This window comes from Zea mays, chromosome 4 (genome assembly GCF_902167145.1).
Source record: "Zea mays cultivar B73 chromosome 4, Zm-B73-REFERENCE-NAM-5.0, whole genome shotgun sequence".
Lineage (NCBI taxonomy): Eukaryota > Viridiplantae > Streptophyta > Magnoliopsida > Poales > Poaceae > Zea > Zea mays.
The window spans coordinates 167972349-168043351 of record NC_050099.1 but is presented as its reverse complement, the minus strand read 5'-3'; the positions used below and the strand labels follow the sequence as shown (position 1 = coordinate 168043351).

The window sequence follows — 71003 nt, the reverse complement described above, 5'->3', positions numbered from 1 at the left end:
ATTCACAGTGGCAGATTAATTTAACTCTAATTGCCCTTTGTCAAGACCAGAGGTAGCCAAGTAATAACTAAACTCCCAGGAGACTGCTTCCAAAAGGGACGGATGTCAGATAACCAAGTACTAAGAATTCAGCTAACATTGGCAGGTGGTGCATGCCTATTATGAACTTGACAAGAGCTTCAACCTAGGCATTTTTCGGCCGAGTGGCTTCACACCAACCTCAAGGACATCGACGTCAAAGTACTCAACTGTAGCGATCTTTGTTCGACCTGTGAATTATTATTTGCGCAACGTGTAACTTGCAATTTGATAGTCAAACACAGTATTAGTAGCTTTTGATCGCCATTTTAGTAACAATATCTATGGTTAGACTTTTCTGACTGATAATCTATTGGAGTCTTTTCATTAAACGAACCTATGATGTCTAAGAAGAAAATAGTCACCTTAATTTTGGATAAGTGGTTAATGTGACAGGATGTGTAACTTGCAATCGGTGCTACTGAGAATATTTAGGCTTGTTTGGCATTATGTTAGACTTACCATGATTAGTAACAAAACATGAAACCTATATTTGCAAATTTAACTACAATGACTGGATTTACTTACCAGTTGCTTCTCGTTCTGTTTTCTTTGTCCCATTATTGAGAAGTACCATGTCACATTTCATTTTGTATGTGCCTTGAGAAATTTGAAGGGCTGGTAATTCTTTTCATTAGCAGTTTTATCCTTATGTTTCTCCTTTTGTCATTTACAAGTGGTATTTTGAATATGGATACAATATTACACATTTTTTGTTTTAAGAAAGAGATGTTAATCATGCCTTGAGTATAATGTTTTAGATTTTACACTGACCCACCTCCTTGCTCTATTGTGTATGTTTTTTCTGTTGCCCCCCTTTTATACAATTGTTTTTAGGTTAGTCTAAAATAGTACAATTCATGGAGATATTTTTGTTCCTTTCAACTCAGCTACGTCCTGTTGACTGTGATGTTAACGCCATGAACCGAGTAGCAGTTTATGCCCATGTGAATGCTTCAATGCTCCATTTGGGTATTGTGGGCAAATGATCGGATGAGGCATAACTTCGATGTAGCTTATTTGATTAGCTTATAATGGAACAGCGGAAAGACTTTGATCCACCACAACGCTTGGGATGTTGAGTTGCAATTTGGATCGACAATTATTTGACAACAACTAAAATACATTTTTTCTTGCTTTTGCTCGTGTGGTCTTTGTAAATTCAGGTGTCAGTGTTGGATTCAAATACCTTTTTTTTTAAAAAAATAGAGGTTAGCATTCCACTAGAATATATGGTCACATGTGGCTACCTATTTCCTGCATTCAAAATGTAGTCACATGAGCAGTGATGAACTGATGATGCCATATGTGGCTACTTATTTCTTGCATTGAAAATGTGGAGCTAAAGTGTGTATGTTTTGTTACAGAAACGTTGGTGTTGTTGTGCTTCTTTTGCTAAAGCACTACCTTTTACGGTTAGCGACACTCAATCTTCGATCACCTGTACAAAACAAGATATGGCCTCCACACCAAGTGAGGATGCTGCTTTGCTTTCTCTTGTCTCTTTTCGTTATGTTATTACTGATCTATCGTCTGTTGGAGTGCCCTTTCATGTGTCTGACCAATTGACTGGGAATTATATGCATCTCATTTTGATAGGGACGCCATAGTTACTTGGGTAAGAAAGAAGACTGGCGTGCCAATCATTAGGCTTCAGTCTAAGGATTCAGCTGAGGAGTTCCTCAAAAAGGACATGACCTTTGTTATTGGTCTATTCAAGAATTTTGAGGTACTGATGTGTTATGAAATGCTAGATGCGGAAAAAATGTATCGTTTTCAAGTTTTAGTTTGCTCGAAATGTAAAAACTTGTGGAATAAAGTAATAAACTTTGGCATCCGTTCAATTTGTGCTCACTCATATCCAGTCCTCACTCATATCCATATTTTTGGCAGGGAGCAGACCATGAAGAATTTGTGAAGGCAGCAACCACAGACAACGAGGTACAGTTAAATTTATTCTCTTGCAAATTTGTTCTAGATCTTCACCTTTGCAGAGGCTTATGATTTTGAAGATCTTGAATCTATGGTTGAAGAAATAGGCAGACATTCAAGACAAAGGTGCCAACATATTAGTGCTTTTATTTTGTTTCTTACCATAATCACATCACCTGGATGACTATTTTGGTTAAACATGTTTTTCCACGGCATTGCAGATAATGTTTATATGTGATCTCAAACTTGACGTTCTTAAATTCACCAGCCTAGAGCATACATCTGGTGTACTGCAGGTGCAACGCAATTAACTTAGCTCTGTGCGTAAGGTGTGGTTTGGTGAATATTAGCTACATCTGTACTAAAGCATAGTGTCTTTGTATTCTCCAGTAATGTAAAGGTCCACAATGTGACGATTGAGACCTCGCTGGACGCTCCACTCACTGATGGCATAGTTCCAGGTATGATTTTTTTCTAGGCTGAATGGACCTTTTTATTATTTATTTTCTTACAGCATAGATATTTGAATTCATTCTTGATGGTAGGCTGGTATTATTTAGTGATTTAGTTCTGAATGCAGCAAAAAAACATCTTGATCTCTGAAGAAAACTGATTCTCCTTTTCCATTTCTTGTTGTACTTGGTAGCATCAAAACCTGAATAATATGCCGTAACTGTTGCCCCATATGCTTAACAAATAATATGAACCACTCTTACTTTGTAACTCTTAAAATGCACTAGACAGCGATGTCAAGAAGTTTTTACTCATCCCACTAATTATCTGTTCTTGCTCCAGATTCATATTCAAACTTATGTATCAAGGACAACACCATAATTGTCAGCCATGAAGTTATCTCGCTGAAAAACAGATAGGACAGGTATAGCATTGCCTTTGGGAGGCTTACCACTTCTATCATCTTTCAGAGCCGCTCTTGCATTTGGGAGTGAGATGTCTGGCGGAATCTTAGACATCCATGTTGACCACCTCTAGATCCATGACTCTTCCAAGGGTATTTCTTTAAGACCTCACCGGCCATGGGGGTTACATAGAGGACGTGGTATCAACAGATGCTTGGAAAGTTTTCTGTCGCCAAATGGGAAACAAGATATTGTAGGCCTGGAGCCGTGAAACAACGACACCGCAAGACCGTACAGCAGCTTTAGGTGAGCAGCCATCTATGAGCAGCCCTCCTGCCATCGAGGCCTGTGCTGGCAACGACGGAAGCCATTTGGCGGGATCTCAGCCATATGCTACGCCATATGCTTCTACCAGCACAACGTAGAGGATGAGTTCCGAAGCATTAGCAAGCTAGCAATGTAGATCACTACAACCAATTTCGATAAACCGAGCTGAACGTACCCTTGAGATGAAGGGCAGCTCCAATAATCTTCACGGGCACCCAGGCATGCAGCAAACTGTGAATGGTTTCAATGATGTTCCAGGTGCCAAACCAGACTCTTAACTACACTTGTACGGTTAATGTTCCATTTCTCATGACCATTTTAGTTCAAAGTTCATGACCTTTGTGTGTCTTTCTTTTTTCAGGACCAATGATGTTCCCACATGTGGCTCAACTGGTGGTGAATTAGATGCAGACACATACGGCTGATTGATAACGTTGTGTGTGTGTGCCGAGGGGGGGGGTCGGGTTGCCTTTGATCCGTCGCGCCTCAACCTGGGGCTGCAATTGTGAGCCTGTTGTGTAATTGCTTAAGTAGTTCTTAGGATGATAGCGTGCATAGATGTGTTGGGTGGATGCTGTAACAGCGGTGACCGGTGAGTTGCGATTCTGAATGTGTAGCAGAAAAACCACAGGCGAAATGAAACATGTGTATAGATTATCGAGGATTTTTTTAGCATGAAACTGTGTGAATCAGTTTGTCTATTGTCTGTATGGTGTTCCCGGACTGCTTAATCTCTGCTGCCAGTAACATGATTAGGAGTGACAAGAGAGGCCATGCTTGTTTAGAGCAAAATCAGCCATGCACCAAATAACAAGTGAGGTTGGTGCTTTCTATCTCAACTATGATGGTTTAATCCCAGCATCTTATCTTCATTAATACATAGTTAGATCCTTTAATATTTGGTGCATGGTTGATTTTTGTCACTCATTACCTAGATTAACTCACTTGTTATGATTGTTGAGTTGTTTTTTGATAGCATCACTAAACAATGACATATCCGTGTATAAGTGTCTCGTTGCAACGCACGGGCATATACCTAGTATATATATATATAATCTGAATTGTATTAATAATCTAAAGCCTCAGTGTTGTATTATTCAATCTTTTAACTATCTTGTATACCTAGAAAATCAATCCAAGGCTAGGCTGTACATGCATAAGGCTCAGTCCTCCACCGTGGTTTGATATTGATGCTTCATTGCTTGTGCGGTCGTTTATGATCGGAAACATGCTGGGTTTAATGGGCTGCAAAGTGCAAAGCACTCGAGGCTTGTGTTGTGTGTGATTGTCAAGGGCACTTTGAGCTCACTTTGGCACTGCTCGAACGGGCTCGTCCGCTGGAATGGAACCGGAGCTTCCGAATCTCGCTTAGACCACCCAAGTCCCACTCCCACGTACTCTAAAAGGGCCGGCTGCGGTTGAGGCCGTAGCTGGGTGGCAGCCCAAAGACAACCGGGCTGTAGGCCCGCAACTCCACGGACGAAGCCTCGTAGCAGGGCGGAAGCGGCAGCGGCAGTGACGCACTGACGCTCCCGTCTCACCCCGTCTTCTATCTACGCTTTGGCAAGACCACCTTGCGCCATGGACGCACGGTTTTGTTCGGCTGTGATGCTCATATACCGACCAGATGTATGCCTGAAAACAGGACATACTAGACCCATGGACCGTGGTTAGACGCCCAATCTGCAGGCGGCACGTGCTTTCTGCAGCAGCTCCTCGTACCGCGAGAATGGCAGGCTCATGCTCAAGCACGCAGCCGTGCTGCTGCAGAACCAGAACTGTAGAAAGTCAGGCCAGTCGACAGCAGCACTCCGGCCATGGTCATGAACGCATCGCCCTTTCGCTGTGCTCTCTGCATCTCTGCAAGCGCGAGCGCAACTGCACAAGCAGCCAAGCAGCGTACGGTAAAGTCGTCTACGAGTATACGTGTACATATCCAAAGAACCCCAAAAAAAAAACGAAAATGCAGCCGCGCGCGGGCCAAGTGAGCAGAAAACTGTTCACTTTCCTAAAAAAAACAAGTCAATGCCCTCACATTACACACTTCAGAATTCAGATTACCATTGCATCGCTTTATCATTTTAAAACTGTGGCTACTCTCTGTCTCCATCTCTAAATAAATTATCTTTTGGAATTATGACGAGTCAAACTTTCTTTGACTGATTTTATAGGAAAAATACTAAATATATGACACGGAAAATTTAATAAAAATATACCTGATATCGTATTTAACTATTTGAAGCTTGTGTCATAAATATTAGCTCATTTTTCTATAGGATGTATTTAATTAAATCTAAAAGAAAGTTTGTCTTAGTACGGTTTATGGAGGGACTAGTAGCTACGAGTAGATAGTGGTGTGAGTGTGACTGGTGTCCGGTCCCGGTCCGGCTGTCCGCACGAGTCGCCAAGCACAAGCCGCGCGGATACGCCGATGTGGTGATGGTCCAAAGCTGCAGCCCCGCCAGCTACCGTATCTGTGCGCCGCTGTATCTCCGTGGGCTCTAGCCTCTAGCTAGAGCGCAAGCCCTCTCGCCCTGTCGATCTTCACCACCAGTCAGTCCGCAAGAGGAAGACCCAACAGTCCAACCCGGCCCGGGGGCCGCCTCCGATCCGGTGCCGGCGCCGCGGCCAGCTGCCATCCAGCGATCTACCCTGCCGATGGCTCCAAGGCCTGCAAGGCAGACGCTACGCATGCGTGCGTTTCTCCTTCGCCCGCATGCATGACGGCACGAGAGTCCCGTTTGGACGCATGCCGCTACCCAACCACCGCTGCCCTCCCCGTTTGGCCTCTCCCTCCCCTCGCCACGCAGACGGACGGGGGCGGCAAGGCTGGCACCGGCGGAGGGTCTTTGGCGTACGCGTTCTCGCCGCCGAAAGTGGGACGGCTCGGCTTTACACATACACCGTCCCCGCACGCATCGGGGCGTCAGTATTGTACGTGGCGTGAGCGTGACAGGGACGATACTGCCGTAGAGCCGTAGTGCATCCCGGCAGCGAGAGCCGAGAGCACACGATGCCGCCACGCGCTGCGACCGCGAAGCCGTCGTGGCTCGGAGACGCGCTCCTCTTCGCCGCGGGTGCCGTGGTGGCCACCGTGGCGCTGCTCGCGTTCGCCAACCCGTTCGCTCAGCCGGAGGGCTACTACGGCGACGGAGCAGTCCCGTCCTCTGGCTCTGGCTCTGGCTCATCATCCGTGGGCGCCGCCGGCGGTGGTGGTGGTGCCGCCGCCCACACGTTCTACGACGACCCGGCGCTGGCGTACACCGTGGACCGGCCCATCACGGGGTGGGACGAGAAGCGCGCCGGGTGGCTGCGCGCGCACCCGGAGTTCGCCGGCGGTGGCGAGAAGGGGCGCGTCCTCATGGTGTCCGGCTCGCAGCCGACGCCGTGCCGGTCCCCGGGCGGAGACCACACGCTGATGCGGCTGCTCAAGAACAAGGCCGACTACTGCCGTCTCCACGGCGTGCAGCTGCTGTACAACATGGCGCTGCTGCGGCCGTCGATGGACCGGTACTGGGCCAAGATACCGGTGATCCGCGCCGCCATGGTGGCGCACCCGGAGGCGGAGTGGGTGTGGTGGGTCGACTCCGACGCCGTGCTCACCGACATGGACTTCCGCCTCCCGCTGCGCCGGTACCGCGCCCACAACCTCGTCGTCCACGGCTGGCCGAGCCTCGTGTTCGAGGCCAGCTCCTGGACCAGCCTCAACGCCGGCGTGTTCCTCATCCGGAACTGCCAGTGGTCGCTCGACTTCATGGACGCGTGGGCCGCCATGGGTCCCGACTCCCCGGACTACCAGCACTGGGGCGCCGTGCTCAAGTCCACGTTCAAGGACAAGGTGTTCGACGAGTCGGACGACCAGTCCGCGCTCGTGTACATGCTGCTGCAGGAGGGCAGCCGGTGGCGGGACAAGGTGTTCCTGGAGAGCGGCTACTACTTCGAGGGCTACTGGATGGAGATCGTGGGGCGGCTCGCCAACATGACGGAGAGGTACGAGGCGATGGAGCGGCGGCCGGGAGCTGCCGCGCTGCGGAGGCGGCACGCGGAGAGGGAGCACGCGGAGTACGCGGTGGCAAGGAACGCCGCCCTGGGCGGGGCCGGGCTGGCGGAGACCGGGGTGCACGGGTGGCGCCGCCCGTTCGTGACGCACTTCACGGGGTGTCAGCCGTGCAGTGGGCAGCGCAACGAGCACTACTCCGGGGACAGCTGCGACCAGGGCATGCGCCGCGCGCTCAACTTCGCCGACGACCAGGTGCTGAGGGCGTACGGTTTCCGGCACGCCAGTTCGCTCAGTGACGACGTGCAGCCACTGCCGTTCGATTACCCTGCAAAGGCAGTGACTAGCTGATCGACGTGAATTTCCGGTTGTTATTATACTGTCTATCCGTCCCTTGCATGCATCTCGCGTACAAACAGCTTTGCATGCTGGTTGCTCCTTTCTGGACTTCAGGTGGTGTAATTCGCTGGTTCCGGTTACAGTTTAACGAATCATGCTATAATCAAGTAGCCTTCACAAATGGTTTTCAATTAGAATGCAGAACATTAAGGTACGACACCGGTGACGGTCCTACCACTCACTTCTGAAACCTAGAACCATGCACGAATGGTAACGGGCAGAACTTCTCACAGACTCGGAAGTCGGAAGTGCAACAGACAAGTTGAGGCGTACAGAAGCACAATCCAACAGATGGCAACATGTCATGTTCAAGCAGTAGCCACATGTTCAGACAGTATTCGTCAGTTCGAGTAGACTAGTTGAGGCTGAATCTGCACTTCAGTAGTTAGACATCCTACAGGAGTTCATGCAGCACATGCTACGTTTTTTATATACACATCATAACACGTTTCCGCAGCACATCCAAAACACTGAAGGGCCAGTTTGCAGATTCCGCGCTCCTCGATCAACAAGACAGCTGCTTCCGATTCTGGAGGCAGCGAAGACAAATAAGAACGGTGCACGATCAGGATATACGCGTGTATTCAAATATCTGCAGAATGGTTATTACTATTGTCGGTCTAGTTCCATTGGAGATTCACTTAGCAGCTTTTATGTTTGCGAGGGCGGTAAGAACCTCGGTGACTGAACCTTCGATAGCTGACCTATTAGCCTGGACCAACAAATTTTTGTCCTGCGATAGTTAGATGTTGCCACAATGGTACACTCAAAATGCTTTAAATACTGAAGTGACAGAAATAGGCTGACCTTGAGAGATGGCACTAGTGCGTAAACCTCTTCAACGGTCTCAGGCCCAATGTTTGCTATCATGCATATCTGTTGTACGCAGACCACAATGGTGAAGTGAGCCGAGGTTAGTGCTACATAGAAAGGAAAGGAAGAAGGAATAAGTAACAAACCTCTCCATCACTGACCCCACATTTTTTAAGAGGTCTGCAGCAACCAGTTAAGGAACTGTACTGGTAAGTAAAATAGTATAACTCTCAAATAAGATGCGAGTTCTAATATATCTATTGTAAAAAAAAATGATTAGGATACTCAATGGCTTGTTTCACAGAGCTTGCAGTGGTGAAATGATTTCCATCTTTTGAATACTGAAAAGCTTTGTCAAATGACCTGAAGAAGCAAAAAGATAAGATTAAACAACAAGACAGACAGCTAAAGGGACTTGAACGTCACACAGATAAAAAGAGTGAAACAGGTCATAAACTGGAAATACTATTCTTACTCAGGAATTTTGATCTTGGGGTCCTCTGATAGTATGGCCATGTGCTCGTGAATTTCTTGCAATAGTTCAGCTGCTTCACAATTCATTAGCATTCTAGAATTTGGAGGGATATCTACAAGCAAATACATTTGTGTTCGCATGAGAAGCTAGCAGGATTATTTTGTATGGTTCATTTAGTGATAATAATGGCTCATGGAAATCAGATTATTGCGGAATTCAGATTGGCTTATATACCACTTAGAACATCAAACTCCTTTTATAATTTACACAACATTTCACTTAATAATCATAATATTACCATATACCACTTACAAACTCAGAATACGTGGTGAGAGTGGGACGCACAAATATATAACTAAATTGTCAAATACATTTTGCTGAACACCTTATTATTGTGCATACATCAACAAGCATAATAACTGCTAACAACACCTGCCCACTATCATCCTTCTGAGAAAAAGATACTTGCAAGAACCAGCTGACAGCATGTGAACTTTCAGATACTCCCACCGTCCAAAAATTATCTATATATATTTCGACCAGAAAAGGTCTTTCAAAGTAGATTTTGACACAATATTTATCTTGTATTATTATAATGTAATTTGCTAAAGACTAAACATAATCTCAAAACCACTTTGAATACAAATATATTGATGCAAATTTTATGAATTAGATGTACATATAATTGAAGTAATTGATTATCAAAGTTTGTAAAGCTTGACTTCCCCTAGTTAAAATGCATAGATCATTTCCGGAGTGAGAGAGTAACTGTATGCATGTCCATTAAGAATATGCTAAAATACCATGCCCCATCTCTGCATGGCATAAATATCAAGCATGTGAACAACTTAAGAGCAAGAATAAAAAGATATCCAAATGGCAGTGGAAAGATGATTTTAAGAAAAAAAAAATCTGCAGGGAAAAAACAAAGCCAGTAATAGCCAGAAAATTCTGCAATTAATCAAAGTGTAGATAACAAGATACAAGTCGAAGCAACAAAGGACAGCTTCCAAATCTTTAACAGATGACCGTCAGGTCCTTGTACAATAAATAGCTTGATTGTAAACAAAACAGTTATGTATTTGGGAAAAAAAAAGATATGGAAATGGGAAAACACCGTTAAGTTCTCGGACGTTCTCTCCATGACCCTAGTTCTCAAGGTGAAGAACAGAGACACAGACAACAGAACATATAAGAACTCCCAAGGCCGATGAGCAGCATGGGTGCTGTTTTTGTGGCCCCGAAACTCTCCCTGATTGTGTAGGTACTAAAATGCACCTAGGGAATTACAACACACAAGTGTGCTTTCTTTTCCACAACATGGACTGCTATAGTTTGATCCTATAATGCCCTGCTATAGTTTGATCCTAATGCCCTCCAAATGAAACTGAAAATCTTAGACCCATCACAAATATAGTCAATTCAAAAAATAGAAGTTTGGGAAATTGGCATCTAAATAAGTTGCATTTTGAGAATTTCATTGAGGGAACTGACCAAGCTCTAGCTTTAGTTCTGCATCAGACTTGGTAGGCACTGCATGTGATGAAGAACCCTTTCCACCTTTGTCACTACTGTATGCTTTTCCTTTGCTTGCCTCACCTAAACGGGATGGAATTATTACAGTTAACACTGATAAGACAACATATGAAAGAAAGGCAGAAATGTAACAAGAGTATAGGTAAATATCCTTATATCTGGAACACATACTAAGTACCTTTTGAAATGGATGATGTTTAATAACATTGTGTATTTGTACCTTTAGAAAGGGCTGAAGCCTTTCCACCAGTTTTTAGGCTCGCAGATGAAGCCTTCCCGTTTGACTTTGAGTGAACAGGAGTTAGCTCTTCTACAAAACCTAGAAACAGGCAGCGCAACATGAGTACTGCAGGTTTCAAGCATGTATCAAGCTATTCATGTGCAGTTACATTCGGCTATATTATAGAGTTTAGGATTTTATTCATGCAATGAGTCCCTTAGTTTGCTCTTAACAAAATACTGAAGATCAAGTACATCATATGTCCAGTCCAGTTATTACCACCTGGAAGCTGATGCACACAGCACACCTGCCAATCATGATTCAAAAGTAGTTTGTAGCAGAATTTGCAATCAAAGTGATATCAGTGTTCAACTTAGACAGTGGAAATGCAGTACAATGCAATTAGATAAAACAATGACAGTTAAAAATGAAAAATGTTATATATTCATCTGCCAACGATTTTTCTCTATTAATATATCAAGTGTATGAAGCCTGCCAAGAAAAGCCAATAGGCATTGCAAAGAAATGACTAACACCAAAAATAAATGTTCGTTATGATAACATGAGGTACGTTTTCCTATCCTGAATGTCCTAGAGGCCTTTTTTCATGTAACAAATGCCATGCAAGAGAAAAGCGAACATGTCTTACATGACATGCCCAAAATGTCAAGAGTTCAATCATAAATATATGCAATAAACGGATACTGGAGCGTCTCAAGAGTTATAGAATGACAGGCAGTGTATCATGAGAACTGAATGTGCTGTTACCTTCAGAGTCAGAGTCAGAATCTGAAAGCACAACTACTCTTGGCTTCGCAAAAGAAACCTTATGCCTTCCATTCGGTACTTGGTCCATTGGAAAAACTTGTCAAGACTCCTACCACAAAGATGTGCGTAAGTTCTGCTTATGGAAGCCTACGTCATTCAAATCAAAATTCATCATATATGCACATCAAAAAGTGTAACACAGGGGCCTTAAGTTATGGAACTCCCATCAGGCATAACATATACACGAGACATCTGAAACTTTAAAGTAGGACTACATACATTGTTTTGTAGTTTAGTTTTCGTGTAGAATTAAAGACTAAACACATGAAGTTATTCTATCAATTACAATCCTTTGGAAACTAAACCTCCAGACGAAGCAAAAAAAAAAAAACTTGTTTTTACGTGACAATTATTAATCAGATACAGAGGGAAAACATCGCTTTCCACAAAGCCAGGGGTTAATCCAGTAAAGGGATGTGTACCGATAATTCTTGCAAGAAAATCGAAGCTAGGAGGCTTGTCAAATAGCTTTAGGTTAGGGTTTCAGTGCTCAGCTTCGCACAACATGAAGAGAAGGGCAGAGAAAGGGGTGGGAGTACCTGGTGGGTGCTCGTCGCCGGCGAAGAGACCAATGTAAACCTCCGCAACTGGCTTAGGGTGGCGGCGGCCCACCAGTCGCCGGAGAGCGAGACGCAGACAGAAGTCACAGAAGTGACAGAACCCACGCGGAGGAAATGAGGAATGCAGCGGACGATTGTTGTTTCAGCGGAAGGGGGGATGCAGCGAGCCAGCGACGCCGGCCCAGTTGAATTGTTGGGCGCAGTTAGAGCCCACCTGACGAACCTTCTTGTGGGACGTTTCTCCACACGTTACTTTGGGAATATTATTATTAATCTTTATTTCTCTCCCTTTTAATTTTTTTATTCTTCTTGATTTCATATCTATCCTCTTCGTATGACACTATCAATGGATAGTAATATATATATATATATATATATATATATATATATATATATATATATATATATATATATATTAGATAACATAAATAATAAAAATATTCAGTATATAATACATTGTAGATAAGTAAATTGGTTTTTTATATTTTTATTAAGATTGGATAGTTTCTATTGAAGCTAAAAGCCATTTTCATAAGAACATGTAAAAATATCACAAACCAAAAAACACGCTGGGTAAAAAAAATAACATCATTTTTTTCTAAAATATTAATACTTTTCTTTTTGTGACAAATTCCCAAGTGAACATAAAATGTTGAGGATGTGACTCCTCCCGAGGCTGAGACTGAGGTCGAGGCCTGGGGTCGGGCGAAGCGGAGACCTTCTCCCGAGGCCGAGGCTGAGGCCGAGGCCTGAGGTCGGGCGAGGCGGAGCTCCCTGTTGCGTCCGAGGCTGAATTCGGGGGAGATCGTGACTCAGTTTTATCCTGGTGGTTGGCACAGTAGTCGAAACGAGGTGAATAGCGTTGTTTTCCTGTCAGAACGGTCAGTAAATGGGCGAAGTGACTGCGGTCACTTCGACCTTGCCGACTGAGGCGCGCGTGTCAGGATAAGGTGTCAGGCGATCCCCGCATTAAATGTGCATGCAATACGGTCGGTTGGTAAGGCGATTTGGCCGAGGTCGCTGTACGACAAAGTCTGGCTGAGCTTGGCTTCGGGCGAGCCGAGGGTGCGCCCTATGCCTGAAGAGGCCCTCGGTCGAGGCGTGAATCTGTCTGGGACTACTGTTCCTGCCCGAGGCTGGGCTCGGGTGAGACGAGATCGCGTCCCTTGGTAGACGAGGCCTTGACTTGAATCCGTGCTTATCAGTCTTTACGGTTTGTTCTGAAGATGTTTTCCAGCCAGGTTAAGGAGTGTTGAGGGTACCCCTAATTACGGTACCCGACAGTAGCCCCCGAGCCTCGAAGGGAGTGTAGGTACTCGCTTGGAGGTTCTCCCGGATTTTTTGCAAGGGGACCAGCCTTTCTCAGTTATATTTTGTTCCGATGGGTGCGTGCGAGCGCACCCGTCGGGTGTAGCCCCCGAGGCCTCGGAGGAGTGGTTTGACTCCTCTAAGGTCTTAATTTTTTTTTGTGATGCCTCGGTCGGCCTTGTTGTTCCCTCATGCGGCCTGGCCGTAGCCCGGGTGCATGGTCAGGCTCCGGATTTTTAAGCTGGTTTTGTTGACGTGGTCAACAGTTTGGCCGTAGCCTGGTGCGAGAGCAGCCTCCGAGCCTCTGCACGGAGCGAGAGGACGATCGAGGATTGTCTCGTCTTTTATTGTACGCCCCTTTATCGCCTTTCCGCAAGGAGGAAGGGGGGGGAAGCGCGATGTTACCCTCGGAGGGCACCGAACATGGTGTTTCCAGTGAGTTGCTATTGGGTGATCCGAGTGGACGCCCGAGCCCCGTTCGATAAGGGTCGGCTAGTGGCCCACAGGTGCGCTCCAAAAGTACCTGCAGGTGATTTGCTGGACCCGGACCCATTTGATAGGGTCCGAGGGCTCGGTGCCTCCCTCCGGTGGGATTCCATTACAAATCGTTCCCGCTGGTCTCGGAAATGTCCTAGGGTACCTCGGGAGCGTAGCCCGAGCCTCGGCCATGTAACAGACGTACCCAGGGTCATCCCTGACTCTGCGTGCTCTGGGGCGGCTGTCGAACCCTTCCGAGGGGCCAGCCTTCGAACCCCTGATCAGTAAAGGGCTCGGAGCCCGAGTGCTCTGGGGCGGTTGCCGAACCCCGCAGGGCGCAACCTTCGAACCCCTGATCAGTAGGAGGGCTCGGGGCCCGTTTCCTTAGCTGAGAAGGATCTTTTTTCGAAATATCACATTTCCTGATCCCTATGGCAAGAGAGAGAGGAAAAGAAAAAGGATATGAATTTAAATAATGTGGCGCACCTTTTTTGACGCGGTCATCATGACGGAGGTGAAACGGCGCCCGCTTCGCCTGCCAGAGGTGTCGCTTGCCCTGCCAAGGAGTTAATGCGATGGGATGGGCGATTCGCGGGGCGTCTGTTGCGCGTGCGCGAGTCGTTCGAGGAACGGAACACGGGTGCGTCGTCTTTATGCCGTGGGAGAGGGCTCCCCTGCCGCTTCAGGAGAGGATGTGAGCCTGTAGGTGATTGGACTGCCGCTTCCGCACGTCTGTTGCTGCAATTACTGTCGGTCCGCTTTTGGCCATATCAAATGTCACGCCTATCCCCGCGGCTGACTGACCCGTGATCGTCGCACTTAATTGGCACCGTTTGGTCACGCGCGGGGCTGTCTCGAGTCGCTGCACTGGTCCTGCAGTCGAGAAGACGCGACGTTGGCGCAAGTAGCGGTGCGGTTTCTTTGCACGTAGTAACCGGTGTGCCGGTTACATGACACGTGGGACCTTAGCCCCCATGCGGGACCGTCGGTTGCAACGAAGCTGAAAGGGTGCACGACCGCGGCGCGGTTTTGCACGCTTCTTGCATGGCGGTCCGCCTTTTCGACCGCTGGTTTCTGTGAGGATGAGAGGGCGTATAACCGCGAGGCGGTTACATGCTTCGCGTGCGGTGGTTTGCCTTCTTCGCGTTTCGGGCCAGCTCCTATGATGTGTGGGACCCAGCCCCCGTGTCGTAGGGTGGGAACCTTGGAGCATGTCGGTGGAGACTTTGCCCATGACGCTTGGGGGTGCGAGTGAGGAGATCTGCCTTTAAAAAGGGATCGACCCCCCGGGCGGTAGCCATGCCTTCGCACTCCTCTCATTCATCGCGCCCTTCCACCTTCCGAGCCCCCATATGGGGTGCACCTGTGTTGCATTCTTCTTGCTGCTGTTGGAGGAGCGCGACCTCGTGGGGGTTGGCGCTCTTCAGTCATCACTCGGCTTCAAGGATTCTCATCATGCAGCCCGGCTGCAGTACCCCGCCGGCGGTCACCCAGGATGATGACCGTAGGCCTCGTGGTGGGGAAGAGCGAGCCGGGTCGTGGCCTCCCCCTGCCCTCATCTTCAAGGATGTTCATCATCCGTGCTGGGGAGGAGGGTGCGCCGAGTTGGTTCCCGCCTCCGCGTGGGCAGCGGCCCGCTCCTTCCCTCAGTGTTCGGGGGAGAAGGGCGTTCGCCGTCCGTGGCACTGTCAGCTGCCGCGTGTCTGGCTCCCCGGCCTAGGTGGCTCTGGTGCTGCTTCCGGTGCCGCCTCCTACCGCTGGGGCGGAGCGTGGCTGCTCGTCCGCCGCACGGGTGTCGGTCGCGCCATGTGTGGGCAGGCCACGTCTAGGTCCTTCCCGCGCCGCCGGCTGCACCGGGGGGTCACACAACACGTTGTACGCCGCGAGGGCGGTGTTCGTGTTTTGGGACAGTCTCGTCCTCGCTCCTGTGGTGAGAACGGGAGTGAGGACCTGCCGGTGCGCACTGGGGCGGCCGCCGTTCGCCGGTTCGGTGTTGGTGGGCAGGTGGCCGCTGTCGTCGGTGCTGAGGTGGTGGTCGCCATAGGTGAGGCTTCCCCCTGCAGAAGCGGTTGCCTCCGTCGACGAGACCGTCAGTGCCACCTGCGCTCCGGACCTCTGGCTCTTTGGCTTTAATGGCTGGTTCTCGTCCCTCGTAAGGGGACGCGAGCGAGGGCCCTTTCACAGTAGCGTTTTCCCTGAGGCAATCGCTGCTGCTGTCTAGCCGCCCGAGGCGAAGGTCGTTGTCGCTGCTGGTGCAGTGGTCGCCGGCGAGCCGCTTGGAGTTTGTTATCTCGCAGCCCCTCTGGTGTGGAGGTAGTTCATTCCTGTGGGAATGGAGCTGGAGTCCCGTTTGTAAGGGAATGTACTGGTATTTGCCTGAGAGCAAAATGTAATTGCTTCAAGTACTAAGACGTCTGCCGTAGGTCGGGAAAACCACCGAGGGCGCTGCCGACGTCTAAGTCTAGATACCATAGTTACCCTAAGTATGTATGTTTGTTCTTTGTGGCTGCTGAGGCCTGAACATTTGGGTATAAATCTGTGCTTCTTTCCTCTTGTTTCGAGCATTAGGACTTGTTCGTTGGTAGCAGAATCACTTATCCGAGCATGAGCTACCCTTCGCGGAAGGTGACGAGTGAGGTATCCGTATCCCAGAGGCGTAGGAGTCCCTCGGCTCGGCCGGCCTTGCCGTTCAAGATCTCTCTCGCTCGTGTTTAGGATTCCGTTATCGACGCAGTCGAAAGGCACGAAAGTTGTTTCGGTGTAAAACTTTTCAGAGGAAAATTTTAACGCAGAGGGGGTTCCCCCCTTTCCAGACCCGAGGCGACCGCTCGGGCCGGGACCCTTGCGGAGGGCCTGGCTGTGGCCGTCGGGTCTGCCCGATCTGCCCAAGCCATGGCCGTCAGGCCGAAGGTATGTTTTGCCCACTTTGTGACTTTGTTTTTGTCTCCATTCTTCACCTCGTGTCTGAAGAATTTTGTTCGTCTGCCTGCAGGGTTTGAGACGGCTCTTAACGAGTCCGTCAAGAACTGCAAGGCGCTTGCCCAGGCGGCTGAGCAGAAGGAGGCCGACCGCGTGGCCATGTCCGAGGCTATCTCGGCTTTCTGCCGAGCCTTTGGCCTCGACGATGTCCCCTCGGGTAGCTCCCCCCAAAGTCACCTACGGGCCTTGGGCAGCCATGTGCGCAGCAGACTCCGCGGGGCGCTGCACCTCGGCGTTAGGCGGGCCTTCGCCGTGCTCGCTTCCCACTACGACGTGGATTTGGAGCGGGTCAGCGAGGTGTACTGCTTACCCGACGAAGAGGAGGCCGCCTTAGCCGAGGTCCAGAGGCTTGACGCGGCTGTCGAGGGCCCAAGCGCGGCGCTGGCTTCCTCCTTTGAGGTGGAGATCCTTCCGCCCGTGTCGCCGTCTGAGGTCGGGCCAGATTCTGCCGAGGGTGGAAACGACGCCGAGGGTGTTGCGCCTCCCCCTGCCGATGTTTGAGCCTGCAGGAACAGTTTGTTCTAAGTATGCGTGTGTTTTTTGCGGCCGCTGAGGCCTAAACATTTTTATTGTCGGATTATAAAGGTGTGTTTTCTTTTCTCTCGTTTTGTGCGTTAGGACTTGTTCGTCGGTAGCAGAATCACTTGTCCGAGCGGGAGTTACTTTTCGCGGAAGGTGATGAGTGAGGTATCCGTATCCCGGAGGCGTAGGAGTCCCTCGGCTCAGTCGGCCTTGCCGTTTACGTGTTCCTCTCGTCGTTTTTAGGATTCCGTTATTGATATAGTCGAAAAGCACGAAAGTCGTTTTGGTAGAAAACTTTTCCGAGGAAAATTTTGACGCAGAGGGGGTTCCCCCCTTCTAGCCCCCGAGGGAGGGTCGGGCTTTGCCGAGGCAAGGCTGATCCTTCCTTGATGGTTAGACTTTATTTATGCATGTAAAGAAAGCGAGATACATGAACGACTTGAAACATTTTAAGGATAGAAGCGACGTAGCTGTTGGATGTTCCAAGCGTTGCTGTAGACCTCGCCTTCTTCGTTGGCCAGCTTGTATGTCCCGGGCTTCAAAATCTTGGCGATGATGAACGGCCCTTCCCAGGGAGGAGTAAGCTTGTGGCGCCCTCGGGCGTCTTGTCGTAGCCGAAGCACCAAGTCTCCCACTTGGAAGCCTCGGGGCCGAACCATTCGGGCGTGGTAGCGTCGTAGAGACTGCTGATACCGCGCCGAGTGTAGTAAGGCTATGTCCCGAGCCTCTTCCAGCTGGTCCAATGAATCTTCTCGGCTAGTCTGGTTGCTTCGGTCGTCGTATGCCTTTGTCCTTGGGGAACCGTATTCTAAGTCCGTGGGTAGGACGACCTCGGCCCCATAGACTAGAAAGAACACGAGAAACCTGTGGCCCAGCTCGGTGTCGTCCTCAGACTTCAAACCACTGAGGGTAGTTCTTTTATCCACCGCTTACCAAACTTGTTGAGGTCGTTGTAGATCCTCGGTTTTAGTCCCTGCAAAATCATACCGTTGGCGCGCTCCACCTGCCCATTTGCCATTGGGTGAGCTACGGCGGCCCAGTCCACACGGATGTGGTGGTCTTCGCAGAAGTCCAGGAACTTTTTCGCGGTGAACTGCGTGCCATTGTCGGTGATGATGGAGTTTGGGACCCCAAAGCGATGGATGATATTTGTGAAGAACGCCACCGCCTGCTCGGACCGGATGCTGGTTAAGGGTCGGACCTCGATCCACTTGGAGAATTTGTCGATGGCGACCAACAGGTGCGTGAAGCCCTCAGGTGCCTTATGTAAGGGACCGACGAGAACCAGACCCCATACGACAAACGGCCAGGTGATGGGTATTGTCTGCAAGGTCTGAGCGGGCAGGTGCGTCTATCTCGTGTAGAATTAACACCCTCGGCAGGAGCGTACAATCCTAGTGGCGTCGGCCACCACGGTCGGCCAGTAGAAACCCTGTCGGAAAGTGTTTCCCACGAGGGCTCAAGGTGTTGCATGGTGACTGCAAGCCCCCGAGTGTATTTCTTGTAACAGCTCTTGTCCTTGGGCGACGAATATGCATCGTTGAAGAATGCCTGAGGGGCTGAGGTGGTACAACTCCTTTTCATCACCCAGTAAAACGAACGACTTGGCGCGCCGAGCCAGTCGCCGAGCTTCGGTCTTATCGAGGGGCAGCTCTCCTCGAAGGAGATATTCCAGGTACGGGGTCTGCCAGTTCTGGTTTGGCGTAACCCCATTCTGCTCTCCCTCAACGCGCATGGCCTCACCGTGGCCGAGGGTACCTCGGGCTGGGCCGAGGTTACCTCGGGTTCGGGCGCGTCGTCGAGTTTGACGGATGGTTGATATATGTCCCTGGAGAAGATGTCCGGGGGAACCGTGGTTCGTCTCGAGGCTATTTTAGCCAGCTCATCCGCAGTCTCGTTGTACCGTCGAGCAACATGGTTGAGTTCCAGCCCATAGAACTTATCTTCCAAGTGTCGAACTTTGTCGCAGTAGGCCTCCATTTTTCGATCGCGGCAGTGGGAGTTCTTCATGACTTGGTCAATAACAAGCTGCGAGTCGCCACGAGCGTCGAGGCGCCGAACCCCTAGCTCGGCAACCCATTAACCAAAGCCTCGTACTCGGCCACGTTGTTTGACGCCAGAAAATGGAGGCGGATAACGTAGCACACATGTTTCCCGAGGGGCGAGATGAAGAGCAAGCCAGCACCTGCTCCGGTTTTCATAAGCGACCCATCGAAGTACATGGTCCAAAGTTCGGCCTGGATTGAAGTTGTCGGCAATTGGGTGTCGACCCATTCAGCCAGGAAGTCTGCCAAGACTTGAGATTTTATGGCCTTCTGAGGGGCGAATGAAAGTGTTTCGCCCATGAGCTCCACTGCCCATTTTGCTATCCTACCCGAGGCCTCTCAGCACTAGATGATCTCTCCCACGGGGAAGGATGACACCACAGTCACCGGATGGGACTCAAAGTAGTGTCGCAACTTTCGCCGTGTCAGAATCACTGCGTACAGTAGCTTCTAGATTTGTGGGTAGCGGATCTTGGTCTCGGATAGCACCTCGCTGATGAAGTAGACCGGCCTCTGAATGATCAGTGCATGCCCTTCTTCTCGTCTCTCGACTACGATCACGGCGCTGACCACCTGAGTGGTTGCGGCTACGTAAATCAAGAGGGCTTCTCCCGTAGCAGGGGCACCAAAATGGACGCATTAGTAAGGAGTGCCTTTAAGTTTCCGAGGGCTTCTTCGGCCTCGGGGGTCCAAGTGAAGCGCTCGACCTTCCTTAAGAGGCGGAACAAGGGCAATCCTTTCTCGCCAAGGCGCGAGATGAAGCGGCTCAGAGCCGCAAGGCATCCCATGACCCTTTGTACTCCTTTTAAATTTTTGATAGGTCCCATGTTGGTGATGGCCGCAATTTTCTCCGGGTTGGCCTCGATGCCTCATTCGGAGACAATGAACCCTAGGAGCATGCCTCGGGGGACTCCGAAGACACACTTCTCGGGATTGAGTTTTACGCCCTTTGCACACAGGCACCCGAAAGTTACTTCGAGGTCGGAGAGGAGGTCGGAGGCATTCCTTGTTTTGACAATGATGTCATCGACGTAAGCCTCGACCGTTCTGCCAATGTGCTCTCCGAACACGTGGTTCATGCACCTTTGGTAGGTTGCACCTGCATTCCTCAAGCCAAATGGCATAGTAGTATAACAATACATGCCAAAAGGTGTGATAAAAGAAGTCGCGAGCTGGTCGGACTCTTTCATCTTGATTTGGTGATAGCCTGAATAGACGTCGAGGAAAGACAGGGTTTCGCACCCAGCAGTGGAGTCCACAATTTGATCGATGCGAGGCAGAGGGTAGGAAACCTTTGGACATGCTTTGTTTAAACCAGTGTAGTCTACGCACATCCTCCATTTCCCACCTTTTTTCTTTACGAGCACAGGGTTAGCTAACCATTCTGGATGCAATACCTCTTTGATGAACCCTGCAACCATTAGCTTGTGGACCTCCTTGCCTATGGCCCTGCGCTTTTCTTCATCAAAGCGGCGTAGATGCTGCCTCACGGGTCGGGCACCGGCTCGGATGTCTAGTGAGTGCTCGGCGACATCCCTCTGTATGCCGGACATGTCCGAGGGACTCCACACAAAAATTTTGGCGTTTGCGTGGAGAAAGTCGATGAGCACTGCTTCCTATTTGGGGTCGAGCTCGGAACCGATCCAGACTTTCTTGCCGGCGTCGTTGCTGGGGTCGAGAGGGACAGACTTAACCGCCTCGGGCGGTTCGAAGTTGCCGGCGTGGCGCTTCGCATCTGGCGCCTCTTTGGAGAGGCAATCCAGGTCGGCGATGAGGGCCTCGGACTCTGCGAGGGCCTCAGCATACTCCACGCATTCCACGTCGCACTCGTAAGCGTGGCGGTACGTGGATCCGACGGTGATGGTTCCCTTGGGGCCTGGCATCTTGAGCTTGAGGTACATGTAGTTGGGGACGACCATGAACTTGGCGTAGCATGGTCTTCCCAGCACCGCGTGATAGGTCCCTCGGAACCCAACCACCTCGAACGTCAGGGTTTCCTTTCGAAAGTTGGAGGGAGTTCCGAAGCAAACGGGCAAGTCGAGTTGCCCAAGGGGCAGGACGCGCTTACCGGGGATGATCCCGTGAAAAGGTGCTGCACCGGCCCGGATCATGGACAGATCGACCCCCAAGAGCCCTAGGGTCTCGGCGTAGATGATGTTGAGGCTACTGCCTCCGTCCATGAGGACCTTGGTGAGCCTAGTGTTGCCGATGACAGGGTCGACGACGAGCGGGTACCTTCCTAGGCTCGGTACGCAGTCGGGGTGGTCGCCTTGGTCGAAGGTGATGGACTTGTCGGACCAGTCTAGGAAGACCGGCACCGCTACCTTCACCGAGCAGACCTCCGGCGCTCCTGCTTGCGGTGCCGAGCCGAGGCGTTCGCCACTTGCCCACCATAGATCATGAAGCAGTTGTGGACCTCCGGGAACTCCTCTTCCTTGTCGCCAACCTTCTTGTTATTGCCTTGGTCTTTGCCACCTTCTGCCGAGGGTCCAGCCTTGTTGAAGTAACATCGGAGCATGTCGCATTCTTCAAGGGTGTGCTTGACGGGACCCCTGTGATAGGGGCACGACTCCTTGAGCATCTTGTCGAACATGTTGGCCCCTCCGGGAGGCTTCCGAGGATTCCTGTGCTCGACAGCAGCGACGAGATCCGCGTCAACGGCGTCGTGTTTTGCTTACTCCTTCTTCCTGGCCTTCTTCTTTGTGCCACGCTAGACGAACGCCTCGAAGGCGTCTTCCTTCTGTCTTCCCTGAGGCTGCTTGTCCTTCCGGAACATGGCTTCGACCACCTCCCGACCAGAGGCGAACTTGGTGGCTATGTCCATCAATTCGCTCGCCTTGGTGGGAGTCTTGCGTCCAAGTTTGCTCACTAGGTCTCGGCAAGTGGTGCCGGCGAGGAATGCCCCGATGACGTCCGAGTCGGTGATGTTGGGCAGCTCGGTGCGCTGCTTTGAAAACCGTCGGATGTACTCTCGCAGGGATTCTCCTGGTTGCTGGCGGCAGCTTCGGAGATCCCATGAGTTCCTAGGGCGCACATACGTACCTTGGAAATTTCCAGCGAAGGCCTTGACCAGGTCGTCCCAGTCGGAGATCTGCGCAGGAGGTAGATGCTCCAGCCAGGCCTGGGCAGCGTCGGAGAGGAAAAGGGGGAGGTTGCGGATGATGAGGTTGTCGTCGTCCGTCCCTCCCAACTGGCACACCAATCGGTAGTCCGCAAGCCACAACTCCGGCCTTGTCTCCTCTGAGTACTTGGTGATGGTAGTCGGGGCTTGGAACCGGGCCGGGAACGGCGCCCGTCGTATGGCCCGGCTGAAGACTCATGGACCTGGTGGTTCGGGCGAGGGGCTCCGATCCTCCTCACTGTCGTAGCGTCCTCCGCGCCTGGGGTGGTAGCCTCGGCGCACCCTTTCCTCGAGGCGGGCTCGACGGTCGCGGAGGTGTTGTTCGCTGCCGAGGCGATCCGGGGCTGCAGGCGTCCTGTCCTGTGTGCGCTCGGTGTGGACCGAGGCCTCCCGCATGCGTCGGGAGGACGTTGCGCGATGCTCCGAGGGGCACCCTCGCCTTCGGGAGGCAGAGCTTTCGGCTCATCGGACTGCGGCATCTTCCAGGAGATCCTTGAGTTCGCCCTGGATATGCCGCCCCTCGGTGGTGGATGGCTCCAGCATTGTTCAAAGTAACATCGCCGCTGCAGCTAGGTTCTGGCTGGCCCCGCTGAAGGCCGGGGGCAGCCCTGCCCTGGCATCGTCAACGATACGGCGTTGGACGTCCCAGGCCCGATGACGCGCTCCACCGGCGAGTGCCCGACCTGCCCACTCCTGCTCGATGTTTTGTCGGAGCTGCACAAGCCGCCCCGCCTCTTCGTCGAGCTTGGCTTGCATCTCGCGGAGTTGCTCGAGCTGTGTGTTCTAACCCCCTGTAGGGACTCGGACCACAGCTAGCCCTCGCGGGATCTCAACGCGAGACGCAGGCATAGGGGCGTCGTCGTTCTCTAGCATGCCGAGGCGGTCATCTTCGTCGTGATCCCCCTGATCGATGTGGAAACACTCGCGACTTGGGTCGTAACCCTCGTCGTCAAGGCTGTGGCCATCGTCAAAGCAACCGGAGAGGCAGTAGTCACATGCGGACATGAAGTCTCGCATGGCATTGGGATCACTGAGTCCGGAGAAATCCCAACCGAAGTCGGGGTCGTCTTCTTCCTCGGAACCCGCGGGTCCATAGGTTGAGACGGCCGTCAGTCGGTCCCAGGTTGACCACATATGGTACCCTGGAAGGTCAGGATATGCCCTCGCGAAAGCGCTCACCGAAGCGGGGTCGCTTGGTGGATTGAATCTGAATCTAAAGGGAACAGGGTGGAAGACTGATGGTACCTTCTGGTCGATGGACGATGGTGAAGTCGCATCGGGGACGGAGTGCGTCGTTATCTCAGGTGCGAGACAAATGCTCGACAAGTCCCTCGCAAGGGTGTCGGCGTCATCAGTCCGCTTGAGGCTGGCACGTTGCTGGGAAGCGACACCCGTCGTTGTCTCAGGTGCGAGGACAACACCCGACATGTCCCTCGCAGGGGTGCCGACGTCGTCGACTCGCTCTGGTCCGACAGCCGACGAGGTGCTGCCTCCTGCCTGGCCACGGTTGCCCCGTCTTCTCCTCCTCCGGCGAGGAGGGTGGCGGGACAAACCCGGGTGTTCCTCTTCCGCCATGGGGGGAAGTCGTCGTCGAGTTCGCCACCGCCGGGCGAGCCGACGACCGTCGTTGTTGTCGTGCTTTGAGGGGAGGAGTACCATGTCGTAGCTGCCGTCGTGGGACATGAACTCGAGTCTCCCGAAGCGGAGCACCGTCCCGGGCTGAAGAGGCTGCTGAAGACTGTCCATCTAGAACTCAACGGGAAAGTGTTTGTCAACACGCAGCAGGCCCCTACCTGGCGCGCCAACTGTCGGCGTTTCGGACCCGTGAGGACCCTCAACCGACCAGTGAATTTGTCGCTGCGTGTCCCTGCCCAGATGGGTTGATGCAAGATGGAACACAAGCGGGAGGATGAGGCTTATATTATCTTGCACCGGGGTGCTCGTAGTAGGGGTTACAAGTGTAGCGAGAGAGCGAGCGAGAGAGAGAGGGAGAGAGAGTTCGGCCTTGAGGTGAGTTGTCTGTGTTAGCCTCCTCCGCGTCTCTCCCACTCTACCTGCCCCTGCTCGCCTTCTTCCGCCTCCTCTTAGGAAGGCCCTGGACATCCCCTTTTATAGATACAAGGAGATGGTCCAGATGTACAACGGGGGTGTAGCTATGTGCTAACGTGGCCAGCGGAGAAGTGCTTGAGCCCTGTGTATGTGATAGTGTGGTCGTCAGAGAAGTGCTTGAGCCCTGTAGAAGCGCAGCTGGCGGTGCGGCATGGATCCTGCTGACGTTTCCTTGCTTCCGTAGGGAGCTGAGAGCCATCGACGTCATGGACGCACGCGGGGAACCATCGTTACCTGTTACCAGAGTAATCTAGATGGGACATCGATCTTGTTCCTTCGTAGCCTGAGGCAGCTAGCTAGGGGTAGGGTAATAATGTATCCCCTGTGGCGCGGTCGGTCTGAGCCCGAGGTCGGGCGAGGCGGAGACTTCTCCTGAGGCCGAGGCCGAGGTCGGGCGAGGATGTGACTCCTCCCGAGGCTAAGGCTGAGGCCGAGGCCTGGGGTCGGGCGAAGCGGAGACCCTCTCCCGAGGCCGAGGCTGAGGCCGAGGCCTGAGGTCGGGCGAGGCGGAGCTCCCTGTTGCGCCCGAGGCTGAATTCGGGGGAGATCGTGACTCAGTTTTACCCTGGTGGTTGGCACAGTAGTCGGAACAGGGTGAATAGCGCTGTTTTCCTGTCAGAACGGTCAGTAAAGGGGCGAAGTGACTGCGGTCACTTCGACCTTGCCGACTGAGGCACGCGTGTCAGGATAAGGTGTCAGGCGATCCCCGCATTAAATGCGCATGCGATACGGTCGGTTGGTAAGGCGATTTGGCTAAGGTCGTTGTACGACAAAGTCTGCCCGAGCTTGGCTTCGGGCGAGCCGAGGGTGCGCCCTTTGCCTGAGGAGGCCCTCGGGCGAGGCGTGAATCTGTCTGGGACTACTGTTCCCGCCCGAGGCCGGGCTCGGGTGAGACGAGATCGCGTCCCTTGGTAGACGAGGCCTTGACTTGAATCTGTGCTTATCAGTCTTTATGGTTTGTTCTGAAGATGTTTTTCAGCCAGGTTAAGGAGTGTTGGGGGTACCCCTAATTACGGTACCCGACAACGTCGGAGACATGGTGCTTTCATGCGCGGTCACTGACAAGGAGGACTATGAGGTGTGAGGGATGTGTTTTAGGGAGGGAGGAGAGCTCTCGAGGCGGCGTCACGACGCTGCGCGCGTGGGTGGAGGGATCCAGGCGTCAACCATCGCGGTGCGGGATTGGTGTGGGGGTGGGAGCTTCTGGAGGGCTAGAGGTGGGGGCGGACGGGGTTGCGACGCTCCATCTGAGCCGACACTAGGGACGGGGCTCGTCGGTCGAGGAAGACGGTATCGGGGAGCAGGGGAAGCTTCTATAGGGCCGGGGGGCTTGGCCACGCTTGAGAGGAGGGACGACCCCGTAGCGGGGGGGCATGGAGTTTCTGAAGAAGCTTTGAGATGCGTTCGTACAACAGAAGGATGGGACGTGTAGTGGGATCGTTGATGCGCGATCCGGCGGATGGAAATTTAAAGATGTTGTGGACCATCTGAATACGCTCCTTTGCTCCAGTGCTTAATATAGAGAAATTTCTCTCCATTATAATTTTGTTTATTCTTGATTTCATATCTATCTTCGTCGTATGACACTATCAATGGATAGTAAAATATATCTTTTAGATAACATAAATAATAAAAATAATCAGTATATAGTTGTAAATTAGTAAAATGTTTTTTTATTTGCACTACCTAAGTCTAATGTAGATCATGGGGGCGGCACCATGCCCAAGACGGATCTAGACGATGTTCAATCGAATATGGATGAAGGTGGATAGCGGAAAGCTACACTAGAGCTATGTTATATCTACTTTCAAGATAGAAATGATAAATAGAGATAAATAAAGTAGATTGATTCGATTGAATGTGTTCGGACTTTGGATTTTCTCAATCGGTCGTATCACTTTGTATTTATAGGGAAGGAGGTCTAGACCTATTGCTAGGCCAAATCCAACAGATCCCTATGGATATGTTAGGATAACCACGCATTAGATAAGTACTCTCGCCCATGCTTATCTGGTCGCGAGAGCGTGGACCGTTCGGATCATAGGTCCAGACCGTCCGACCATGCCCAGGTTCAGCCATATGCTTAGAATGGAGGGAGAAAAAAATATTTTTGGTCGAATAGTAATTTTAGCCCCTCAACTATAGTCAGGCTCAAATTTGTCAATGAACTTTCAGAATGATTATTGCAGTCCCTATAGTCACCCCTTCAGACTTGAGAGACCAGGGACAAATAATTTAAGTCCCTCTTCTAGTCCCATTGTTTGGTTACCTATAAGATTAAAGTTAATGTTTCCTACACTCGTCATATTGTTCCTCAACGGGGTTTAAGGCAGGGTGACCCACTTTCGTTTTACCTTTTTATTATGAGTGCTTAAGGGTTTTCAACGTTAAAAAACCGAACGCCAAGGCAAGCTGGAGGGCATCAAAATTTGCCAAGATGCACCAAGAGTTAAAACATCTGTTATTTGCTAATGACTCCTTCATATTGGTGAGAGCAAATGCAAGTGGCGCAGAAGAATTAGTGCATGCACAATGTGTTTAATGTAAAGGCTCTTAAGGTGTTTAAAGGAGACATTTGCAAAAAAAAATCGTGGAGCCGTCTCTCCTGAAGAGACGTCTCTGGCTCGTAACCCAAGTAACAACAGACGTCTCACTATACGAATTCGTCGTTTGTTCTATCGATCTGATACTGTACAAACACATTTACTTATGTATTTATTAATAGACTACATTTGTAGACATTTTATTGTATAATAGAGTTTGTTAATTATTTCTCGTGCTTGGAGAACAGTTTTGATGTCTTTCCATTATACATGCCCCTATGACATATCGTAGAAACTTTACAAAAGGGCATTAATTGGGCATGGGGCAAGTAATTAATAAATATAAATCATCAATTATTTTCAGCTCAAATAATGATCATCTCAATAAAAACTAAAATTCAAATAAAGTTTAGGCTGGTAAGTCTAACCTAATGTTGGGGACCACCTACCGTGATGGGAAAAATGTGTATTCCGGATGCAAATAAACACATCTACAACCTCTCACATCCACTCCATGCGACAAAAATTGAAGCCCACCAATTAACTGCTTAGTTTTTACCTTCTGTTAGTGTGGACCTGCAATAGATAAATGTGAGGGGCTAAAGATGTTTCTTTACCTCCGGTATGCACAGAAAATTTTTCCCCTGATATAACACTGGATAGCGCTGCAACAGCAGCGGCTCTTTGAGACCCTTGGCCTGAATGAGATTGTGTCTGTGTGCTGCTGGGTTTTGTCGATGTATTAATGGCAGAGGACAAGGCAGCCATTGCTGAAGCACTCTAAGTATGCTCGCTGTCACCTGAGCTTGTGCACCTCCCATCTGCCTGAAAAAAAAACCCACATGACCTGGTGGTTAGCTGCTAAGAAAAATTGAGAAGGGAGTTGTTACTGTTTTTTGAAACCGAGGGAAGGCAACTATTTAGCAGTACTTGTTTTCCTTCATATGATGGATTTAGTGCAGATGAAAGAGCTGCCAATAGAGATGAAAACGGTCGAAAATGATCGAAAAAACACTCGTATTGATTTTGGTTTCGTTTTATAACAACGGTACGAAAACGAAAATGTTACGGTCGATATACGGGATCGAAATTTCCGGTCATTCGAAAACAGAAAAGTCGAAACGAAAATATGTCGAAAACGATCGAAATATGATAAACTTGTCGGTAATTGACAAAACAAACAACAGACTGAATTACTGAATCCAAACATTAATATATATATATATATATATATATATATATATATATATTAATTTCACAGTAGTCAAACATTAAACCGTAGTGACATTATTTGAATGGAAAATTATATATATACTCGTGTCTGTATGTCACACTCACATACACGCATACTGGTCGGTGGTGTATTGGGTTGGTTGTAGGCTTTTGCTTTGGGGTGGGCTGCACGTTGGAGCTGAGGCCCGAGGCTAATGTATGGACTGGGGCATTGGGAGTGGGAAGGCTAAAGACCGCTCAACCGCTCAAGGCTGCAGGTTGGGCTCAAAACCGGATTGCTAAAATGGTATGAAAAACGATACTTTCCCAAAACAAAACGGTAACCGTAAAAATGAACGAAAAATCAGTTAAATCTTTTTCAATACCGTTCTCAAATACAATCTGCTCGTTTTCGTTCCGAAACCGAAAAATACCCAAAGTAAACGAAAACGGTCAGAAAAAATGGTATTCGGAATAGGACGGGATGAGATTTTCTCATACCGTTTTCATCCCTAGCTGCCCAGGCTGATGCCGTCGAGTAGGGATGAAAGCGGTAATCTGAACTGTTAGAACAAATTTAATATTTTAAAATAGATATGCATAAAATTTATGTTGATCTTTTCTTATGTTATTAAACACATTAATACACATATGAATAAAATATTACACAAATTGTTTTATGTATTATTTGCTCCCTACAACACGAAACGTTGAAAAAGTTACCGAATTTATTTCTGAATCCATACCGAAGTTTATATCTATTATTTGAGAAAATATAGGATGAATTTGAGATTTACCTTTTATGAATCTTTACAAGGTGGATGTTAAAAATAAGAATACAAATTTGTATTGTAGATTATATATCCTATTTATTCGCAATCAATGAAAACGACTAAAAAACTGATTACCGAATAAATATCGTTTCCGACCGTTTTCATCCCTACGTCGAGGGAAGGCGAGAAGAGGAAGTAGGGTTTGCTGGCTTCTCGGCGTTTCTACTTTTTCCATGCAGAGTGAGGATGGGAGGGAGTAGACTCAACGACATGGGAGGGAGCAGACTTAACCCGATTTGATAGAAACCCGATACAAACCCTCAGGTCCGTGACGCTGGCTTCTTCCCTGCCATGCGTCAGCACCAACATGAAGGGTTAGTTTTGTAGACACAAAACCGAAGTGGATTGGAGGGGCTAAAATCCCCCTCCTTATTCAATTTTGAATAAGGAGACGATTTTAGCTCCTCTAATCCTCTCCAGTTTTTAGACTCTCAAACTAGTCCAAGAGAAGGTCATGAAGCGCCGAAAGTCCTCCAACCCCCCCGCGACTTTTAATAAACGGGAATACTCAACACGCAGACATCGTCAGTTAATGTAAAGGTTGTTTGTTTCATTGCAGGATTATATAATCCAATTTATATGATCGTATTAGAGATGTTTGTTTACACATACTATTAGTGTGTAAAATGCTAAACAATAATCGAAAATAAACATCTAACAGTTTGCTTATGCATTATCATAAACTAGGTATCTATAATTATATAATGCACTTTGATATGGGTTGTTTGTTTCAGTGGCGGACGCAGAATAAAATTCTAGGTGGGGCCGACAGTACAAGAGACAAATCACTAGACTAGATCACCTGATAAATGTAGATTAATGATAATAACATGAATGTTAAATGATAATGTCTAGTGTTTCCAAAATAATATGAATACCAAAAAACCATTTTGGCTACCTAAAGGAGAGCTAGAGAGAGAAAATAGGTGGACTGGCTGAGGACGAGGCGTTGAGACGGAACGTCGGAGCAGCTGCATCGGCGTGTCGTTGTGGCGAGTCATCGAATTTGACGTGAGATGACGTCGGTGAGACGACGACGGGTGGGAGGAGCGAGTGCAGGAGGCGAGGTAGCGGCGGATGACGGTAACGACAAGCGACAACCATTGTCGTGTTGCGACGGCGCGGTGGGACCCTAATAAGTTAGCAATGTTAGGTGACGCCACGGTCCCACCAACAGCTTGCACATCTGCTGGTGCGGACTAGGAGGCAAAGTATGAGCGTTGTGTGCAGGATCCTGATGAGGCGACGAGTTGATGAGTGATGAGAAGGCAAGGTGGCGCTACAGTGGGCGGGTTAGGTCACCAACTTAATGGTTGTCACACCCGGTTTCGGGGCACCAAGACCCGGGCGCGAACATAATCACCAGGTGTGCTGGGACCAGGTCTCACACATATGATGAATCATGGCACAAGATCGAATGTCACAACTTTACTATATAATAGGAATTCTATACAAAATAAATAATTGCATATAAGGAGACAACGGTCCAGCAACCCAAAGTTGACTGGGAGACGACGACCTAGACCTCTCACGAACACATCACAGCATCCTCCAAGCGCCTCATCCAGCGGTACCTGTTCTTGACCTGTGGGGGGTGTGAGACAGCAAGAGTGAGCTCACATACGTTCATCGCTCAACAAGTTGTGGGGAATAATGTGCATGAACTCGCCAAAGGTGGGAGCTCACGTGAAGTGTAAGGCTTACCAAAGAGGATGGTTAGAGCTGAGCATTGCTTTTAAAGTTGGTCAAAATTTTATTAGCAATTACTAAGTATAAGTAAATACCAACCCAATTAAGTAGTAGAACAAAAGTAACAACATCACCTGCGATGCAATGCATATGACAAATTGAATTTAAGTTTCATAATTTAATCATCAGAGAGTCCTGAGCTGCTCATGACCGTGAGCTCGGCTAGTATACCAGTTTTACACTCTGCAGAGGTGGTACCCTTTACCCACAAGTCATGTTACCCATCTGCCAAGGGATCGCGACTTCCCATACACCTCTACCGAGGAGACGAGGCAGGGTAACACTACGAGGCCTTTACAAAGTTCCACTAGCTTCAGAAAACCCGCTACAGTTTATAGGAAGCTCCAATGCAGGGTTCTTGCCCGACCGCCATCGCAGCAAAATCAACCAAGGACCTCCCTACACTAACCACTCCCCTACTGCCCTTGCCCCTTTCGAGTAAGGTAGTCCTCCACTAGCTTTCCTAATTAATCAGCCAAGGGCGTCCATAAACCCTTGTGGTGGCACGTGTTTCTCAAGTTAAGCTCTATGTTCCAATTAACATTAATGATCTTAACATGAACATAAATAGAATAACAAAATAACTGGAACATAGACATGATAAATAATTATCCCAAATCCATGTAAAGCAATAGCAAACTACCCAAGTGATTCAGGGGTAAACAAGGTAATGAGATAAACAATCTAGGGTAACCTATTGGGTCCCATCAAAATTAACATATGCATGAATAAATGATATTAAAGAACATTATTGGGTAACAAAAGTGAATCAAGGGCACAACTTGTCTGGGACTTGAGATTTCAGGTACCAGGATGATCTTCAGGTGACTCGTGACCTCACGCTAGTCGTAGCAATACAAAAAAACAGTGTATAGACAAAATTAACATTACACCAAACATAAGTACAAACTGAATAATAATAATCTACGTGTCGCTACGAGACTAACGCAACTTGAACGGATCAAATCGGAGTTAAAACGAAGCATTTACGAATTTCCTAAGGTTTTATGTATTTGATACGAGATTAATTAAGAGATAAATTTTAATACAGCTTTCATGTCAAACCAGAGGTACTATGTGATAAACAATAATATTATAGAATTATAGGAATTGGAATGAATCAATTTGGACATCATATGAATTTTCTATGATTAATACAAGTTCTAGCATTTAGTTTTACACTAAAAATCCATTTCTAATCTAATTTCTCTGATTTTCCAACTTTCTGGACTAGGCCTCAATTACCTGAAAAGGCAGGGGCATCGGGGTAACATTTCTAAGACACAGGAAACAGTAGCCATGGACTGCGGGTTCTAATTTGCCTAAACCGAGGGGTTCTAGTGAAATTGGGCCCGCGAAGGGGTATCGTGAGATTCTGGCCGTTCGATCAGAAACTACAGGCTCCGATTAGATCACAATTTTCTCCAAGCGGTACACCTCGCTAGCCGCCAGATCTCGCATCGACGGTTCTGATTCCCTGAAACACTCGTCGCCCCGAACTCTAATCCCAGTCGCCCAACTAAGATCCAATGGTTACAAACATCTCCCCTTTCCCTACCATCCGAGGCTGCTCACCCAGGAATCAACGGCTAACACGCCGTCTTCTCCACGGCGCTATCCGCCGCTGCGCACACCAGGCAGGCACAGCCCCGCCCACGGCCGCAGACGCCCCCACCGATGCGCGCAGTAATCACGCCACCACGTCAGACCTAGGTCGAGCGATGGTGATACCACGCCCCGCTACGCCGAGCCGAACGCCAACCCAGATTAAGTCTAGCCGCTAAGGTGAGCTACGCCAGGAAGAAGAATAAGGCGAGAACGTGGGGGTGTTCCTTACCGAGGGATTGCGCGACGCAGGAGACCACAGCCGAAGTCTTACGGCCCGACGATGCCGATGTGGATCCACCACGGCGGCCGCATGCTCTACCCCTACTACGACGGCGACTCTATTTGTCGATGTGGAGGGTCACTGATTGTCGCATCCAAGGTATGCGGCGGCCGTTCTTTTTATATCCCGAACGCGAGGCCGAGGACCCAGTCAAATCCCACCGACCCGCCGAAATCGCGGATTCTGTTAGGCTTCGGTGCTCGTTTCAACGAGGAAGACGCCTGGAATGCCAGACCCACCACGCAGCAACCCAAAGCGAGGCAAGCGTGCGTCCAAGGCAGCCAGGTGGGACCCACCGGTCGGTCCTAGGCGCACAGCGCGCAGCTCCCCTGGCGGAGGTTGAGCAGCACGTAGATGCATCCCTGGTCCATAACTCCATACGGTTCAGAATACGGAGCAATACTCGGGCCTAGTCATCAGTGGTACAATCGCACCTAGAGATGAGGTCACTACTAACGTCGGCATGACCTCACCACTCATGAATACATTAAACAATTCCGGCAGCTCGTCAATTGTGTGCGCAAGCATGTGGTTTCCAGCCCAGGTCTGTTGGGTGAGCCGAGCCAGAGCTCCATGGCCCAGGTAACGTGTTTCTTTTTTTTATTTCTATTTTTTTGTTGTTTTCTAATTTAAATCTCTAAATTCGAATTTGTGATTCAAACTTAGAGTCAAAGTCATCATGCCCAATCAAAATATCCAGCATGCTGCAAAGTTTTTATTTTTATTTTAATTATATATATATACTCATTGCTTTATTCATTTTAAACAACTACTTCCAAGTGTATATTTTATACCCACCAAATATATGTTGTAATAAAATAATTTCTATTGCACAAATTTATTGATAGTTATTTCAGATACATTTCTAAATATTTTATCTAAAAAGAATAACTTAATTTTATATTGATTTTTTTCGTATTATTCTATTAGAAATCCCTAGTAATATTTTTGATTGCTACAAATTCTACTTTTCAAACTTAAACTTGTCTTAAAATTTTGAGTACAAAGGTAAACATGTAAGAACTCCATCATGAGGTGCATAATTCTATATCTATTTATTTTGTTATTTGGTCAATATAATTATATTATTTGAATATGCACACATAGAAGAAACTCAATTAATCTCCCAAGGTTCCATAAATTCCTCAAGACATTAACTTATACTATATTTATTTATTTATTTATATCCTTATTTTTTGTTGATACAAATTTTGGGCTCTACAAATCCTACCCCCTTAAAAAGAATCTCGTCTCCGAGATTTGTAAGTAAAGGGATACAATAGGTTTGGTCTAGAATTTTAGTTTCTCATTTGGTTTTGGGAATCAAAGTTTTGTTCAAGTTTTTACATATGAATATTGTATGTCTAGACATTTATTAGGTCAGATGAGGTACGGTTATGGCAAGTAGAGGCTGTGGCAAGGGTATAATAAGGAAAGACTTCATCCTGAACTCTGGATCTTGATTCCTCTCGCGATCTAACTTGATCTTTGAAGACTTGAGTTGATGCTTATCTTCCTTTGACGTGGTTGGTCTTCTTTGGCCTTTATTCTTGGAGTTATCATCCGAGTTAATGACATATGGTTAAGATAGTTGTCGGTGCTTGGATGGGTAGGCCCAACAAGTTTTACTTTGCTTTTGGGATAAATGGGTTGGGCAACCTATAACATAGGCTAGGTTGTGGTTTCACGGACGAGTTGGTCTAAGACACCAATTCAGGTTTAGCACCCATTTATAGGAATATAATCTAATCTATGTTTCCAGTATTAACTAGCTTGTTTAAGTAACTTAGATTATAGTAGTTCAACTTAAGGTTAGACTTCGTTAGGTTGGATTAATCTATCACATCGGATCAGATCTAGGTTAGATTGTTATGACTAGATAGACTAGATAAAATCTCATTAATTAGATCCTGGTTGTTACTTTAGGATGAGATAAGTAGAGTGGTTAGGATAAGATGATTCCTTCAAGATAAGATGAATCTATTGGGATAAGAGAGAATCTTTTAAGATAAATGGATCTATATGAAATAGATACACTTTAATGGAGGATAATCTAGGTTGTTTAGTTATCTCATGAATTTTATTCATTTATATTTATGCCTATATGTATATGTAGATGTAATTGTGGATATTACTCCACAACTCATCACACTCAATCAAAGATCCAAATCAGACAAGTATCATAAGAACAAGCATTCAAACACATAGATACCTATAAAAATAGTTTTGTTTTTGTTCCTAAGATTAGGTCTCCTAGTCCTAAGAGTCACTTTAGGTACAGGATTTCAAAGTGTGAAATCCACATTTGTCTTTAGAAAGAAAAGATAAGAATAATCAGAGTAAGCGGAATTAGATGAGAAAAGATTAAGAAAAGTTTAGAAAGAATCAGAGTAGCAAAGGTAAGTAAGTATTTGTTGTCCAGTTCTGTCTAGGTTTCGTCCTACAGTCAACATTGCTCTGATACCACTTCTGTCACACTCGGGTTTCGGGGCACCAAGACCCGGGCGCGAACATAATCACCAGGTGTGCTGGGACCAGGTCTCACACATATGATGAATCATGGCACAGGATCGAATGTCACAACTTTACTATATAATAGGAATTCTATACAAAATAAATAATTACATATAAGGAGACAACGGTCCAGCAACCCAAAGTTGACTGGGAGACGACGACCTAGACCTCTCACGAACACATCACATCATCCTCCAAGCGCCTCATCCAGCGGTACCTGTTCTTGACCTGTGGGGGGTGTGAGACAGCAAGAGTGAGCTCACATACGTTCATCGCTCAACAAGTTGTGGGGAATAATGTGCATGAACTCGCCAAAGGTGGGAGCTCACGTGAAGTGTAAGGCTTACCAAAGAGGATGGTTAGAGCTGAGCGTTGCTTTTAAAGTTGGTCAAAATTTTATTAGCAATTACTAAGTATAAGTAAATACCAACCCAATTAAGTAGTAGAACAAAAGTAACAACATCACCTGCGATGCAATGCATATGACAAATTGAATTTAAGTTTCATAATTTAATCATCAGAGAGTCCTGAGCTGCTCATGACCGTGAGCTCGGCTAGTATACCAGTTTTACACTCTGCAGAGGTGGTACCCTTTACCCACAAGTCATGTTACCCATCTGCCAAGGGATCGCGACTTCCCATACACCTCTACCGAGGAGGCGAGGCAGGGTAACACTACGAGGCCTTTACAAAGTTCCACTAGCTTTAGAAAACCCGCTACAGTTTATAGGAAGCTCCAATGCAGGGTTCTTGCCTGACCGCCATCGCAGCAAAATCAACCAAGGACCTCCCTACACTGACCACTCCCCTACTGCCCTTGCCCCTTTCGGGTAAGGTAGTCCTCCACTAGCTTTCCTAATTAATCAGCCAAGGGCGTCCATAAACCCTTGTGGTGGCACATGTTTCTCAAGTTAAGCTCTATGTTCCAATTAACATTAATGATCTTGACATGAGCATAAATAGAATAACAAAATAACTGAAACATAGATATGATAAATAATTATCCCAAATCCATATAAAGCAATAGCAAACTACCCAAGTGATTCAGGGGTAAACAAGGTAATGAGATAAACAATCTAGGGTAACCTATTGGGTCCCATCAAAATTAACCTATGCATGAATAAATGATATTAAAGAACATTATTGGGTAACAAAAGTGAATCAAGGGCACAACTTGCCTGGGACTTGAGATTCCAGGTACCAGGATGATCTTCAGGTGACTCGTGACCTCACGCTAGTCGTAGCAATACAAACAAACAGTGTATAGACAAAATTAACATTACACCAAACATAAGTACAAACTGAATAATAATAATCTACGCGTCGCTACGAGACTAACGCAACTTCAACGGATCAAATCGGAGTTAAAACGAAGCAGTTACGAATTTCCTAAGGTTTTATGTATTTGATACGAGATTAATTAAGAGATAAATTTTAATACAGCTTTCATGTCAAACCAGAGGTACTATGTGATAAACAATAATATTATAGAATTATAGGAATTGGAATGAATCAATTTGGACATCATATGAATTTTCTATGATTAATACAAGTTCTAGCATTTAGTTTTACACTAAAAATCCATTTCTAATCTATTTTCTCTGATTTTCCAACTTTCTGGACTAGGCCTCAATTACCCGAAAAGGCAGGGGCCTCGGGGTAACATTTCTAAGACACAAGAAACAGTAGCCATGGACTGCGGGTTCTAATTTGCCTAAACCGAGGGGTTCCAGTGAAATTGGGCCCGCGAAGGGGTATCGTGAGATTCTGGCCGTTCGATCAGAAACTACAGGCTCCGATTAGATCGCAATTTTCTCCAAGCGGTACACCTCGCTAGCCGCCGAATCTCGCATCGACGGTTCTGATTCCCTGAAACACTCGTCGCCCCGAACTCTAATCCCAGTCGCCCAACTAAGATCCAATGGTTACAAACATCTCCCCTTTCCCTACCATCCGAGACTGCTCACCTAGGAATCAACGGCTAACACACCGTCTTCTCCACGGCGCTATCCGCCGCTGCGCGCACCAGGCAGGCACAGCCCCACCCACGGCCGCAGACGCCCCCCACCGATGCGCGCAGTAATCACGCCACCACGTCAGACCTAGGTCGAGCGATGGTGATACCACGCCCCGCTACGCCGAGCCGAACGCCAGCCCAGATTAAGTCTAGCCGCCAAGGTGAGCTACGCCAGGAAGAAGAATAAGGCGAGAACGTGGGGGTGTTCCCTACCGAGGGATTGCGCGACGCAGGAGACCACAGCCGAAGTCTTGCGGCCCGACGATGCCGACGTGGATCCACCACGGCGGCCGCATGCTCTACCCCTGCTACGACGGCGACTCTATTTGTCGATGTGGAGGGTCACTGATTGTCGCATCCAAGGTATGCGGCGGCCGTTCTTTTTATATCCCGAACGCGAGGCCGAGGACCCAGTCAAATCCCACCGACCCGCCGAAATCGCGGATTCTGTTAGGCTTCGGTGCTCGTTTCAACGAGGAAGACGCCTGGAACGCCAGACCCACCACGCAACAACCCAAAGCGAGGCAAGCGTGCGTCCAAGGCAGCCAGGTGGGACCCACCGGTCGTCCCAGGCGCACAGCGCGCAGCTCCCCTGGCGGAGGTTGAGCAGCACGTAGATGCATCCCTGGTCCATAACTCCATACGGTTCGGAATACGGAGCAATACTCGGGCCCAGTCATCAGTGGTACAATCGCACCTAGAGATGAGGTCACTACTAACGTCGGCATGACCTCACCACTCATGAATACATTAAACAATTCCGGCAGCTCGTCAATTGTGTGCGCAAGCATGTGGTTTCCAGTCCAGGTCTGTTGGGTGAGCCGAGCCGGAGCTCCATGGCCCAGGTAACGTGTTTCTTTTTTTTATTATTTCTATTTTTGTTGTTGTTTTCTAATTTAAATCTCTAAATTCGAATTTGTGATTCAAACTTAGAGTCAAAGTCATCATGCCCAATCAAAATATCCAGCATGCTGCAAAGTTTTTATTTTTATTTTTATTATATATATATACTCATTGCTTTATTCATTTTAAGCAACTACTTCCAAGTGTATATTTTATACCCACCAAATATATGTTGTAATAAAATAATTTCTATTGCACAAATTTATTGATAGTTATTTCAGATACATTTCTAAATATTTTATCTAAAAAGAATAACTTAATTTTATATTGATTTTTTTCGTATTATTCTATTAGAAATCCCTAGTAATATTTTTGATTGCTACAAATTCTACTTTTCAAACTTAAACTTGTCTTAAAATTTTGAGTACAAAGGTAAACATGTAAGAACTCCATCATGAGGTGCATAATTCTATATCTATTTATTTTGTTATTTGGTCAATATAATTATATTATTTGAATATGCACACATAGAAGAAACTCAATTAATCTCCCAAGGTTCCATAAATTCCTCAAGACATTAACTTATACTATATTTATTTATTTATTTATATCCTTATTTTTCGTTGATACAAATTTTGGGCTCTACAAATCCTACCCCCTTAAAAAGAATCTCGTCCCCGAGATTTGTAAGTAAAGGGATACAATAGGTTTGGTCTAGAATTTTAGTTTCTCATTTGGTTTTGGGAATCAAAGTTTTGTTCAAGTTTTTACATATGAATATTGTATGTCTAGACATTTATTAGGTCAGATGAGGTACGGTTATGGCAAGTAGAGGCTGTGGCAAGGGTATAATAAGGAAAGACTTCATCCTGAACTCTGGATCTTGATTCCTCTCGCGATCTAACTTGATCTTTGAAGACTAGAGTTGATGCTTATCTTCCTTTGACGTGGTTGGTCTTCTTTGGCCTTTATTCTTGGAGTTATCATCCGAGTTAAGGACATATGGTTAAGATAGTTGTCGGTGCTTGGATGGGTAGGCCCAACAAGGTTTACTTTGCTTTTGGGATAAATGGGTTGGGCAACCTATAACATAGGCTAGGTTGTGGTTTCACGGACGAGTTGGTCTAAGACACCAATTCAGGTTTAGCACCCATTTATAGGAATATAATCTAATCTATGTTTCCAGTATTAACTAGCTTGTTTAAGTAACTTAGATTATAGTAGTTCAACTTAAGGTTAGACTTCGTTAGGTTGGATTAATCTATCACATCAGATCAGATCTAGGTTAGATTGTTATGACTAGATAGACTAGATAAAATCTCATTAATTAGATCCTGGTTGTTACTTTAGGATGAGATAAGTAGAGTGGTTAGGATAAGATGATTCCTTCAAGATAAGATGAATCTATTGGGATAAGAGAGAATCTTTTAAGATTAATGGATCTATATGAAATAGATACACTTTAATGGAGGATAATCTAGGTTGTTTAGTTATCTCATGAATTTTATTCATTTATATTTATGCCTATATGTATATGTAGATGTAATTGTGGATATTACTCCACAACTCATCACACTCAATCAAAGATCCAAATCAGACAAGTATCATAAGAACAAGCATTCAAACACATAGATACCTATAAAAATAGTTTTGTTTTTGTTCCTAAGATTAGGTCTCCTAGTCCTAAGAGTCACTTTAGGTACAGGATTTCAAAGTGTGAAATCCACATTTGTCGTTAGAAAGAAAAGATAAGAATAATCAGAGTAAGCGGAATTAGATGAGAAAAGATTAAGAAAAGTTTAGAAAGAATCAGAGTAGCAAAGGTAAGTAAGTATTTGTTGTCCAGTTCTGTCTAGGTTTCGTCCTACAGTCAACATTGCTCTGATACCACTTCTGTCACAACCGGGTTTCGGGGCACCAAGACCCGGGCGCGAACATAATCACCAGGTGTGCTGGGACCAGGTCTCACACATATGATGAATCATGGCACAGGATCGAATGTCACAACTTTACTATATAATAGGAATTCTATACAAAATAAATAATTACATATAAGGAGACAACGGTCCAGCAACCCAAAGTTGAATGGGAGACGACGACCTAGACCTCTCACGAACACATCACAGCATCCTCCAAGCGCCTCATCCAACGGTACCTGTTCTTGACCTGTGGGGGGTGTGAGACAGTAAGAGTGAGCTCACATACGTTCATCGCTCAACAAGTTGTGGGGAATAATGTGCATGAACTCGCCAAAGGTGGGAGCTCACGTGAAGTGTAAGGCTTACCAAAGAGGATGGTTAGAGCTGAGCATTGCTTTTAAAGTTGGTCAAAATTTTATTAGCAATTAGTAAGTATAAGTAAATACCAACCCAATTAAGTAGTAGAACAAAAGTAACAACATCACCTGCGATGCAATGCATATGACAAATTGAATTTAAGTTTCATAATTTAATCATCAGAGAGTCCTGAGCTGCTCATGACCGTGAGCTCGGCTAGTATACCAGTTTTACACTCTGCAGAGGTGGTACCTGTAGGAAACGGGTGACGCCTAAGAGGGGGGGGGGTGAATTAGGACTTCCAAAACTTTTACTAAACTAGGCCACAATTAAATCCCTAGAGCAAAACCTTTGCAAGTAATCAAACTAGAGTGTGCAAACTAGGTTTTGTCTAAGTGTTGCTATCTCTACCGCAAAGGTTAAGTTTCAATCTACACTAAACAAGTATGACTACAAGATTGAAACTTAAATGCTTAATATAAATATGGAAAGTAAAGAGCTAGGTAGAGAAGCAAACTCTCGTGGATGACGCCGGTATTTTTACCGAGGTATCCGGAACCACGCAAGGTCCCGACTAATCCTCGTTGGTGCCCCTACGCAAAGGGAAGCCCACGCGAGGGCCAAGCACCTCGGTCGAGTAACTCCGTAGAGAGCCGCGGGCCTTCTCCACGCGCAAGTGGTGCTCCGCTTCCGGCTCCTCTCGGACGCTCCCCGCCGTCTCCACTATCGAGCTTCCGGCCGAAACGCCGCGGGCCTCGTTCCCTCCGGTACACGGTGGCGGCCGTGACACAAACGCGGTTGTCACGGTCTCGCAAGACTCTCGCCCCACTCGGTACAATTACAACGACTCACGCAAGAGCCGAGGGGTTGTGTGGTTTTACAAAACTTACTCAACTAACTAGGATTCACCTAGAGCAAGCGCTAATGCGGTCTAACTAACCTAAGCACTTCACAAAGCACCTACGCTAATCACCGAGTGATTCTATTAAGCACTTGGGTGTTTGAGCACTTGGAAATGTCTACAATATGCCTTGGTATGTTTCTTGGGCTCCCACACATGAGAATGGCCGGTTGGGGTGGTATTTATAGCCTCCACACCCCCAACTAGCCGTTGGACAGAAAGCAGCAGCTTTCTGTCGTCGGGTGCACCGGACAGTCCGGTGCACCACCGGACACTGCACAGAAGATGTCCGGTGCACGCCACGTCAGCCGACCGTTGGCGCCTGTAGCAGTCGACCGTTGGATCTGACCGTTGCCGTCTGCCCGTTGGCACACCGGACAGTCCGGTGCACACCGGACAGTCCGGTGCTACAGCCAGAGAGCGCCTACCTGCGGCCTCTCTGCGCAGACAGTCCGGTGCCTCACCGGACAGTCCGGTGCACACCGGACACCAGTGTCCGGTGCGCCACCAGGCGCTGGCTGACAGCCCTTATCTTGGATTTCTTCGCTGATTTCTTCGGGCTTCTTTGTTCTTGAGTATTGGACTCCTATGCATCTTTTTATGTCTTCTTTTGAGGTGTTGCATCCTCATTGCCTTGGTCCAATTCTCTTCGCATCCTGTGAACTACAAAACACAAACACTAGAAAACTTATTAGTTCACATATTGTGTTGTTCATCAAACACCAAAACTCAATTAGCCAAAAGGCCTGGGGTCCATTTTCCTTACAATCTCCCCCTTTTTGGTGATTGATGACAACACAACCAAAGCAAGCAAATAATACAAGTATTTGAGTGAAAATATGCATTTTACTTGCTAAGATGCATGATTGTCCCCACAATGTGAAATTATGGACTTAAGCCTCCCCCTAACTCCATAATTCACTTACTTCCTATTTTTGGACCAAATAACCAAAACCACTTGAACATTTGTAGATATAAAATTTTAAAATGGTGGTGTTTGGTGTTTGATATAGTTTTCATTGCTTTGGTCCCTAAACTTCTCCCCCTTTGGCATCAACCACCGAAAAGGAAGACAATAAAAGCATGTAGGAAGTAAATAAAAACTTGCCCTCATCAAGAATTGTATCAATGATATCACTAGAAGGATATTAGATTAAACTATGTGAATGATACCACTTGAAGGAATCCTCAAAAGATTACTCCCCCTAAATGAGTATTCTCCTTTAGAAAGAGTTTTTCTCCCCCCTTTAGAGATGAAGAAATACTCCCCCTGACAGAGATCCTCTACTTAGGAAAAAGCATGTGAAAAATTAGAGGTGCAAGACATGATTTGAAAAGACTAACTTCCCTTATGCATAGGTAACAGAATATGAATTAACCACTTATGCATTTTTAGCAACATGGAAGTATATGATATGAAATATAGTCTAATCAAATATTGGAGAAGACATGTAAATGATACTAGATGTAGTCTCAAAAGATACCAATTGAAAGTCAATGGCGAGCTTGAGAGACATGAGAGTTCTTGGAGATTTTGCAGTGGAAGATTGTTGTCTTTCTCCGGGGACATCATTTTCCTTACAATGAGACTATCACATAAAATAGACTTGAAAAGGTGTTAGTCTCAAAGTATTAGATTATAGAGTAACCTCCCCCTGAAGATGTGCATACAAGTTTTGAATACTTGTTGGAGACATGCACTTTGATTTGATATCAAGAGGGGCAAATTATCCATAATCCAAACTTTGGCACATATAAGTTAAATGATACACTTTGGAGAGATCAAAAATTTTCAATTGATGCATCATTTACTATGGAGTTATATAAAAGCTATGTGCCGTGCTTAAATAAACATTTTAAGCCATGTAGGTTTGCTTAAGTATATGAATTAAGAACAAGCACTCCTACCATATGATTTACCTAGTATGCATGATTTTAAACAAAAGTACATAACAAATGTAATACTAGGCAAGGAAGGTAAACTAGATAAAAGATAAATAGATACGCATATCTAAAAACGAGAAATACAATAAAACTAGTTACCTTAGTCATGGGTGGGAAATTTGGGTCCAAAATTTTCACTAACTCACTTGGCAATAAACTTGATCCAATATGATGTATCCCATGATATACATCCCAATTTAGCCAAGTCTCCAAATTTCCCGAGGACCTTCGGTCCACTCACTTCCCTTTCGGGATCCAAACCTTCTTGGTGCTTTTCATGGTTGAAATTATCTCCTTTGGCACCCAGATGCGTTTGGCCCCATTTCCTTTGTTGGCTTGCTTGTTGGCCTTGATTGCTATCACCTTTCCGTTCTTTTTCTTCTTGATCAAATATGGTGTAGCATCCTTTTTGTTCACCTTTTTGATGTAGGTGTTGGAGATTTTGCTTGATGGCTTTTGCTTGAGCTTTCGCCTTTGTTTATCCCCGATCATCGCCTTGCATTGGAAAGACTTGTGGCCTTCCATGTGGCATAGTCTACAAATCACAGTTTCTCCCTCCATAGGCTTGTTCACTCCCGCAGTGGTGTTATCCTGTGAAGGTCGGATTTGTTTGGCTTTGCCTTTCTTGTCATACAAAGCCTTGCCAAGGCGAGCCACTTCTTGCTTTAATTGTTCATTTTCCTTTGCAACCTCATCCGAACATGTCTTTACAACAATATTCTCAACAACGTCTTGGTTGCAGGGGTTAGAATCATCAATTAAATCAAAGCAGGAAGTAGAAGCATCTTTCTTAATTATTTCAGGTATTTCAACTAAAGATGTTGCTGGGGTGCTACCAATGTTTTCTAGCTTAGTAGTTAGCTCATTATTGTGTATGCTAAGAATTTCCATTTTCTCTAGCAAATTTTCAATAGCTTCTTGGGAGCTAGCTAACTTAGCCTTAATTTTTTCATTCTTTTTAATAAGGCTATCATCGGTAGCAGTGGATGGAGCACTAGATTCTAATAGCTCAATTTTAGTTGATAGCTCACTATTTAAGTTTGCAAAAGTTTCAAATTTTTCTAGCAAACCTTTGTAATCATTTTGAGAGCTAACCAACTTATTTTTCAAAGTTTTAAGTTGAGCTTTTTGCTTAGTGCAAACATCCTGGAAAAATTCTACGGCTTCCGCAAGCTCATCTAGAGAGGGCTTTCCCTCACCTTCATCATTACTACTACTTTCATCACTAGAGGATGGAATGCTTTTGTTACCTCTTGCCATAAGGCATTTGTGTGATGACCGTGATGATCGTGACGAGGACCGGTGGCTGCGTGTCCTTGGAGGTTCATCTTCACTTGAAGAATCATCCCAAGTTCTAACACTTGTTAGCGCCTTGCCTTTGCTCCTCTCCTTTTTGGGTTTGGCCATATTTGGACAGTTGTCCCTGAAGTGACCCTTCTCCCCACATGCGAAGCATCCTCTCTTCCTTTGCTTTTTCCTGTCAATGTTAAAGAGAAGATCCTCGACCTGCAGGGGCACACCCATTAGATTAATCTTGCGGATCATCCCCATTACCTTTCCGACACGTCGGATCGTTTCTTCGTCCTCGGAGGATGATGTGCATGGTTGATTATCTTCATCATCATCACTTTCTTCTTCTTCCTCTTCTTCACTTGAGGAACTTGGAGTGGGAGCCTTCTTTTTGCCCTTCCTTTCATCACATGCAAAAGCATATGGTCTTGAGGAAGTTGGCTCCTCTCCCCGACTCATTTTTCGCGACATCTCAAAGGCCGCGATTTTCCCAATCACAATGGTCGGGGTCATGTTGCTTAAGTCCTCCATGTTGTGAAGGATGGTGATGATGCTCCCATATCTTTGTTGTGGTAGCAGGGAGATAATCTTCCTCACAATGTCCGCATCACCTAGCTTATTAATGCCAATAGAATTGAGCTCATTGATAATTAGATTCAAGCGAGAATACATGTCTCTAACAAGCTCATCATCTTTCATAGCAAAAGAATTATACTCATTTAAGACTAGGCAATGTTTTTGCTCACGGACATTGGATGTGCCGTCATGGAGCTCATGCAATTTTAGCCAAATCTCATTAGCAGTTTTCAGGGTAAATACTTGATTGAAAATATCCATGCTAAGAGATTCATACAAGCAATTTTTGGCTCTAGCATTTAAATGAATTTCTTTTTCTTCACTCGTGGTGGGTTTCTCGGGATTCTTGAGGGGTTTCATCCCGTCACGAGTGACTCTCCAAACACCTAGATCAACGACCTCTAGGTAACAAGCCATTCTAGCACTATAATATGGGAAGTTAGTGCCGTCGAAGTGTGGTGGCCTATGGGTATCCATCCCTTCCTCTAAAAAGCGTCGGCTCTTTTAGCGGTGAAGCTAAAGCGTTTCAAATGAGCCAAACCGGGCTCTGATACCACTTGTAGGAAACGGGTGACGCCTAAGAGGGGGGGTGAATTAGGACTTCCAAAACTTTTACTAAACTAGGCCACAATTAAATCCCTAGAGCAAAACCTTTGCAAGTAATCAAACTAGAGTGTGCAAACTAGGTTTTGTCTAAGTGTTGCTATCTCTACCGCAAAGGTTAAGTTTCAATCTACACTAAACAAGTATGACTACAAGATTGAAACTTAAATGCTTAATATAAATATGGAAAGTAAAGAGCTAGGTAGAGAAGCAAACTCTCGTGGATGACGCCGGTATTTTTACCGAGGTATCCGGAACCACGCAAGGTCCCGACTAATCCTCGTTGGTGCCCCTACGCAAAGGGAAGCCCACGCGAGGGCCAAGCACCTCGGTCGAGTAACTCCATAGAGAGCCGCGGGCCTTCTCCACGCGCAAGTGGTGCTCCGCTTCCGGCTCCTCTCGGACGCTCCCCGCCGTCTCCACTATCGAGCTTCCGGCCGAAACGCCGCGGGCCTCGTTCCCTCCGGTACACGGTGGCGGCCGTGACACAAACGCGGTTGTCACGGTCTCGCAAGACTCTCGCCCCACTCGGTACAATTACAACGACTCACGCAAGAGCCGAGGGGTTGTGTGGTTTTACAAAACTTACTCAACTAACTAGGATTCACCTAGAGCAAGCACTAATGCGGTCTAACTAACCTAAGCACTTCACAAAGCACCTACGCTAATCACCGAGTGATTCTATTAAGCACTTGGGTGTTTGAGCACTTGGAAATGTCTACAATATGCCTTGGTATGTTTCTTGGGCTCCCACACATGAGAATGGCCGGTTGGGGTGGTATTTATAGCCTCCACACCCCCAACTAGCCGTTGGACAGAAAGCAGCAGCTTTCTGTCGTCGGGTGCACCGGACAGTCCGGTGCACCACAGGACACTGCACAGAAGATGTCCGGTGCACGCCACGTCAGCCGACCGTTGGCGCCTGTAGCAGTCGACCGTTGGATCCGACCGTTGTCGTCTGCCCGTTGGCACACCGGACAGTCCGGTGCACATCGGACAGTCCGGTGCTACAGCCAGAGAGCGCCTACCTGCGGCCTCTCTGCGCAGACTGTCCGGTGCCTCACCGGACAGTCCGGTGCACACCGGACACCAGTGTCCGGTGCGCCACCAGGCGCTGGCTGACAGCCCTTATCTTGGATTTCTTCGCTGATTTCTTCGAGCTTCTTTGTTCTTGAGTATTGGACTCCTATGCATCTTTTTATGTCTTCTTTTGAGGTGTTGCATCCTCATTGCCTTGGTCCAATTCTCTTCGCATCCTGTGAACTACAAAACACAAACACTAGAAAACTTATTAGTTCACATATTGTGTTGTTCATCAAACACCAAAACTCAATTAGCCAAAAGGCCTGGAGTCCATTTTCCTTACAATACCCTTTACCCACAAGTCATGTTACCCATCTGCCAAGGGATCGCGACTTCCCATACACCTCTACCGAGGAGGCGAGGCAGGGTAACACTACGAGGCCTTTACAAAGTTCCACTAGCTTTAGAAAACCCGCTACAGTTTATAGGAAGCTCCAATGCAGGGTTCTTGCCTGACCGCCATCGCAGCAAAATCAACCAAGGACCTCCCTACACTGACCACTCCCCTACTGCCCTTGCCCCTTTCGGGTAAGGTAGTCCTCCACTAGCTTTCCTAATTAATCAGCCAAGGGCGTCCATAAACCCTTGTGGTGGCACGTGTTTCTCAAGTTAAGCTCTATGTTCCAATTAACATTAATGATCTTGACATGAACATAAATAGAATAACAAAATAACTGGAACATAGATATGATAAATAATTATCCCAAATCCATGTAAAGCAATAGCAAACTACCCAAGTGATTCAGGGGTAAACAAGGTAATGAGATAAACAATCTAGGGTAACCTATTGGGTCCCATCAAAATTAACCTATGCATGAATAAATGATATTAAAGAACATTATTGGGTAACAAAAGTGAATCAAGGGCACAACTTGCCTGGGACTTGAGATTCCAGGTACCAGAATGATCTTCAGGTGACTCGTGACCTCACGCTAGTCGTAGCAATACAAACAAACAGTGTATAGACAAAATTAACATTACACCAAACATAAGTACAAACTGAATAATAATAATCTACGCGTCGCTACAAGACTAACGCAACTTGAACGGATCAAATCGGAGTTAAAACGAAGCAGTTACGAATTTCCTAAGGTTTTATGTATTTGATACGAGATTAATTAAGAGATAAATTTTAATACAGCTTTCATGTCAAACCAGAGGTACTATGTGATAAACAATAATATTATAGAATTATAGGAATTGGAATGAATCAATTTGGACATCATATGAATTTTCTATGATTAATACAAGTTCTAGCATTTAGTTTTACACTAAAAATCCATTTCTAATCTATTTTCTCTGATTTTCCAACTTTCTGGACTAGGCCTCAATTACCCGAAAAGGCAGGGGCCTCGGGGTAACATTTCTAAGACACAGGAAACAGTAGCCATGGACTGCGGGTTCTAATTTGCCTAAACCGAGGGGTTCCAGTGAAATTGGGCCCGCGAAGGGGTATCGTGAGATTCTGGCCGTTCGATCAGAAACTACAGGCTCCGATTAGATCGCAATTTTCTCCAAGCGGTACACCTCGCTAGCCGCCGGATCTCGCATCGACGGTTCTGATTCCCTGAAACACTCGTCGCCCCGAACTCTAATCCCAGTCGCCCAACTAAGATCCAATGGTTACAAACATATCCCCTTTCCCTACCATCCGAGGCTGCTCACCTAGGAATCAACGGCTAACACGCCGTCTTCTCCACGGCGCTATCCGCCGCTGCGCGCACCAGGCAGGCACAGCCCCGCCCACGGCCGCAGACGCCCCCACCGATGCGCGCAGTAATCACGCCACCACGTCAGACCTAGGTCGAGCGATGGTGATACCACGCCCCGCTACGCCGAGCCGAACGCCAGCCCAGATTAAGTCTAGCTGCCAAGGTGAGCTACGCCAGGAAGAAGAATAAGGCGAGAACGTGGGGGTGTTCCTTACCGAGGGATTGCGCGACGCAGGAGACCACAGCCGAAGTCTTGCGGCCCGACGATGCCGACGTGGATCCACCACGGCGGCCGCATGCTCTACCCCTGCTACGACGGCGACTCTATTTGTCGATGTGGAGGGTCACTGATTGTCGCATCCAAGGTATGCGGCGGCCGTTCTTTTTATATCCCGAATGCGAGGCCGAGGACCCAGTCAAATCCCACCGACCCGCCGAAATCGCGGATTCTGTTAGGCTTCGGTGCTCGTTTCAACGAGGAAGACGCCTGGAACGCCAGACCCACCACGCAACAACCCAAAGCGAGGCAAGCGTGCGTCCAAGGCAGCCAGGTGGGACCCACCGGTCGGTCCCAGGCGCACAGCGCGCAGCTCCCCTGGCGGAGGTTGAGCAGCACGTAGATGCATCCCTGGTCCATAACTCCATACGGTTCAGAATACGGAGCAATACTCGGGCCCAGTCATCAGTGGTACAATCGCACCTAGAGATGAGGTCACTACTAACGTCGGCATGACCTCACCACTCATGAATACATAAACAATTCCGGCAGCTCGTCAATTGTGTGCGCAAGCATGTGGTTTCCAGTCCAGGTCTGTTGGGTGAGCCGAGCCGGAGCTCCATGGCCCAGGTAACGTGTTTCTTTTTTTATTTCTATTTTTGTTGTTGTTTTCTAATTTAAATCTCTAAATTCGAATTTATGATTCAAACTTAGAGTCAAAGTCATCATGCCCAATCAAAATATCCAGCATGCTGCAAAGTTTTTATTTTTATTTTTATTATATATATATACTCATTGCTTTATTCATTTTAAGCAACTACTTCCAAGTGTATATTTTATACCCACCAAATATATGTTGTAATAAAATAATTTCTATTGCACAAATTTATTGATAGTTATTTCAGATACATTTCTAAATATTTTATCTAAAAAGAATAACTTAATTTTATATTGATTTTTTTCGTATTATTCTATTAGAAATCCCTAGTAATATTTTTGATTGCTACAAATTCTACTTTTCAAACTTAAACTTGTCTTAAAATTTTGAGTACAAAGGTAAACATGTAAGAACTCCATCATGAGGTGCATAATTCTATATCTATTTATTTTGTTATTTGGTCAATATAATTATATTATTTGAAACGCACACATAGAAGAAACTCAATTAATCTCCCAAGGTTCCATAAATTCCTCAAGACATTAACTTATACTATATTTATTTATTTATTTATTTATTTATTTATTTATATCCTTATTTTTCGTTGATACAAATTTTGGGCTCTACAATGGTCAGTCGATGACAGAAGAAACGAGTGAGCCACGAGTGGGCTTGCGCTAGGGAAGAGAATCGAATGGCTTAAGTGGAGAATTGACTGAGCAGTGAAGCATTGAGAGAGAAATAGATCAAAACCTAGTTTTCATTATATTTGTCCACGCTTTCTATACAAAAGTTTATTTATTTTGCTGTGTACGTAAACCTAGGTATAAGGGTTAAAGAAATTAAGGTGGGACCATGACACACCTTGCCCATCCCTTAGATCCGCCCCTAGTTTGTTTGCCTCTTAAGCTATTTAAGCTGAATCATTATATGAACTAGATTGTCGTCCTGACCGTCGCTATAAGTTATTTTAGAAGAAGAAAAAATAACATATATTTAATCTAAATTTAACAGCCAATATTTATCCCCAACTTTATGACGAACATCTATTCTTTCCATTTCATTCTAGTCTATCGTTATTTTCAGTCACGACTCATGAGCATCCACGGGCACGTCGTTTGTTGTGCTTTCTGTGCCTTCGTGTTAACGGAAAACACGAGCAGAGCGCTAGTCACGGGCGGGCGTAGAAAAAACGCAGAGTTCGGTGGCTGTCCACACTCCACACGCACTCATCTTCGTCGCGTCGACAAACATGTTCGGACGCCACACGAGGCACATGCCATGCGAACCACCACCCGCACATTGTGAATGGCGTTTTGCCGTTTTCTCATGCTTGTCGTCGGTCCCACCGCCCACGCCGGTCTCGTTGCTGCCGCCGGTAGCCCGGTGCTCTTTGAGTCTTGACTTTGGCTGGGCGCCGTCGGATTGAGCCAGTCTGGTTGGTCGCTGGCCATGACACCGACATTCCTCCTTGATATTTTTTGGAGGTGGAAATATCATTCCGGCCTTTTGTATTTTCATACGTACAACCATACAACTTAAATAATACATCATCTCAATAATCTGTAGATCAAACAAACTTTAAATTAAAACATGATATGGATTCGTCTCAGGTAGTCAGGTCAGTCGGGGGCCGACTCGTAAGCGAAATTCTAGAGTGGGGAGGCTGGCGAGACCTGGAAAGTCTCACGCTATCCACGGCACGTTTTTTTAGGATAGGAAGATTCTTCTACGGTGCCGGCTGAACCGATGATATGCAGTGTTCTCATCTCCGTTTCAGCATCTTGCGATGCGATGCCAGTATGTCTATGTCACTGCAATATTCACCCATATTCTCATTCCAAAATTAGTTGCCCGGTGGGAAAGGGGGAAGAAAAACACGTCGGTTCTTCCTTCTCCACGTTGTGCGTGTGCGCGTATCCAGATCCCCAACCCCTATCATTGCATGGTCGCCGGCGCCGCCAGACCGCCGTCGCCGTCGAAGCAGCGGACCAACCAAACCACCTGCCACTGCCGCTCTGCCAGCGGCGACGAGCACTACAGGAAACTGGTTAAAGAACGTGGGTGAAAAACCGTCGAACTTAATGTAATAAGCCGTCGAACTTACCATAACAACGTGGGTTTACCGACGAATATAGCCGACGGCGATTTTTGGACGAACTTAGAGAAGTAAGTTCGACGGCCCCGACGAACTTAACATTAAGAACGTGGGTACCGTCGAACTTAACATTAAGAACGTGGGTACCGTCGAACTTAACTTTAAGAACGTGGGTTTTTAAGTTCGACGGGAGCCGTCGAATTTTTTCGCATAAGTTCGACGGCACCCACGTTCTTACATTTAAGTTCGACGGGGCCACGTGGCCGTCGAACTTATGGGTCCTGCGTGGGTCGGCGAGGGCTGCCCACTAAGTTCGACGGTACCCACGTTCTTAACGTTAAGAACGTGGGTACCCACGTTCTTAAGCATTTTCCAGAAAAAAAATAAAAATTACAGAAATAAAAAATTAGACACACATAATATCACATGCAACACAGAATATCACATACAATATAGATTTCAAACACATGGATATATGTTCATATCACAAATTCACACAAGTCCAAATACATAAGTTCACAAATTCACATAAGTCCAAATACATAAGTTCACATTTTTTGTTCACAAGTTCGAACATTAGCTCGATCGCTCTCGATCAGGACATCGGAATGTTGTTCGTAGCTCCACCACTAGAATTGAGACATATGTCCGCAAAGTCATCGTGAGGGGGAGGAGTCACTTGATGAGAGCCGAAATCCTACAAAATAAACTAAAATTCTCATAAATATACAACTGGCATTAAATCAGATGTACACAAAGATATAGGAAAGCATGATAAACAAAAAATAATAATTGTGTGTCCCTAAGTATCAATATTTTCTTGCACATATTTGGTCAAAGGTAAAAGTATTTGACCTCTTGGATCAACTGATTGCAGGAATAAGAATGATAGATTTAACCAAATACATCAGAATGTATTCTCAATTCCCATAGCATACATGGGGTTACCAGGGTGGGTCTGTCTGCAATGATAAAGTAAACACAAGAAATATCATTAGGACAAAGAAATTTTGTTTAATGTTTCAACAAAACACCACAATCAAGAATCGTCTCCTGCTTCAGTATATCCAGACTGTCTCCTGCAAAGGAATCACAGGTAGACCCTAATTCATTAAAAGTTCAAAGTAACTCTACTCACAGAATGGGATGAGATGTAGAAGTAAATGTCAATGTATCATTCAGAAAAGTGCAGAATTTTATATCCTACTGCTTAAATGCCCGTGGAAATTGAGCAGAATCTGAGACAAGTTACTGCAGCCATAATTTTTATTTAATTCCTCATTTGAAGTTGATAAAACTAACCTCTTAAACTCAAACCATCCTATTCTTTCTGTTTAAGGCGATAATCATGTTCCAATCTATCCAAAGCATGCAATTCATGATATGATTCCTGAGTGCAAAAAAGTAGGAAAAAAAATAAGTAATGTGATGCTAATAACCAGAATAAGAAGGCCAAATTGGCCGATGACAAAAATACACAAATTCATCAATGGTGCTAGGGAAGTAGGGATTCCTTATCCAAATAATACAATTATACTTCTCCTAGCCACTTCAGAAAAAATATACGTAGATAGCATTTGGCGTCACTTTTGACTACTAATTCATGTGGCTTCGATACAGAAGCAGCCAAAATGGAATTGTATATTATGAAATAAGTAACTGGAAATCACATGAATAAAATCATTTTATTCTCAAGCAAGTTCAGATAGGCTAGCAAATAAGACATTGAAGCCAAACAAATCAGGCCATCCTTACAACTGTATTTTGAACACATGTAACCAGTTTTTGCATCACTGATTCTGCTTTTCCTTTCAGATAACTTCGTGGGGCTAGTTCGGATGCCAGCCTAATGGAATACAAACAGAAATAAAGTTAGTAGCCTAAAGTAAACGCGTCCACAAACTCAGGTACTGAGAAAAAAACTATACTTTTCAAAGTAGCGGTCCAAGTTATGCCACTGAGGATCCTTGCAATAGTTTCCAAAGCGAATGACCTCTTTTGTAAATACTTCTAACTCTTCCCTGATGGAATTAACTAATTAAGGTATTGTTTCAATATAAAAATAAAAGGCACACTACAGTTTTCCATACATTTTGAACAGGGTAACACGCACGACAAGCATGGATAAATTAGGCCATAATTACATGATAAGAAGTGAACACAAGCACAAACCTTTTGTCGGCAGCTGCCATCTTGAGCAGTTCATCAAAATCTTTGGATATAAAAAAAATGATTGGTAGGACGCACCTTCTGCATAACTCTGTACTGTACGCGATCAACAAACAAGAAAGAGCACCTCAACTTCGCAACGGAGAAGAGCGTCCCGTACCACAGCCAGAACCCAAAAATGACTCCAGCGATCACACGGTAGTACAACCCTGACAGTTTGTTCAACGAGAGGAACAACATATTGCTTAGCCCTGGAGGAATGGCTCCTGACAGTTTGTTCAACGAGAGGTCAAGTGACTCAAGAACGTTCAAGCTTCCGATGCTGCTAGGAATTCCACACGACAGACGGTTTCTCGACAGGTTCAGAAACTGGAGGCCTTGGAGATTGGTGAGCTCGTCAGGGATGCAATGCGACAAGGAGTTGCCCGACAGATCGATGCCTGTCATCAGCTCGAGTATCCTCTGGAACCTGAGCTTCTGCCCCTTCCAGATGATGTCGATCCGATCCTGGTAGATGGACCCGTCCAGCGATCCTGTGCTGGAGTTGATCTTGGGGTGCTTCATGGAAGCCAGGTCTCCCAGCTCTCTCAGGATCAGCCCCGTCAGTCCGTTGTGGGCTAGGTCCAGCAGCTGGAGCTGCGAGAGCTGCGACAGCTCCGGAGGGATCTGGCCGCTGAAGTTGTTCGAGCTGAGCCTAAGGATCTTCAGCGCCAGAACGAAGGTCCCGATCCAGCGATGGATGTCGACGTAGAACCTGTTGTTGTCGATGTCTACGGTGGGCGGGCGCGGTGGAGGAGCGGTGGCGGCGGCGCGCGCGGTAGAGGAGCGGGGGCTGGCGGGCGCACGGTGGGGCGGTGACGGCGGGCGCGGTGGCGCGCGGTGGAGGAGCGGTGGCGGCGGGGGCGCGGTGGAGGAGCGGGTTGGTGGCGGCGCGCGCGTAGGCGAGAAAGAAGAGAGACGCGTGGGTCGCTAGGGATTTAGGTTTTTGGGATAAGTTCGACGGTGTCCACGTGGCCCACGAACTTAATTTAAGAACGTGAGTACTCACGTCCCTAATACGATAAGTTCGACGGTTTTAGCTAGGACGCACGAATTTAAACTAAGAACGTCGGTACCCACGTTCTTAAATTAACTCATGAACTTAACTCAATTAAGAACGTCGGTACCCACGTTCTTAAATTAACCCACGAATATTTATTAGTTTCTTGTAGTGGAGTGAAAACCAGGCCAGGGGTCAGAGGGAGGGAGCGCCAGTGGGCGGGTGAGAGCGCGGCCCACCGCCACTTGGCGAAAAGCACAGCGCACGTGGCGCCTGCCCGAGCGCTCCGCTCCGTTATCCTCGGCGCGCAGGCAAATGACGGCCCCGCCCCTGGTGAAAAGCGCAAAAAGGGCACTCCCGCCTCCCGGGTCCCGCGCCGCGAGGTGGGCCCACTTCCGCCCGCCCTCATCCCCCTTCCACTTCCCCCCTCATCACGTCCTCTTCCAGTCTCCACTCTCCACGTGTTCCATCCCATTCTCCTCCCCGCGCCCCGTCCCCCTCGCCTCGCTTATCCCCCGGACCCGGCCGACCCCTGCTCTGCTCGACGTGTTGGCAAAACCTCCTCCTAGTCCTCTCGCAGAAGGAGCTTGTTTTCTTTACCGGCGCGGCAACAGCGAAAGCTTCTCGATCTCTCTCCCCGCTGCTCCGCCGCTGGGTACGGTGGTTCCGCGCCTCGGACGCGCCCGTGCGGGTTGGTTGGATCCGAGCTCTGTGCAGAAGCGCCGCCGCGACACGGTCGGTGAGCGCTCTTTCTGGCTGCTGTTTTCATCGCGAGCTTGGATTCAGACATTCGGTGCCGTCCATGCAAGGGGTAGACGGATTTGGGTGAGGAGTCTATTGCTTCTTCGATCGGGGATTGAGTGTTTGGTCTACCGTCCTTGTTTATTTAGCTCGTCGGTGTTCCAGGGAGTTCGACGTGTATGGGTGTAGTGTGTTGGGCTGACAAGTCTGAACTCTATTTTTTTTCCTTTCTTTCCTCTTTGCGGACACTTCACGTTTTTATTCCGTGTCGCGTAGACCGTACGCGAGTGGTTCGGTTTGTTTGATTTCGCCCTTGCGCAGGCGGCCTCAGCTGCTAAAGTCTTGATTAACCCCGTCTAATTGCTTGTATCTGCAGCCAGTTCATCTGGAAAGGGTTTTATCTGTTCTTTTACAAAGGTTGCTTTTGCCTACTGACGCGTGAATATCGAATAGTGATGATAGTATATTCGCGCTTTGCTTGTACGTGTCTGTACTCTGTTGTCCCTTCTGTTCAAAGCGGCAACTATTCATCTGCGTCGAAAGGGAATCCTTTTGCAGCGTGAATTTGACTGTTCTTGAGCGAAATTTGCCGCGTTTATTTGAGTGGCGCAGAGAGTCCGCTGGCTTCCAGCCTTCCACGAGTAGCCGGCAAGCGACCAGATAGAGGGAAAAAAGAGAGGGTTAGTGGTGCACTGGTGCTTAACACCTGTATTTGTTGTACCTGAAGTTTGGCATATGGCCACTTATTCTGTGCCACACTTACCGGTCATGTGCATGGAAAGCGTCCATTCGATATGCCAAGATATGAACATGCCACTTAAAATGATAACTTGGGACCAGGGAGCCATTTGCAATAGAGGTCGCAAAAAGTTTGGTTGCACTTCGTCCTATTTGTCTCTCACTCACTCAGTCACTCCTATGTGCTGATATGCTGTGCTAAGCTGGCATGAAAGACTCTTGACTTCTTCAGAGCATTGATGCCAATTGCAATAAAAGCGTTTGTTTGTCTCCAAGATGACTATTCATCACTCTATCTTTCGGTGGTACCAAATGCATTATGGTCACTCTATTTGAAGGTCTTTTGAATTTACTCTGCTTACCTCCCCCTTATGCTTTACAGAGATTATATGCTTTGCCAATAGCGTAGTCCCAAATTATGGAAGCCCCCTTAGATTACATGTCTGTACTTCTATTCTGAAACTTCTTGTAGTTATCTAATGCGCTGGCTGACAGATATAGGAAGAATATCTAAATCTCAAATTTTCTGTGAGGGCCTCAGGGGAAGCGTCCTATGTAGCTAAATGAGGGAGCGGTTCTGTGTTATCTATGGGTGACAATGAGCTCTAAATTTTACACTATAAGATTTAATGATCGGATCATATTAGGATCAGGCCCTACCATTTTGTGAAGAAGCATTTGGATTGTAATCCATTACCATCCCTAGTGTTATCATAAGACTGTCACTAGCTCGTGGCAGAGTGTATGTAGATGCATATTTTTGCTGATGTGGAACAGAATAGGTATCTGTTTGCATGGCCTGGGGAAAAGTTGCCAATTTTTCTCAATACTCAAATTTTGTCTCTATGCGAAACAGTCAGAAGTAACTATAGGTTTGCTGTATTGTTACTCATTGTTTACTTCTTAATGCTTGTATCACATAGAATTCCACTGGATCCAGCTGCTGAACGGGGTACCAGAAGGTGGATTTGGTAGTAGCACTGAACAGCGAGTGGAATTTCTCTAATACTGTCCAGGATCATGGTTCCTCTCTGTGGTTTCTGTGGGAAACAAAGGTCAATGATCTACTGCAGATCGGATGCGGCATCATTGTGCTTATCATGCGACCGTAGCGTTCATTCAGCTAATGCACTGTCTCGGCGTCATAGAAGGACCCTTCTTTGTGATCGTTGTGGTTTACAGCCTGCATCAGTCCGATGTCTTGAGGACAACACATCACTTTGCCAAAACTGTGATTGGAATGGGCATGATGCAGCATCAGGGGCTTCTGGGCATAAAAGGCAGGCCATAAACTGTTACTCAGGGTGCCCATCATCAGCAGAGCTTTCGAGAATCTGGTCATTTATTATCGATATCCCGACTGTAGCTGCTGAGCCCAACTGTGAGGATGGGCTAAGCATGATGACAATTGATGACAGTGATGTGACTAATCATCACGGTGCTTCAGATGATAAACGATTGTTGGAAATAGCTAACACAGCACTCATGAGTGATCCACCTTCACCTGACAAGCTTAAACCTCTGATAGGCTCTTCTTCTGGAGATGGGTTTGATGTTCTGCCTCTAGCCACAGATCAGCCTGCTGGACCAGTTTCAGCGACACCTAAGGTGCGATGTGCCTTTTCATTTTTTCCTCCAAGAATGTTTCTGAACGTTGTGCTTTGTTTTTTGCATGTCAAAAGACTTGTTGCTTATGGCATGCAAGTTACGTACACATATAAAATAAAGAATGTTTTCATATGAATATAGCATAAACATGTAGCTTGGTTACTGTTTCAGTCTTGCATCAGCACAGAAAGTAGTACGTGGAAATTATTCCTTAGTGATGATTCCCTTTTCTCTATTTAACACTGCCTGTCTGTTTTTTCCTGCTGAGCTCTCAATGCCCAAGTATGTTCTTTTTACAATGAAAATTCCATTTTTGTAACAAGTTATTAGATACATTTGCGTCAATGGACAGTTGCAAGTTGCATTGGTTCGTATTGTTTCAGATCTTGTTTATCACCAGTCCCTTTTTAAAGAAAAATATGATCTATTGTCGTTGTATTCTTATCAGATGCTTGTTACATCTCTCAGGTACCTTATGCCAGAGATGACAATAAGTTCAATGATGGCATGTATGAAGACTTATGTGTGGATGATGCTGACCTGACATTCGAGAATTATGAAGAGCTATTCGGTACCTCTCACATTCGAATAGAGGAACTCTTTGATGACGCCGGAATTGACAGTTACTTTGAAATGAAGGAAACACCGCCTTTTGATTTCAATGAGGTATGTACTATTCTTCTATACTCTTTGTGATTCTAAATTAGTGACATTTTAGGATATCAACATAGTCTAGAAGGTGTCAATTCGGCTAGGGATTTCTATGAAAATATGGCAGTTCATACAAAGCTAACTAAGTGCTATAAAATTACTTCATGTAACATGTATCTTACACTGTCAAAGCACACAACTATCATATCTGATGGCCGAAGTATATATTTTCATTTGAAATTTTCCTCAAGCTCATGCATCGTCTACACCAACTTGCCGAGCCATCCTGGGACCTGGGTAGCTTGGGCCCAATCCGATGACAGGAACAAACCTGCAGGGGATCACTGGAATCACCTCCAGACCCTTCTCCCCCTCTACCGGGCCATCACTTCGGTCTGTGTTGGAAATGGCACGACCACATCGTTCTGGTTGGACGACTGGCTCCCCTTTGACCCGATCGTGGAACACCTGCCAGATCTCGATCCGCAGCCATGTGACATGTTGAACCAACTGTTAGCCAGGTTATGCAAACTGGTGTGATCAACAACCTGAGAACTCGCCTCAGTCGAACTGCCCAACGGGAGAGGCCATTCTCCAACTTGCTCTGAACAACGTGGATATCACTGATCTGCCAGATCAGCGCCGGAGGTCCCCTCATTGACAGCACTGGCAAGTTGCACTCCGGAGCCCTTTACACAATGATCCAATCTCTGTCAGCCCCCAACCTAGAGGAGCCTGACTTTGTGTGGAACGGTTGAAGCTCTTTATGTGGCTCCTCAATCAAAGCAAAATCAACCACAAAGTAAGCTTGGTCGAGAAAGGTGTGATTGCCAACCCCATCTGTGACCTCTGCCTTCAAGCAGACGAAGACTGCCACCACATCTTCCTCTGACCTCTGGTGCCACTATGCAGCTTCCTTCTGGCACAGCGTCGGGGGTCCAAATCCCCCCTGGACCTGACAACGTCCAAGCTCTGGGATATCACCCTCCCACCTGCACCTGCTGCCCCACGACACCAGAGCGCTCTCGTCCATCTTTGCTGCTGGGCCATTTGGAAACACCGGAACAACGTCGTCTTCAACCAAACGCTTCCTTCAGTTCAGAGAATCCGAAGACAGTGCCTTGAAGAAGCTAGATTCTGGAGATGTAGAATTAGAGGCGACTCTAGCGAAATAGACGCATGGTGTAATCTCTTCATTAGCATGTACCTTGAAACACCCCCTCCCCCCCTGTGTTGTAACCCCGGCTACCTTGCTGCTCCTATCAATCAATATATTAAAATCAGGTGGGGACAATCGTCCCCCCTATAAAAAAAACTGTGGGAAAGAGAGCTCCTGTGCTTAGTTCCCCAACCTACTTGTAGTTGGCCAGGGTTAGTTTATTTTCTTACCTCAGTTGTTATTTATGGTTTCTGTTAATTTCACTCATCAAGCCTGAGTTCAGGACATTTTGGCACTTGAAGTATTATAAGTTTATTTTCCATCCATAGAATACCCTATTTTTTTAACAAAACTCAATAAATATTATTATATACACAAAAAGATCAAATGTTGTTGCTTTACTAAAATTCTTGGTCATTTTTTATGTTTTCAGCAGCCCAAAATTGTGCAGCTACAATGTAGCGATGTGGTACCAGCTGATTGTGCGATGTCAAACACAGGGGAAAGGGCTGATTCCAGCCTTTGTATTCCTGTTAGGCAGGTCAGATCTAGTATATCCCATCCCTTATCTGGTTTGACTGGTGAGAGCAGCGCTGGAGATCACCAAGACTGTGGGGTGTCACCAATTCTCCTCATGGGCGAGCCACCCTGGTATTCTCCTGGTCCAGAAGGCTCATTAGCTGGAGGAAGCAGAGATAGTGCTCTCACACGATACAAGGAGAAGAAGAAGAAAAGAATGTAAGCACGTTTAAATGTCTGCTTGAGGTTGTTCTGCGCTTAACATTCATAGATCGTGGCTATCTTTTTAAGGCAAAAAAATGTCTCCAACCTTCTGTGTCTCTTGTTTCTAGTTTCGATAATGCATTTTCCTTGCAGAAGTCGCTGATTCACCTTTCCTTTTCACGAATTTGGTCGACAGGTTTGACAAGAAGATCAGATATGCTTCTCGCAAGGCTAGGGCAGACGTGAGGAAGAGGGTCAAGGGACGGTTTATAAAGGCTGGCGAAGCGTATGACTATGATCCACTAAGTCAAACTAGAAGCTACTGAGACTGCTGAGCCTTGAATGCGGCTGCTTGTTGATCGTCCAGTGTCAGCCTAGCAAATCTTCAACGGCTCGTCTGTTGTAGGTCGTTGCGCTACAGGCAAGATTACTGGAGAGCACAGCGATTGCAAATTTGCAATGCACGCATCAGAGCCTGCAGTTGAAATACGAAAAAAAAAGGTTAAGAAGAGGTACCAAGGGTTGGGATGAATGAAAAAAAAGGAAATACGACGCGAACTTGCCGGACGCCTTGTGGTTTGGATGGAGCATACATATTCATTCTTCAGTTCATCTGCAGATGAGAGTGATTTGGATCAGCTCTGCCGTCTGTGCGTTGAACAGATGCAGTTATGGGCGCTCGTCCTCCGGCTGTGTCTACCGCTGCGTGCAAGGACCTGCGTCGGCCACGGTGTTCGGCAGTGAGCTGCCAGGATTTTACAGTCTGGGTAACAGCCTAACAGGATCCCCTTATTTATTACCTCCCAGCTTGCGCTCTGTAACAATATTATTTGTGAAGCACAACATTCTCTTGTCAGGAGATTGTTTTCGATCGTGTGTTTATGTTTGTAGATGGACGCAATATTGGTAAAAAGAAGTAGCCGTCATGAAGTGTGTTCTTGTCGGATCGCATATAGCACTGGGGATGAGCAGGAGAATCACACATATTTCATCTGGACGTCGAACCTCTAACTATTCTATGCCAGAGTAACCTTCTTGTGCTTTGTCATGCACTATAGTCATCTGATATATGCTTTACTATTTATACGCACTCCTTGCGCACTGCATCGGCCTCGTGTCAAGAATCCCTAAGCCTATGTGGGCTAATAACAGACTGTTGAGCACCAAAATGAGGTGCGGACGGTCCGGCCCTGAGGCCGGACGGTCCGCGGTCCGGACAGTCCGCGCACGCGCAGAATAGATTAAGGTTCCGAGTTTTGTGCTATGTTTGTTAGCTATATCCGCGGAATTAGCTCGGAATCCGGTCGTGTAAAGGGTCCAGCCCCCCTCCTCTATAAAAAGAGAGGCCTACGGCCGATTTGTAAAAAACAATCGAATCAATACAATTTTTATTCGCATTTTATCCTAGGAGTAGTTCTAGTCTAGTTTAGGTTTAGCCTCTCAATCCCCAAATTCTTCGTCTCTCTTCGGCTCTACGTCGATCAGAGGAGTCTAGGTCGGCCGGCCCGAGCCTAGACACCACCTAGGATCTCTCCTCCCCGACGGGGTCCCTCCCGGGAGCGAGATCCAGGCGCCGCCGGCGACTTCCGCCGCCTCTGCGCACGCGCGGACCGTCCGGCCCCAGGGCGCGGACCGTCCGGCCGTCAGGCAGAGAAGCCCTAGCCGCGCACCAGGCCGCGGACCGTCCGGCCCCAGGCCGCGGACAGTCCGCCCCTGCGCAGAGAGTACCACCGCGCCTCGCACCAGGCCGCGGACCGTCCGGCCCCAGGCCGCGGACAGTCCGCCCCTGCGCAGAGAGTACCACCGCGCCTCGCACCAGGCCGCGGACCGTCCGGCCCCGCGCGCGGACCGTCCGCCCCTGTGCAGAGAGCACCGCCGCCGGTTCTTCTTGAGTATTTGGCGCTCCGAAAAGGCGTCAACATACTTTTTGGCGACTCTGCTGGGGAAGACATATCTAAGCTCATCAAATCGGCCCTCAATGGCCGGTTCAAGGGATAGCTCTGATATTTCTCCAAGCAACATCATAGAGCCGACTTGGGAAACCTTGCCGGCCGACGAGCAGCTCCAGTTCGAGGAGCACAAGGAGCGGATGATCCAGGAGGCGAAAGCAAAGTTCTTGGCCAACTTCAAAGTGGACAGGAACAACAAAGTCGTCCGACATCGGGCAACGGATCCGGCTTCGCTCCAACCCACGCCAGATATCCCCAATGTAAGTAATACCAACGATCTGCAATCTCTTAGAAATTATGTAGAAGATCAGCGTGAACAAATGCAGAACATCATAGGGGGTATGCAAAGCGATCTTAAGAGACTAGTACGTGCATTTGATAAATCTAGTACCGCAAATTTTCCTTCGCACGAGGTTGAGTTAGGAGATAACGTGTGTAACACATCGGCTACAGGTTGTCACGACCAGTCACAACCCCTTTATGGGATGCCGATGGACACATACCCTAATCAACCGCAAATCGGCAGCAAACCAGTCGATCTGCACATGCCCGGACCGTCCGCACGTGAGCGCGGACCGTCCGGGCCAGCAACAGTCGGGCCTATTTTTAATGAGTTACCTAGATATGCGCCCGAGCCACCACACACGGCACAGAACCTAAACTACCCAGTCGGACCGTCCGCGTACAACAACGGACGGTCCGCACATAATCACGGACGGTCCGGGCCAATGTCCGGGCAGTCCGCACATGACCTTTTTGAGGAGGATTGTTACCGGAATCCTCACCCGTCCCAGCAGCACTTCCCATCGCACTATACAATGCATCAACCCATTAATTCAAGGTCCAGAGCCCAGGAAAGCTTTCCGGCCCCACCCAGGAGGCCGGAAAGAAACGATCAAACCTATGACCCATATAGGGCAAATGAAAATGCACCACGTAACTCAAACCAATGGGGGGAAAGACAGCATGCTAATATCCAGCCAACCCCACCTATGTTTGACCAGAGAGCCGGTGGTCTCGCACCGGCTGCCATTGATATAGTAAGGGAAGAGATAGCCGGGGCGTTCCGAGATAAGCTCGGAGTAAGCATGGTCCCTGGGGGGCAATCATATCGGAAACCTTATGACAACCGATTTGATCACCACCCATACCCACAGGGAACCAGGATACCCGAATTCGCAAAATTTTCGGGTGATCAAGGGAAAAACACACGCGAACATATAGGCCAGTTCTTAGCACAATTGGGAGAATTGGCCGACACAGAGGCATTTCGCGTACGTTTATTTTCATTATCGCTAACAGGAACCGCGTTTGCATGGTATGCCACTTTACCTCCTAATTCCATCTCATCATGGGGGGATCTAGAACAAAAATTTCATGATCATTTTTTCTCCGGTGACTACGAGTTGGATTTGGTAGATTTAGTGTCGTTGCGACAGACAAAAGATGAATCGGTTAATGATTACATCCGGAGATTCCGAGATACGAGAAACCGATGCTTTCAAATTCATTTAGCAGAGAAACAGCTAGTAGGATTAGCCTTTAATGGTCTGCGATATTATTTAAAAGAAAGATTAGAAGGCATCTAATTCTTTACACTAGCACAATTACACCAGAGAGCTTTGGCTTGTGAAAGCCGAAGCAAAGAAACTGCTAAAACAATTCGTCACAACGTACATGTAGTAGAATGCGACCAAAGTAGCTCAGAAGACGAATCAACAGAGGTGTATGCTGCTGAAATGGTTTGGCCAAAGCAGGCCAAATCTTCGGCTTGTGCCTCCTTACAGCCGGTTCAAAAGAAACGGCAAGAGGAGGTTAAATTTACATTTAATGTTGGTAAGTGTGATAGAATATTTGATGAATTACTTAAGAATGACAACATTAAAATAAATCACACTGTTCCATCCGCCGACGAGCTAAAACGTCGTGCATATTGCAAGTGGCATAACTCATTTTCTCATGCCACTAATGATTGTAATGTATTTCGGCGACAGATTCAATCGGCCATTAACGAAGGACGATTGAAATTTCAGGAAATGCAGGTGGATACAGAGCCCTTTCCGATGAACATGATTGACTTCGAGGGCAAGAAAGTCCTGATTCGGCCAAATACAGCTGATAAAGGCAAAGGCAAGGAAACAATCATCGGCAATGCTAAAAAGGCCGATGGGGATTGTAAAGCCTCTTGCAGGAAAGTGGTTGCCGAGAAGACTCCCGATGGAGGGGAGACCCTGAAGGTGACCATCACAGCCTCTAGCATTGGGGGGCAAGCGCAGACGGGAAGACAGTTGCAGGAACCCGTGCTGCGCATCACGGACAGTCCGCTGTCCAGACGCGGACGGTCCGACGCTTCGCCGGACGGTCCGGAGGACTCTGGTGGACGGTCCGGCCGTGCTCAGGACCCCCAGCGACCACGTACCTTCAAACCACGACGACCCGAGATAGGTACGTGGAAAACCAATACATTTAAAGCAGCTGGTCGGCTGATCAAGCCTGGCCCGACTTTCGATCAATTGTTGTCTAAATACGTGAAAAAGAAGGTCGGCCCTAGTGACCGGCCACCAAAGCGACCCCGCTCACCCATTCATGAGCAACGTCAGGTCAGGCCGATTGGATCACCTCACCAATCGGATGAAATGAAAGGTCCTATTGTACAATTGAGACCTAACATGCCAACATGGACACCTCCACCTCCATATCCACCTATGCCATATCCATACACATATTTACCTTCGCCATATGTCCCAAATCAAATGTGGGGCATGCCACCATATCCATTTGGGATGCCACAGTACCCCGCCTGGGGGGCACCCCAAACATCTGTTTTTGACAGGTTGACGCCACCAGTACAAGACCGATTGAGCACTGCTCAATCCGGTCACCAGGCACAAACCCAACAGGATTGCCGGACTACTCGGCCTTCCAGGCCGACCAATCCGGCAGGGGGGCATATGCCTGCAGCAACTCAAAAAACAACAAAAAAGGACATCATCAAAATAGGCACTGCAGATGTTGTCATACAACAAGATAATAAAGGGCCGATGATTTTCGGCGAATCGGCCAACACGATCGAAAAGGATACGGCTACCATCAAAACAGCCGATCCAAAATACTCCATGCCTCGATGGTGTCCAGCGGGATTGACACGATCCCAAAAGAGAAAATTACAACGCCTAAGAGCAAAGGAGAGCCAGGAGAAGGAGGCGGAAAAGACATTTAATGACACACATCCACTATACCCGCCACCGCAAAAGAAATGGAGACCGAAGGCCGTTGAGAAAAAACAAACAGCCACAGAAATAGAAAGTCAATCTGCACCAGGCGCGGACCGTCCGGCCTCTGCGCGCGGACAGTCCGTCGTTCACCAGGAAGTCTCTGGACAACCTGCACCAAGCGCGAACCGTCCGGCCCCCGCACGCGGACCGTCCGCCGTTCACCAGGAAGCCTCCAACGACACGACAACATCAATGGAAGAGGACGACCTGCTGGGAGAAGACCTGGTCGACTACGAGCCTTCTCCAGAACGCCCAGGTATGGATGTAAATATTATTACATTTTCTGCCGATTGTACTATCATCGGCGACGATGAACCTGTTGTTGCCCAGTTTGATTTTGGTCCTAAAGAAGCCGCCTTTACTAAACCAAAGGAATCGGTAAATCATTTAAAGCCGCTCTTCGTGCGCGGTCACATTGATGGGATACCGATTGCTAAGATGTTGGTAGACGGAGGGGCGACTGTAAATCTAATGCCTTATTCATTATACAGAAAATTAGGAAAACAAGATGACGAACTTGTCAAGACCAACATGACCCTCAGCGGTGTTGGAACTGATAGTTCGATCAAAGCCAGGGGAGTCACGTCCGTTGAATTAACCATCGGGACTAAGACCCTTGCTGCTGCATTCTTCGTCGCTGATGTAGAAGGAAATTACAGTTTAATTCTAGGCAGAGATTGGATTCACGCCAATCAATGTATACCTTCTACATTACATCAAATGCTAATACAATGGGTAGGCGATGACATAGAACAAGTACATGCTGATGTATCGGCCTGCATCGCTGTGGCCGATGCCCCTGTACTCTGGACTTATGAGACTGCTACATGTCTCACAGGAGTAGATTTTTCTGATTACCAATTCATAAGTATAGATAAGAAAGGTTTCATTCCTGTAATGCTAGAGCCGATGGAGAATTGGCTAAATCCTAAATAAAGTTTAAATGATGAATACACACAAAACTCATGAGTCTCTGGCCACGGACAGTTCGGCTTCCAAGGCTGGATGGTCTGGTCTTTCACAAAAGGGTTCGGACTTTAAGACCGAATATACATCACAGCAAAAGGACAGTATTACGGATGATCCGGTCCCCGAGACCGGAGAGTCCGCCGTCACACAAAGATCTTCTAATTCCTCTGTGGGAAACATAATAGAGGAATTCAGAGATCTTGATAAACTAGGACAGGGGTTTACATCGGCCGATCCTTTGGAGGAGATTGACATAGGAGATGGTAAAACTCCAAGGCCGACTTTTGTAAATAAGACCCTGGAGACCGATCCTAGAGATGAGATGATCGGTCTATTGAAGGAATATTCAGATTGCTTTGCTTGGAATTATACTGAAATGCCTGGATTAAGCCGAGAGATCGTAGAGCATCGGTTGCCTATTAAATCTGGTTTCAGACCTTTCAAGCAAAGAGCTAGAGCATTTCGTCCAGATCTTCTCCCACGTATCAAGGACGAAATCCACCGGCTGCTAGAAGCTAATTTTATCAGACCTTGCAGATACGCAGAATGGGTCTCCAATATTGTGCCGGTGGAGAAGAAGGAGTTAGGTAAACTTAGAGTATGCATTGATTTTCGCAATTTAAATAGAGCAACTCCTAAAGACGAATATCCCATGCCCATAGCCGACACATTAATCAATAATGCATCAGGAAATAGAATTATTAGCTTTCTTGATGGTAATGCCGGATATAATCAGATTTTCATGGCCGAAGAAGATGCGTCTAAAACGGCCTTTATATGTCCAGGCTTCATTGGTTTATTTGAGTGGGTTGTCATGACATTTGGTCTGAAAAATGCTGGTGCTACTTATCAGAGGGCTATGAATTTGATCTTCCATGAATTGTTAGGAAACACTGTGGAAGTTTACATTGATGATATTGTAGTCAAATCGGCTGAGTTTAGTTCTCATATAGCTGATTTGCGCAAAGCATTTGATAAAATGCGTCAGTATGGTTTGAAAATGAACCCACGTAAATGTGCTTTTGGAGTGTCGGCTGGTAAGTTTTTAGGATTTGTCATACATGAACATGGTATAGAAATAGACCCTGACCGAATCAAGGCTATTCGGAATGTGGGACCCCCGACCTGTAAGGTCGAGGTACAGAGGTTTCTCGGCAAGGTGAATTATTTACGAAGGTTTATTTCTAACCTAGCCGGGAAGATTGATGCGTTCACCCCTATTCTTCGGCTTAAGAATGATGCCGAATTCGCTTGGGGGCAGAACAACAAGAAGCATTTGATCTCATCAAAAAATACTTATCTTCGGCTCCCGTATTAAAAGCACCACGAGCAGGAGTACCATTCCGATTATACATTGCAGCTGAGGATAAGGTCATTGGGGCTGTTCTGACACAAGAAACCGAGGGGAAGGAGCATGTGGTGACATATCTAAGCCGAAGGTTGGTGGATGCTGAAACAAGGTACACTTTTATTGAAAAGTTATGCTTATGCTTGTTTTTTGCATGCACCAAATGTAGATGTTATTTATTGTCTAGTCATTGCACTGTTTCTGGTCAAGCCGATGTGATCAAATACATGTTGCATAACCCAATTATGAGTGGTAGAATTGGTAAGTGGGCTTATGCACTCGTAGAATATGACTTGGCCTATGAACCATTGAAATCTATGAAGGGCCAAGTCATAGCGGATTTCATTGTAGAACATCGGGTTAATGATATTCATGAACTAGACATGTCATACCTCACTATTACTCCTTGGACTTTATATTTTGATGGATCGGTTTGCAATGAAGGGCAAGGAATTGGCATTGTGCTTGTTTCACCAAGTAATGTCTCCTTTGACTTCTCTAGCCGATTGAAAACTTATTGCACTAATAATCAAGCTGAATATGAGGCCCTCCTATTCGGCTTAGAACTTTTAAATGGTATGGGAGTAAAACATGTGAAGGTATTTGGTGATTCTCAGCTGATTGTCCAACAAGTATTAGAAGAATATCAATGTTTTGATGGTGCTCTAAATAGTTACCTTGAGAAATGTTGGAGCATAATTCATTCTTTTGACGAATTCAGTATTCGGCATATCTCTAGAGTTGAGAATCATAGAGCTAACGATTTGGCACAAGATGCATCAGGTTATCGGATAAAGAGAGGAAAGTTTCACAAAACTGAAAATCTGATAACCGGTGCAAAGCCAAAATCCCAGGTCGCGGACCGTCCGCGTGATGACGCCGGACCGTCCGGGGTTACCAGAAATGTTCTTTTGATCAATTCGGCCGACAATGAGGCCGATGCAAGTGATTGGAGGACACCTATACTTAATTATCTACGAAATCCCAATATAAGGACAGATAAGAACATTCGGCGAACAGCTTTCAAGTATGTTTTGATGAGTGATGAACTTTACCGCCGAACAGTCAATAATATCCTGCTTAAGTGCTTGGGCCCAGATGATGCTATATTAGCCATGGCCGAAGTACATGAAGGAATTTGTGGTACTCATCAATCAGCTCCAAAGATGAAGTGGTTGTTGCGAAGGTCTGGTTTTTATTGGCCTAGTATGATAGCTGATTGTTTCAAGTACTACAAGGGTTGCCAAGTGTGTCAAAAATTCGGCTACCTACAATTAGTCCCTGCAGCCGAATTACATCCTATCATCAAGCCTTGGCCGTTCAGAGGATGGGGATTAGACTTTATTGGAGAAATTCATCCTTCATCCTCAAAGGGGCATCGGTTTGTGTTAGTTGCCACTGACTACTTCACCAAATGGACTGAAGCCGTTGCTCTAAAGAACATGACACACAAGGAGGTAATTGAGTTTATAACTGAGCATATTATTCATAGATTCGGCATTCCCCATACCTTAACTACAGATCAAGGTACTTCTTTCATGTCAAAGGAGGTACGTGAATTTGCTGAATTATACAGAATTAAGCTGCTTAATTCATCTCCATATTATGCTCAGGCCAATGGACAGGCCGAGTCTAGTAATAGGACATTGATTAATTTGATAAAAAAGAAGATATCTGATAATCCTAAACATTGGCATAATATTTTATCTGAAGCTTTATGGGCTCATAGGATATCTAAACATAGGGCTACTCAAGTGTCTCCTTTTGAGCTTGTCTATGGTCAGGAAGCAGTGTTGCCTGTGGAGATAAGTTTGAATGCTGTCAGGTTCGCCAGACAAAATGATTTAAATGCTACTGATTATTATAATTCAATGATGGATAATATTGATGAGGTGACCGACAAGAGGATGATAGCTTTGGGAGCAATAGAAAAGGACAAGATCATGGTAGCCAGGGCCTACAACAAGAAGGTCAAAGCAAAATCATTTCAAGTAGGGGACCTGGTGTGGAAGACTATTCTGCCTCTAAGGAATAAGGACCGGAAGTTCGGGAAATGGTCGCCAAGCTGGGAGGGTCCTTATAAAGTAAAACAAGTGATGTCTGGCAACGCCTATTTGCTACAAACATTACAAGGCAAGGATTTGCCTAAGGCTTTGAATGGGCGTTTCCTCAAACAGTATCATCCTAGTATGTGGCAAGATGCCTAAGAGAACCGATGTAATCTCATCGAGTTATTTGCTTTTGGTTTGCTCAGCTCCACCAAAAGGCAGGGGGGCATATGTTGAGCACCAAAATGAGGTGCGGACGGTCCGGCCCTGAGGCCGGACGGTCCGCGGTCCGGACGGTCCGCGCCTGTGGGCCGGACGGTCCGCGCACGCGCAGAATAGATTAGGGTTCCGAGTTTTGTGCTATGTTTGTTAGCTATATCCGCGGAATTAGCTCGGAATCCGGTCGTGTAAAGGGTCCAGCCCCCTCCTCTATAAAAAGAGAGGCCTACGGCCGATTTGTAAAAAACAATCGAATCAATACAACTTTTATTCGCATTTTATCCTAGGAGTAGTTCTAGTCTAGTTTAGGTTTAGCCTCCCAATCCCCAAATTCTTCGTCTCTCTTCGGCTCTACGTCGATCAGAGGAGTCTAGGTCGGCCGGCCCGAGCCTAGACACCACCTAGGATCTCTCCTCCCCGACGGGGTCCCTCCCGGGAGCGAGATCCAGGCGCCGCCGGCGACTTCCGCCGCCTCTGCGCACGCGCGGACCGTCCGGCCCCAGGGCGTGGACCGTCCGGCCGTCAGGCAGAGAAGCCCTAGCCGCGCACCAGGCCGCGGACCGTCCGGCCCCAGGCCGCGGACAGTCCGCCCCTGCGCAGAGAGTACCACCGCGCCTCGCACCAGGCCGCGGACCGTCCGGCCCCGCGCGCGGACCGTCCGCCCCTGTGCAGAGAGCACCGCCGCCGGTTCTTCTTGAGTATTTGGCGCTCCGAAAAGGCGTCAACACAGACATACTATTATGTGGGCGGGCTAATACTAAACGTGCTATTGAGAGGCTATACTTTTCTCTCTCTCTATAACTTGTATCCCGTAACAAAAGAAGTAA

The 71003-nt window shown here is 47.0% G+C and overlaps 3 protein-coding genes and 2 long non-coding RNA genes across 11 annotated transcripts; 3 read left to right on the top strand and 2 right to left on the bottom strand.

Annotated features, from left to right (window-relative positions):
- The first annotated feature begins 1532 nt into the window (after positions 1–1532).
- LOC109939348 (uncharacterized) lies at positions 1533–2063 on the top strand. Its single transcript, XR_002269200.2, has 3 exons — positions 1533–1551; positions 1678–1807; positions 1972–2063. It is a non-coding gene; the product is annotated as an uncharacterized lncRNA (long non-coding RNA).
- A 3706-nt stretch (positions 2064–5769) lies between these two features.
- Positions 5770–7708, top strand: LOC542057 (alpha-6-galactosyltransferase). The gene has a single exon (NM_001111694.3). It carries the CDS (start codon positions 6208–6210, stop codon positions 7540–7542), a length of 1335 nt encoding a protein of 444 aa, NP_001105164.1. The 5' UTR covers positions 5770–6207; the 3' UTR covers positions 7543–7708.
- Positions 7709–7835: 127 nt separating this feature from the next.
- On the bottom strand, positions 7836–12300 carry LOC100191330 (uncharacterized). 4 transcript variants are annotated; one of them, XM_008678201.4, is made up of 10 exons: positions 12002–12300; positions 11403–11511; positions 10635–10733; positions 10373–10477; positions 8879–8990; positions 8689–8766; positions 8550–8583; positions 8398–8466; positions 8201–8302; positions 7836–8119 (listed from the first exon to the last, which is right to left on the bottom strand). In XM_008678201.4, the coding sequence occupies exons 2-9, from the start codon at positions 11488–11490 to the stop codon at positions 8228–8230; spliced, it is 660 nt and encodes a 219-aa protein (XP_008676423.1). In that variant the 5' UTR covers positions 11491–11511; positions 12002–12300; the 3' UTR covers positions 7836–8119; positions 8201–8227. The 4 variants fall into 4 exon arrangements, with proteins under 4 accessions (XP_008676423.1, XP_008676424.1, XP_008676425.1 ...); XM_008678202.4 differs by having other exon boundaries at positions 11403–11549; positions 12002–12217; XM_008678203.4 differs by having other exon boundaries at positions 11403–11535; positions 12002–12150.
- Positions 12301–27459: 15159 nt separating this feature from the next.
- Positions 27460–34141, bottom strand: LOC103653999 (uncharacterized). The gene is made up of 2 exons (XR_565859.2): positions 32758–34141; positions 27460–27951 (listed from the first exon to the last, which is right to left on the bottom strand). It is a non-coding gene; the product is annotated as an uncharacterized lncRNA (long non-coding RNA).
- Positions 34142–55114: 20973 nt separating this feature from the next.
- On the top strand, positions 55115–61450 carry LOC100193195 (uncharacterized). Of its 4 annotated transcripts, none has more exons than XM_008678309.4 (5): positions 55115–55487; positions 57151–57835; positions 58304–58501; positions 60082–60383; positions 60565–61450. In XM_008678309.4, the coding sequence occupies exons 2-5, from the start codon at positions 57248–57250 to the stop codon at positions 60692–60694; spliced, it is 1218 nt and encodes a 405-aa protein (XP_008676531.1). In that variant the 5' UTR covers positions 55115–55487; positions 57151–57247; the 3' UTR covers positions 60695–61450. The 4 variants fall into 4 exon arrangements, with proteins under 4 accessions (XP_008676531.1, NP_001131822.1, XP_023157920.1 ...); NM_001138350.1 differs by having other exon boundaries at positions 55181–55487; positions 60079–60383; positions 60565–61293; XM_023302152.2 differs by having other exon boundaries at positions 55189–55483; positions 60079–60383.
- Positions 61451–71003: the final 9553 nt, after the last annotated feature.

Excerpts from the sequence above, each read along its gene's own strand:
- LOC542057 (NM_001111694.3), top strand. The coding sequence starts at position 6,208 with ATGCCGCCACGCGCTGCGACCGCGAAGCCGTCGTGGCTCGGAGACGCG.
- LOC100191330 (XM_008678201.4), bottom strand. The coding sequence starts at position 11,490 with ATGGACCAAGTACCGAATGGAAGGCATAAGGTTTCTTTTGCGAAGCCA. Across the intron at positions 8,991-10,372 it reads AGAACTAAAGCTAGAGCTTG|ATATCCCTCCAAATTCTAGA; the intron begins GTCAGTTCCCTC and ends ATTTGCTTGTAG. Across the intron at positions 8,767-8,878 it reads CCCAAGATCAAAATTCCTGA|GTCATTTGACAAAGCTTTTC; the intron begins GTAAGAATAGTA and ends TTGCTTCTTCAG.
- LOC100193195 (XM_023302152.2), top strand. The coding sequence starts at position 57,248 with ATGGTTCCTCTCTGTGGTTTCTGTGGGAAACAAAGGTCAATGATCTAC. Across the intron at positions 58,502-60,078 it reads CGCCTTTTGATTTCAATGAG|CAGCCCAAAATTGTGCAGCT; the intron begins GTATGTACTATT and ends TTATGTTTTCAG. Across the intron at positions 60,384-60,564 it reads GAGAAGAAGAAGAAAAGAAT|GTTTGACAAGAAGATCAGAT; the intron begins GTAAGCACGTTT and ends TTTGGTCGACAG.